Source organism: Tamandua tetradactyla, chromosome 10 (assembly GCF_023851605.1).
Source record: "Tamandua tetradactyla isolate mTamTet1 chromosome 10, mTamTet1.pri, whole genome shotgun sequence".
Taxonomy (NCBI): Eukaryota; Metazoa; Chordata; class Mammalia; order Pilosa; family Myrmecophagidae; genus Tamandua; species Tamandua tetradactyla.
Genome location: NC_135336.1, coordinates 57643205 through 57715293, shown reverse-complemented (window position 1 = coordinate 57715293; position 72089 = coordinate 57643205). Strand labels below are relative to the sequence as shown.

The 72089-nt window shown below is 35.2% G+C and overlaps 1 pseudogene; it reads left to right on the top strand.

Moving 5' to 3' along the window:
• Positions 1-12420: 12420 nt before the first annotated feature.
• On the top strand, positions 12421-47061 carry LOC143647676 (ribosome-releasing factor 2, mitochondrial-like; annotated as a pseudogene).
• Positions 47062-72089: the final 25028 nt, after the last annotated feature.

The following is a 72089-nucleotide window of genomic DNA, read 5'->3' as shown; positions in this document are numbered from 1 at the left end:
GTTCTTTCATTTGAGACTGAGGTACTCCCGTTAATATTGTTTTATGGCATGTCTAGTGATGATGAACTCCATCAGCTGTTGTTTATCTCAGAATATCTTTATCTCTCCCCCATTTTTGAAAAAAAACTCTCACCAGATATAAAATTCTTGGCCTGCAATTGGTTTTCTTCAGCACTTTAAGTATTTCAACCCACTGTCTTCTAGCCCCTATGGCTTCTGATGAGAAATCAGCCTTCAATCTTATTGGTATTCTCTTGTGTGTAATACATCGCTTTTCTCTAGCAGCTTTCAGAACTCTGTCCTTCTCTTTTGCATTTCATAATGTAATCGATATATGACAGTGTTTCTATTTGCTAAAGCTGCTGGAATGCAATATACCAGAAATGGAACAGCTTTTAAGAAGGGAATTTATTAAGTTACAAGTTTATAGTTGTAAGGTCATAAAAATGTCGAAAGCAAGGCATCCAGAGAAAGATACCTTGACTCAAGAAGAAAGGTCGAAGTCTGTAACTTGGCTGACATCTGTTTGTTCTTGCTCTTGGTTCTGTTGCCCCCAGCTTTTGATTCCAAAGGCTTCCTCTCTATGTGTCTGTGGGCCTTCACTTAGCTCCTTTGGGACACAACTCTGGGTTATGGCTTGCTTAGCATCTTGGGAAGGCATATAGCAACATCTGCTAGGCTCTGCATTACCAAATGTCTGTGTCTAGGCATCTGCCCTCTCTGTAGGTACTCCAATCATTCTCAAATGTCCACATTTCTGTTGGCTCTGAAACAATTGCTCTCCAGATATCTGCATCTGAGATTTCTCCAAAATGTTCATTCTTTTAAAGGACTCCAGTAAACTTATCAAGACCCACCTAGAATGGATGGAATCACTTTTTCCATTGTCCATTCTGTTTCTCTGGGTAAATTCCTCCCTTTCCTATGTACCTGAAAGTAGTGAATCTTTGCTCCAGACTGCCCACCTCTATAGTCTTTTTTTTTAAACATTCCTTTCCAATGAAAGGAATGCTGCTTTTGCCTTGAAGGCAAATTCTGGAAGGAGGATTACCCTACGGAGGACTTTCCCAGTTTGGTCTTTCCCAGCCAAATCAGGGTCAAGGACCCATAAAGGAGGCACAGACCAGCTTCAAAGTGCTGTGTGGTGGAAGCAAGAAGGGCATCCAAATTTCTTTGATGGCATCCCAAAGTTGAGCTTTTCTGGCCTGCCCAGAAAATGCAATCCTTCAACTAACTTCTCCCCACAGTCCTGAAGATGCCTATGTCTTCAAATCCCCAACACCTCTGATCTTATCCAGGGAGAGCTGAAACAATGGCTTCCTCTGCCTTTGTTGGGACTAGGTTAAAATAATAGATTCCCTCAGAGCCCAGACCTAGGAATTTGCTAATTAGAAACTGTTAGCAGTGATCTGCTGGGTATACCCCTGCTTTTAGGGGAGAGAATTTTTATGTCCCTTGTTGTCACCAGCAGCTAGGCAGAGAATGGACCCTGTGACAGCCTGCCATGAGAATGGGGGATGGGTGCTGGTAGTCACTTCACAAAGAGAGTAATTTATATTTCTTCACTTTAATTTATCTGCCTTTTTCTCCTGCTCTTCCTTGGATGCTGTACAGTATTCTTCTGGCCTCTGGACTTCTAAAGTAGTTGTTTCAGACAGTTCCTGCTTGTTTAATAGTAGTTTTGGTGCAATAACTGAGTCCCAGAGCTCCCTTTTCAGCCATTTTCCCCAGAAGCTCCTTCTTTCATTTATTTTTAAGAGGATGGCATTTAAATATATAATGTTTTCACTCTGCTGTTCATATATGGTAGCTGCTGTTTGCCAGAGAAAAGACATTATCGATGACATTCTATAAAATGAATCCATCATTCCTCACCCTATTTTTGTTCACTCTTTAACAGATTGATATTCTCCTAGTTAGAAGATAAAAATCCTTGAAATTATCTTGAGCTTCTTTCTTTGCTAGCCCTCATATGCAGTCAGTGGTTAGACACCACTGTTTCAAATGTTCTGTTTCTCAACAGACATACTTTCTCCTATAATCTTATTGCTTCCACAAGAGATTGAGCTGCAATGATCTGTCCCCTGGGTGATCACACAGTTTTCTAACAGTCTTCTTTCCCCTATGCACCTCAGAAGAGACAAGCAGTGTTTTAGTGATTAATTTTCCTAAAACCCAACCGTAATCATGCTATTTCTCTGCTCATAAAACTCAGTACAGGGAGGTGTGACAGTGGCTCAGTGGCAGAATACTTGCCTGCCTTGCTCCTGCCCATGAAAAAAAACTCAGGACAGCCAATGTTTAGATACATTTTTTACCCCCATGGTTCATTTCTAACTCCATACCTCACCCTAAATTTAAGCAAAATGAAATTATGCACTTTCCTAGTTTTATTTCAAGTCAGATACACCTGCCTTTATTTGTTCCTCTTTTATTTCTCACCTTCATGCTCCATAATCTTCACAATCAGTGAACTCTGTATTTTGTCCATTTTTCCTCACCCAAAACAAATATCACCTCCCCCATAAACTGTCCAATTCCCCAATGTAATTGTTCCCCTTAATCCTTAAACTTCCTGTGGTAGGAGTTATTTTCCATTTCATGTGATAATTAATTGTGCATCCAATAGGTGTCCTATAGGAATATCTTATAGGTATCTGCATCTGATTCATTTATGTTCATTTATATAGTTGGTGATTTATAGAGAGTAATTCCACTTTAAATGCTTTTACTTTAGAAAAAATAAGCAATTAAAAATATTTTTACTCATTTTAAGGATTTGGATAAATATTACAGCAACTTAATATTGTTTGTTATAATACTCAGATCTATTTAGGTCCTGTATTTAAGAAAAATGAAATAAAAATATAGTAACATTTTAATGAGCAAGGAAGCAGCTATAAGGAATGTGATTCTAAAAGAATTGTCAAATCAGGTTTATTTTTATTTCTTTCATTATTTATACATAGAAAGTTTAAAAAAACTTTCAAATCAAAGTCTTATTCTTTAGAAGGAAGATGCTGAAATAAATTTTTAGTTGCTATCTAGATTTAAATCATTTTATACTAATGTATTTCAAATTCCATGTAGAAGCATATTAAGGGGATTATATCTTCCCTCAAAATAAGGTCATCTTCTTTGGGGCAGAATCAATAATTGACTACCATGGTATTTGGGCTTCTTAGATGTAGAATCATTTTAGAAGTCCCATGTGATGGTTAGGTTCTGGTGTCAACATGGCCAAATGATTATCCCCAGTTGTCTGGTCAGGCAAGCACTGGCCTGAGTGTTGCAGCAAGAATATTTTGTGGCTGCTTTATTAAAACCATCAGTCACCTGATTGCATCTGTGGCTGATTACATCTGTGATCTACTGTGCGTATCCTGCACAATGAGATAATCCAATCAGTTAAAGACTTTTAAGGAAGGAGAGAGATTCTTTCACTCTTTCCTTCAGCCAGCTTCTGTGGAGTTCATCCAGACCCTTCATCTTAGCCACAAGCTTCACAGTCTACCGTATCATTTTGGACTCCTCCATTTCAACAGTTGTGTGAGACACGTTTATAAATCTCATATTTACAGATCTCTTCTGTTGGTTTGGTTTCTCCAGAGAACCCTTACTCACACAGTCCATTTAATTATTTTGAATGTTTGTTTTCTGGATATAATTCACATATTTCATTTTGCACGTCGTTGGGAACTGTAACATCAATAATATCATTGTAGGTTAATAAGAGAGAAACCTGTTTGAGAGAAAATGAGGAAACACTTAGGCCAAGTTGTATCTCACTCCTTTGGTATAATCACATTGGTATCATTCATGATAAACCTTTTTACTAACACTTGGTAATTTACTGATATGTCAGGAAGTTTTCTTCCCGAGTCATTCAACAGTTTACAAAAACTATGGAGGTAGTCATTGCAGATTGTTCTATTCTGATATTTTATCTAGGGAGACCTAGACATAAGAGTCTGAGTTTGCAGTTCATTTCATGGAACCAGCAGAGCATTCAGCATTGGCAACTGTTTTGAGAAAGAGAAGTCTGTATGAATTTAAATCAGGTACAACATATACCGTCCAAAAATCACTTTCAGGTCACAAAGTTGAAAGTGTTAAATGAATTCAACAACCTTATCATTTTCAAACAACCATGTATTAGTTGTACATTTTTAAAATAGCAATTTTTAAAAATATAATGTACCAAATTTAAAATACTGCATATTTATATATCAGAAAATAAATTACTATTAGAATATTATGCCAGAACAATATATCATGGATTTGGGGAAAGCTTTATATATACTATATTTAAAAACTAATCTGTTCAAATTGTAATGCCAGGATCACATTTAGATTTTAAAATTCTCCTACCTATATATGAAGTATAGCTTATGTATAGTGTTTTCATATATTTCTTCTATTTTGAAGTTCCTCATATTTAATATGCAAAATTTATAAATTAGACAATAGTAGAAAGAATCCAACCATTTCATAACTATCAATGAGCACCCAGTGTTCACCTTGCAATTAACAAGCAATTTATGCATTCAATCTTCTCATCAAACATGTGACCCTCACCCTATTCTTAATCCTTGACCCATCCCTCATTTTCTGTCCCTTTTGCTTAGCTCAATCATTTTGATACAGAACACACTGAATGTTTTACCCATGGTATGATTTTAGCTTTAGGGGCAAACATTCTAAATATTTTACACTGTTACTCATATTATGATGAGTATCAGGATGCTGCTGGGGATTGAATCATGTCCCCCACAGATGCATGTTCAGGTCCCATTTGTAAAAAGGAATTTTGAAGTTGATATTAGTTAAGGTGGATCTAAACTGAATGAGGATGGACCTTAATCCCATACGGCTGAAGTCCTTATAAGCAAAAAAGTTCGAAACAGAAGGAGAAGCCACAGGAGAAGAAAGAAGCTGAAAGTCAATGAAACCTGGAAGAGAAAATAGAAAATACTGTTATGTGAAATGCCATGTGATGGGAAAGCCAAGGAATCCCAAAGATTGCTGGACAGCCAGAAGATACTGACTCTGGAGAGACCAAGCATTCTAGCCTCTGCAACTGTAAACCAATAAATTCTTGTTGTTAAGCAAACCCACTGCATGATATTCATTTTAACAGCTAGGTAACTAAAAGATTTGGAGTGGAGGAAAAGGATCGGTGAAGTCTGAATTCATATTTATTGACTGCCATACACTGATCAAGCCACTGGAACTATAAAAGAAATAAGATTGACAAGTTCCATGATGGCCTGGAGCCTCTATTCCAGAAGGATAATACAAACATTAATTAGTGAAGAAGAGAACTTCAGGTAATTATATGTTGACATGTTAACAGGATAAAATGAAAGCAATGATGGGATAAAGAGAGCTAGGAGAGGGGCTATCTCAGTATGTGTGGTCAGGGAAAGCCTCAAAAAGAGGTAATGGAAGGAGACCCAAATGACTGGAAATGGCATCCACAAAGAGCTCAAAGGAAAGATATTCTAACCACAAGTAACTGTAATACAAAAGCAACAATAAACTTGGAATTTACAAACCAGAAAAAAGAGAAATGAAAGCCTTCAGATTATGTCTACAAGCAAGGGAGAGGGTGGTGGGAGAGAAAGTTAGAGAACTGGCAAGTGAGGTTTGTGGGACAGAGCAAGAAATTTCAGTTTTACTTTGGTATAAGAGGAAACCATTGGAATGGCTTATGCAAAGGTGTGATATAATATGATTTACATTTGAAAATGACACCTCTGGTGACCAGTTGAATGGAAATCTCCTGGAGTTAGGGGATGGGGCATCAGAATGGTTTCTACAAGTGACTCGGGAACCTCCAGGGTCTGTGGCTTCATCACTCAAAATAAGACTATTTGTTGAGATGCAGACTGAGATCTTGTGTTTCTCTCTGCAACTTAAAGTGGCCTTGATACCAGAATGTCAAGTATGTGTCATGAAGAGAGTCAGAAACATCTTTCAGCTCTTAGAATAGCCTGTCTTAATTATCAAGGCAACTATCATTGTACGTTGTAAAAAACAAAAATCTGTTAGGAGCATTTCTATTTAAGCTGTGCATATAATTTTTATTTTTAATAAAATATTAATATGCATTTGGTTAGAATTAAAATGTTATCTCATTGTAAAATAATTGCATCTATATTTTACGTGTTGAATCTGGTTTTTAAAATCTTTGTTAACTAGAAAATATATACTTCGAATAAATATCAGTAAAAGACTATATAGTTTTCTAGAGGTGCTTTTAAATTATTAACTACTGGACTTTACAAAGCATGTACTAGATTAAATATTAAAGTTAAAATTAGGAATGACTTTTAAGGTATACTAAGATAAGCTTACAGAGAAGGGAAATGTTTTTTCCTCATCCATTCTTTTCAGTTTTCCATCCCTTTCAAAATGAGAAATGCATGATCTAAACATAATTGCAAATATCACATAATTTATAGGAAGTAGTCTAGTAAAAAAATGAGAAAACATTAGTACCCTGTGACAAGAAGTTGAAAAGATAGGAAAATATCTCCATTAAATGACAACGGAGTAACTAGAAAATCAGAGGGCAGATCTTAAGAAAGATAAACGAGACTTAAGCAGTTAGGGCTTAAAACTAAGTTCATTGTCAAGATATAGCATAAAAATCAACTTAATTTATCAAGTAACGATTTCATGCTCACTTCAATAGTATAGAGATTAAATAAAAATATCACTTTGCTCATTACTAAAATCAAATAATAGATGGGTTAAAGAGAATAATTTATGTACCTATTAGTAATTATTAATTACTAATATATTATATTAGTATATATTTATATTTTTCACTTAAAATGAAGGTGTATTTTTGATTTTTCCTTTTTTTACATTACAGAAGTAAGTTTATAGATAAATCATGCAGAAAATACAGTGTTCCCATATACCACCCTATTATTCACGTTTTATATTAGTATGGTGCATTTGATAAAATTCATGAAAGACCATCTTTATAGTTGCATTATTGTTGATAGCCCATCATTTAAAATGAAGGTCAATGTTTGTTTAATACAGTCCTATGATTTTAAAAAATTTTTACCCTACTAACACTATTGATTATCAAAACTTTTCCATTAGCCCAAATAAAAACTCTATACAATTTAAGCATTAATTCCCCATTCTTACCAAATGCTTTTTTTTTTGTATGCTGCATGTCAGGGGTTACATTTCATTCTTTCTCCATGTGAATATCCCATTATTGCGGCACCATTTGTTGAATTTTTGTTTTGTTTGTTTTTCTTTCTTTTGTTTGGCTTGCTTGTTTTGGGGAAGTGCATGACAGAAAAGCGAGCCCAGGTGTCCCGCATGGCAGGCAAGAATTATACTACTGCACTACCTTTGCACCCCCTCAACTAACATTTTAATAGTTTATTTTTCATATTAGTCACTTCCTATAACATATGCAAGAGAGGTTAATACATTAGAGTTAATATATTAGAGCTTAATACATTAAAGTAATAGATTAGTACTGAGTCTCCAGTGCTAAAGACTGGGTTTTCCTAAAATTGTATTTAAGGGAGACCTTGAGTATTAATTTTTATTTGTTTATTTCAGAAAAAAGACTTATCAATTATTTTCTCTATAAATACATAATATTAAGCAGGAAATATACTTATTCTAATCTGGGAATTTTTAAAGTTAGAATTCTTTGGAAACAAAATAATGAGTTCAGCTACATGACAACTGTTATGGTAAAGAACAAGTCCTCAATGGTAGTGTAATGTAGATACATCAAGTTCACACTCACACATAGGTACACACACACACACACACACATACAAGATGATGATACAATCACAGAATGACAAGGAAATGCATCATTAAAAGGTTGAACAGTTTTTTTCTTGAGAGCCTTATTTATATATTCCAAGAAAGGAAGTGTCATTTACTGGCTAACCTATCTATCTGGTAGCTCTTTGTAAGCTAAAGAATAAATATATTCATGGCTGTAATTGAAAGTGACCCTTACTGAGCAAAGCTGGTATAATGCATGAATATATTCACAAAGAGCTTGAAGTGGATTTAAATGTCTTTCATTTAAAAAGATGAGTTACTTACTTGATCCTTTGTGCAATTACAATATGATGAAGATGGTACTAATTATTATAAAAGTGCCCTTGGCACCATTTATCTGAAGGCATCAAATAAATTTATAAATTTTCAGCTAATTAATCCATTGTGCTAAGCAAGATAGTAAATGTACTACCCAATGAACAGCACAGAAGAAAAAAATTATTTCCCATGTCAAAAAGAAAGAAATTGATTTGCCTTAAAACTTGCTTTTTAGTTTTCTGTCTCAGAACTGAGAGTCTCCCAAAACCCTGAATAGATCAACGACGTGTAACTGTCAGGTTCTAAGTCAAAGAATTAAATTCTCTCAGAATCTCTCTTATTCCCACAATCTCACAAAAAAAGGTGAAAAAGATTAATAATTTGTCAATGTATAGGACAGTAGGCTTGTTTGAATGGTAAAACTGATATTCCTACTCTAAGAGGCGTATTCTTACTAATCCACTCCATGAGAAGATCCTTAGAAAAGTTTGAAGGCATTATAAAACTGGAAATTGTTTATGGTAAATGTGATGCTATTAAGATTTAGGGATCTTTTATGAATATTATTGTATTTCATTATAAGTATAATCGGTCAAAAGAAAAATAAGGAAATAATGAGTTGTAATTACGTGTTGAATGATTGTGTCAAATCTATTGACCATGTTTATTTCTTCCACATCTAGAAGCAAAAACCTGGCACTTACTTATAACCTATCTTAAAGTGACATTCATTTTCAACCAGAAACAGATTCAAAGTTGTTTTGATAGATGTTACAATTAAAATAAAAAATTATTTTCCATATAAATTGTTTTGAATAATGATGTGACTTATAAACTCTATTTTGACATTCATAGTATCTCACTTGTACAAGGAACTCAATAAATGTTTGTGGGATTATGATTACATCATATTGTTATACTTTGCAATACCATTTCATATATACTTATGTAATACATGATATTGAAGATCCAACCTTTATTAGAAGGTTCATTTTTTCTTTTATTATTTCAATATTGAAATATGTGTTATGAAAAAAAGGTTTCTTCAGAACATTCTACAAAGATTCAACTACTATGGATAATATGAAGACTGTGTCATTTTTAAGAAGCTTAAAGTAGCTTTCCATTTTTATGTGAATACTAAAAGACAATTGCGAAGTTTTCCTTTAGGCTTCTATTCACGAAACCAGGTGTCTGAATTCTCAGAAATCAGTCCAAAAGGGGAGATTTGTCTCTGGAATGAGAACAAGGCTAGAGAATTGTTACATGAATTACATGCCCTCTATTCTGACTAGAAGCCAAGACAGCCACATAAAATCCTGAGAAGAGGAAGCATTAGGAAATGCTAACAATGAGGAGAATGAACTCAAAAAGAAAAACAGTGAAGAGATTTCCATTAAGACATCAAGTAATGCAAATATTAGCAGTGTCTGTAAAATTAAGTTTTATAGATTTTTCAGATCCTTTAACAGTTTCTAATGCCAAACACAATCAGTAACTTCCTTCTCAACATAAGGGCTATTCCAGACATTCACAATTTATCCAGCTTTATGTAGTGAAAATAATGATATACATTGGAAACATTTTTTAATAACTAACCAGTATATGCTGTGAGCAGGGGGTATGAGGTGGGGTATAAGAGGGAAAGCTACAAAAATATTTAAAATATAGTTTCTTCTCTCAAGAACTTAATAGTTTGCTTAAGAATAATCATATTGTCATATACTTTATTTTTTATTATCTACAACACAACTATTTATAATATAATATGACTATGATATATTTTAGCACTATAATTTTGGAGATTTTGGAATTACAATGGAAGTATTGCAAAATTCATTGCAAGCATGTAAGAGAATCCATGCAGATAAGAGAAAAGGAAATGTATCATTTTTCTCTTTTCTTCCAAGAACCTTTATCTGCAGGTGCAAATTTAACTCCTATTTGGGGGTACCATTGCTTTCTTACAATGCCAGATCAAAACTTGAGACCCTTAGTTACAGCTATCTAGAAGCTGGGGACCTGACAATTAAGAAATGGAATTTCCCTGCAAGGGAGATCACAGAAAACTTGGGCTTGGAGGTGTCAGAACATAGTTCAAGGATTACTTGTTTTTCTAAGACTAAAGATATCTTGGAATTTAATTACTGGAGTTTCCCAAATTTAAGATTAAAATGAAAGGACAAGGGATTACTTAGGAGTGTATTGTAGATATGCCAAGACTTGGAAATTTTGAAGCATGGTCTTTCTTGTGTTTACTTAAGATCTTCAAGCAGTCAGATATGAAGGGAACTGGCCATAGCCAGAAACCAAGAATCTACACATCTCAGTTCTTAAAACTTCAGTTTTACAGGTTCTTTTTTTATACATGAGGGCAACTCCATGTTCCTCTGCTCTACCTTTTCCATAGATTATTTAGGAATCCACAAGGATCAGATATCCATGAACTCAGAAGTAAACAAACTTCAAAGGGTGATAATGTACATTTGAAAAACCTATTCAAATATAAACCTGAAAAATTAAGTGTTGTACATATCTGAGGAGAGATTAATATACATATTTGAAAAGAAAGAGAACCACAGTATTCCCTCGGAACAACAAAAGAGGATATGGCATTGAAGGAATCATGAAATTTCTACAAGGGTGTAAAGCATTATGGACACTCTTTTCAATTGAGCTTTTAACATTCAGAGTTTTTTAAAAAATTTATTTATTAATTAAAAATAAAGAAACAAAATAAAACATCAACATACATAATCAGTAATTCACAATATCATCACTTAGTTGCATATTCATCATTTCTTAGAACATTTGCATTAATTCAGAAAAAGAAATAAAAAGACAATAGAAAAAGAAATAAAACAAACACAGGAAAGAAAAAAAAAAGATTATACCTATCATACCCCTTACCCCTCGCTTTCATTGATCACTAGCATTTCAAACTAAATTTATTTTAGCATTTGTTCCCCCTATTATTTATTTTTATTCCATATGTTCTACTCCTTTGTTGACAAGGTAGATAAAAGGAGCATCAGACACAAGGTTTTCACAATCACACAGTCACATTGTGACAGCTGTATCATTATTCAATCATCCTCAAGAAACATGGCTACTGGAACACAGCTCTACATTTTCAGGCAGTTCCCTCCAGCCTCTCCATTACACCTTGAATAACAAGATGATATCTACTTGATGCATAAGAATAACCTCCAGGATAACCTCTCGACTCTGTTTGGAATCTCTCAGCCATTGACACTTTACCTCATTTCCCTCTTTCCCCTTTTGGTCAAGAAGGTTTTCTCAATCCCTTGATGCTAAGTCTCAGCTCATTCTAGGGTTTTTCTCAATCTCTTGATGCTGAGTCTCAGCTCATTCCAAGATCTCTGTCCCACATTGACAGGAAGGTCCACACCCCTGGGAGTCATGTCCCATGTAGAGAGGGGTAGGGTGGTGAGACTGCTCGTTGTGTTGGCTGGAAATAGAGGCCACATCTGAGCAACAAAAGAGGCTCTCTTAGGGGTGACTCTTAGGCCTAAATTTTAAGTAGACTTGACCTATCCTTTGCGGGGTTAAGTTTCATATGAACAAACCCCAAGACTGGGGGCTCAGCCTATAGCTTTGGTTGTCCACACTGCTTGTGAGAATATCAAGAATTCAACTTGGGGAAGCTGAATTTCTCCCCGTTCTCACCATTCCCTGAAGGGGGCTTTGCTGATACTTTTCCACTCACTGATTGACATTCAGATATCTTGACATAAAGTCCTAAGCATTATGGAGGAACTCATTTGTCACCAAGTGGAAGTTTTCATTAATCTATTCACATTTGCTCAACATCGTTCATTTTATAAATATCTAAGTACTATTTCTGCCATCTCTGGTGTTAGATACTTAGAATTTAATTTTTATTAATAAAATGCATTAATAAAACAATACATCTTATATTACAACAAGGGTGACAATACTTCTTGTTTGTTTGTTTTGCACAGGCAGGCACCTGGAAGCGAGCCTGCTGAGCCACCGTGGCCTACCTGACAATACTTTTTAGTTTTATTGGAGAACTTATAGGTTTACAGAACAGTCATGCATAAAATATAGAATTCCTATATACTACTCTGTAATTAATACTTTCAATTGGTGTAGTAAATTTGCTACAATTGATGAAAGCACATTTTTACAATTGTGCTATTAATTATAGTCCAAAAATTAACCCGGGGTTCACTGTGTAGTGCAGTTCCATGGATTTTTGTTTTACTTTAAAAAAATACAATGAAATTTGATGAGCATTTTGATAGTGAAACTAAAGCATAGAAAGCACAGGAGCATATGGAGGTACATCTTGAGATAGTGATGTTTAAGCAAATAGAGGAGTTGCCCAGGCAAAATGTGATGGGACAATCAGTGAATTTTGGAGTGGACAGTTTATGGAACAGCTCTGCAGAAGGTGAGGCCCACTTATCAAAGGGAGCATGACCTTGCCTGACTTTCTCAGGAAGATGCTTCATTTCTTTGTGTCTTGATGTTACCTGCAATTTCCTCAATGGCAGTGCCTATATGCATTTTTTCTCAAAAGGGATGTGTCTTTTCAACATAAGACCATGCCTTATTGAGCTAGATAGTCAATCCATGTGTTTAATATGTTCCACACTTAATAAACGATTTTACGCACCATTAGGAGCATCCATTATTGCTCCCTGTTTACACGCGAAATCTAGTTTAGAATATTTATTCACCAAGAAAGCTAATCTAAGAGAATAGTTGGCTATCATTCAATTAATAAGTCCAATTAATAAGCCAATTGATGACTGACTTTGTACTGGGACATGTGGAAATGATGCAATTCACCAAAGCGGAAAAATACCTGCAGAAAGAAACAACTGTTGCCACTTTTTTAACATAAGAGTTATGGATATTTACAAGAAGCCATATTGATTATAACTATTAAATAATGGCAAATTCACAGTGTTTGATATGAGTGATAACTGATCAGAATTATGCTTTTTGAGAATGGGGGGTGACATCAAGATATCAGATGATAAAAGGACTTGAGGAGTTAAGATAGTCTCTAATGGTATGGAAAGAAAGAGTAGGATGAGAAAATGATGAATTTACACTTTGGTATTAACTTTAATATGTGGGACAATGAAAGGAAGGAGACTGATGATTCTGAGGTCTTGCCTTTAGAGGAAAGTGTTGCCATCAACTGAACTACAAAATACTTGCGAGAACAGAGTTAGAAGGGAAAAATTGATTCAATTTTAGCCATTCTAATTTGCGGTTTTAGTGTGTATTTAGTTTGAGTTGATCAGCAAATTGCTGGATATATCATAGTATATTTTAAGACCCATCAAATTTGGAGATAGGTAGTCATTCATTCATTTGATCATTTCTCAAACATTTATTGAGCATTTTTAATATACTAGGCACTATTTCAGGCCTTAGATTGAGTTTCTCATTTAAGATACATGTTTTGACATCATAAGATTCCAGGCAGATAGAGAAATATATCAAACACATAATCCATGACTTAACTGCCCAAAAACACTGGGAAAGTTACTAGAGTTCTAAGAATGAGATTCTTATCTTCAGAGTATGTTGCTAATAATTACTTCAAAGATTGTTTCTAAATATAAATTAGATAGCACACATAAAGATCTTGTTTATACTAGTAAAAGGCAATTATATTATTGTTACTGATTTTAACATAATCAAGGAGGAAAAAGAAAAAATTAGTGGCAAAAAAAGGTAAAATTAGGACAAAAAAGAGGGAGAGGAAAATCAACAGAGAAAGAAGCTGTCAAATATAGTGTATTAGTAAGAGGCCAAAAAGGAGAACAAATGAATAAAAGGGAAAAAGGTATTTAGATAGATCACTTGGTGTGTGATTTGCTATATCCTAACCTGACTAGCAGAGCTCAGAGGAGAGTAACACCTTTATATTACTGAAAGAAAATTACAGTAAAACTAGATGTATATACCTAGAAAAAGTTATTCTTCAAGTATAAGAATCAAAGAGACATGTTTTTAGGAAAGTGAAAACAGATATAATAATCAAAACATCCTTAGTAAGGAAATTTTATTTTTTAAATAATTTCAGTTTTACAAAAGAACTACAAAGGAAATATAGAGAGAGTTCCCATTGCATACCCTAATGTTAAAATCTACATGTGACGATATAGACATGCCAATGGTACATTGATCACACCTAGGATATTAAAATTGGTACAATACTGTATAAAACACTAGAGAATTTACTTGGATTTCCCCAACATTTTCACTAATATATTTTTCTGGTCTAGGTTCTAATCCAGGATATCACCTTGAATTTATTAACATGTTATTTTAGCTCTTTCATCCTGTGACAGTTGCTCTCCTTGCTCTTATGACCTTGACACTTTCTTTCTATTTCACATGTGCCAGCCTCAGGAATTGAACCCAGGTCTCCTGCATGACAGGCCAGAATTCTACCATGAAACTATCCTTGCACTGCCAACCTTAATGCTTTTGAAGGCTACTGGCCAGGAATATTTTTGAACATTCGACAATTTGGTTTTCCCTGATGCTTTCTCCTGTTTGAGTGGGAAAATATCACAAGGGGTGAAGTGTCCTCTTCACCATATCATGTCAGAGCACATGATAGCAAGATGACTCCTTGCTGTTGATGTTAACCTTAATCACTTGGTGAAGGTGGTCCAGGAATTTTCCATTTCTCATAGCGAATGATCGCACACATAATGGTTTAAACCAATATTAATTTATTATCTTACAGTTTCTTTAAGTCAAGAATCTAGGTGTGGCTCAATGGATTGTCTGCTCATGGTCTCAGAAGATTGAAATCAAGGTGTCAGTTGGGATATATTTTCATGTGGAGGTTTGATAAGGGAGTATCTACATAGATTATATAGAATTCTCCCACATGGGAAATTTGTCTCTTTTCTCCAATTTATTTGCTTATTCAATCATTTATTTTCATAAATATTAATTGATGGATATTTATTTTATTCTTTACTTTATAACCCAGTGGATTAGTATTCTATTGCATGGACATATTATTTATTTTGTTGCTCAAATTGTTTCAACTCTGGCCACTGGTATTTCTTTCTGTTAGTTTCTGTGTTTATTTGACATTGCAGCAGTCTAAAGCTGTATGTATCCCAGAAAAGATCATGTTCTTTTCATCCATTTCTGTGAGTGTAGATCTGTTGCAGATGGTATTTTTTTATTAGGTTATTGCAATTGAGATGTGACCTACCTCATTCAAGGTGGGTCTTAATCCTGCTAATTGGAATCCTATATAAGAGGATAACACAAGCAAAAACCCCCAGGGAAGCTGTGAAGAAGTCACTGAAGCCAAAATCTGGAAGCAAAGAAACCCAGGAGAGAAGAACCAGAAGACGTCTCCATTGCCTCGCTGTCTGATAGAGGAGCCCAAGTTCAATGGTAACCAGTCTTCAGGGAAGGCATCATCCTGGTGATGCCTTGATTTGGACAGTTTTCATAGCTTAAGAATTGTACACTTGTAAGTTAATAAATCCCCATTGTAAAAGGCAACTTATTTCTGGTATATTGCATTTTGTCAGCTATAGCAAACCAAAATAGACATAACACCATTATTGGGACTTTTTTTTAGCACTTCCTCATTTTCTGGCACAAAAAGATGTTCCAAGTTCATCTTTCATAGTTTCTGCCTCATCCGTACAATCAGCTATTTCTCCATGTGTCCTAGTTCTTTCATTAAGAGACCAGCATTAGGAAACAAAATCTGGGAACTAAGGGTGCTCCTTGGAGCTAGGCCCACTCAGTCAACAAAGCAAGGAAATACATGTGTGTAGACTGATCCATATATATATATTTATAAATACATACATAAGCATATCTATAAATATTTCTATATATAGTCACCTGTATCTTTATTAAGCTAAACATGAATTCATACTGATATCTCCAATTTTAATCCAATATCCTATGGATAACCTTCTCACTGTAATAATAAGAATTCTGGCTCCTGCCATCACTTCCAGTGTACATGTATAATGATTTCAGGATTGTTACCTGTACACTGTACAGGAAACAACTTTATCAACTAAAGTAGCATATTATGTACAATTTGTTTTGCCTTTCTTCAGTCTTAAAAGTCTCCAATTATTTCCAAGTTACTTAAGAAAACACCTCCCCTTCTCCCAATCTTATCAGTGAGATCATTTCATACATTTGTAATACATGTAGATTCTTTTATTACTGTCTTCATTCCACCTTGAAATCGCCAACCTGGTACAAGATTGTTTTCAAATTTGTACATGATAATATTCAGTCTTTGCTCTGTAAAGTTCTGTGGGCTTGAGTGTGCATTGTATCATTTATCCACCATATAAAATACTCTGTGTGATCATTTCATCCCCCTAAAAATCTACTCTATTTCATTTCTTCAATCCTTCCCTCTCCTTAAACTTCTAAAAGAAGCAGGGATCAACTTATTATCTCCTTTTGCTTTCCAGAATATCATATAAATGGAATCATAGAATATGTGGACTTTTGATATTCACCTCTTTCACTCGGCAAGATGCATTTAAGATTTGTCCATTTTTTTTCATTACTTGACAGTTCATTCCTATTTCACTTGATAATATTCCATTGTATGGCCTTACAATAATTTGCTGATGGAGAAATCATAACATGGCTGCCGTGGCAGATGCAAGGCAACACAAACTGAAATCTGCCCTCTGCCCTAGCAACAATGGTGACCAATCCCAGAAATCTGCCCTCCACACTAGCAACAACGGTGACCAATCCCAGCCTGACACGTGTCCCTGCGTGCCCCCAGCCTATATAAGCCTGTGCACTTCCTCAATAAAGCAGATGCCTTCCACTCACCCCTGAGGGTTGTCTCCTGAGTCATGTGCTGTGTGCTCTGTGTCTGTGTGACTGACTCAATACGGCCACTTACCCCCAGCCATCAGCTAACCAACCATCAGCTACCCAACAATTTGCATATCATTCAATTATTGAAAGAGTCTAAATTTTTACTATGTTAAATAAATCTTCTATAAACTTTGATCTGCAAGGTTTTTTTTGTGGACATAAGTTTTTAAATCAGTTAGATAATTCCTAGGAGCACAATTATTGGATTGAATGGCGAGACTATATTTAGGTTCTAAAGGAATGGTCACGTTTTCTTCCACAGCATACACATCATTTTGTGCTCTTATCATCAAGGAATGAGAGTTCCTGTTGCCTGGAATTGTCAGGTTTTTTAGTGTGTGTGTGCATTTATTTTAAATATTCTAACAGGTGTATGGTATTATTTTAACTTACCTTTTCTTAATTACAAATGATGTTGAACATATTTTCATATTCTTGTTTTCCATATGTGTAGCTTCTGCAGTAGTGCCCATTCTGATACTTCACTCATTTTTAAACTGGCTTATTAGTTTTCTCTTGCAGAGTTTTAAGAGTTCTTGTAAATTCTGGATGCAAGTCCTTTTTCAGATTTTTTTCAACTATTTTATCCCAGCCTTTCCATTCTTTTAATCATTTCTTTGGTTGTGCAGAAGTTTTTAATTTATTTATCCAGTTATTTAATTTTTTTCTTTCAAAGATCATGTTTTTGGTTTTATGTCTAAAATCTCATCTTCAAACACAATTTCACACAGATTTTCTAGTGTTTCATTTTACATTTAAGTCTATGATCCATTTTAAGTAAATTTGTGTATGATATATTAGGTCTCTGCCTATGTTCAATTTAAGGAATAGTTCTTTTTTTTTTTTTTTACATGGGGCAGGCACTGGCAAACAAGCCCAGGTTTCCAGCATGGCAGGTGAAAACTCTGCCACTGAGCCACCGTTGCCCACCCAAGGAATAGTTTTTAAGGGCATATGAGATAAGGGTGAAATGATCAGCATGGTGATTCACAACAGAATTTTTTAAAGATAACAGAAGTTAATTAATTAAGCACCACTAACAATACTGAGCTATGACTGTAATATATTCGTATAAAGTTTTTTCTTCAATAGCTGACAATAAACAGACGATGATAAAAATAAAAGCTGTGATGCTTCCATATCTGGATGGCACAGATGTTTGGTACATTTTAAAGAAATCATGAAACATGCCAAAGAACTGAAAAACTGTGTCAAGTGGTAAAGGCCTGAATACAAAGAGGAGCCCATTACTCAATGTTCAATAAAATGCACTGTTAAAAATATTAATGTAAGGAATTGAGGAAAGGCATTTTTTAGGCTTTGGGTGTGGCTAATATACTCTCTCAAAAAATACATATTTAATTTGAGAAAACTTGAAATATAGATGATAACATGGTTTTCTGAATCCTATTATACTATATTCAGACAATTTCATTTGACAGTGAATTGGTAGGCTATTTAAAATACTGAAAATGAAAAGAGAAAATGAACCAAGAATCAATACAAAATTGGAAGGAAAAGAAATAGGAAAAAGATGTCAATATTTTATGATTCCATCCATTTTAGCACAGCCACTCTTTGTTAAGGTACCTGCAATACTTTGGTGATAGAAAGGTAAATAAGGCATAGTGTATTCTGAGGGAATACACTATCTAATAAGGTAGAAAGACATTTGTTCAAATAACTTAAGTTGTACATCAAAATAGACTTACATACAGAAGAGGTATCATCTCACTGAAGAATTTATAAATAGGGTGGAAGAGCACTCAGTAGAAAGAACAGCAGATGCAGTGGCATGGAAGTGTGAAACTGCATTGTATGTTTATTGAATTATAGGCAATTCAGTGATTTCTTGCAATATAAAATATAACAGATTTTTAAAAGAGCATTTTTTGTAATCTCATACTCCCTTTGTGAAGTCTTGCAATCTGAATGTGTATATGAACAGAAGTTGTAAGCTTTTGTCCTTCAAATATATATAACAGAATTCATCAGATGAGTGATTCTTTTCTTTTAACCATGGACTGAAAATAATTCTTCAATACTTTGTCCTAATCATCTATCTTTTGGAAACCTCAAGCATATAGAATGAGTCTGTTCAGATTTGTTTCTATCCTTTCATTTTGGTGCCAGTCACATACCATATACAGCCCAGAGACACTGGTTAAAAATAATAAAGGAAAAAATTTCCACATTAATTATGCCAACCATACAAATGACATCTCTCAGATCATAAAAGTGACAACTCTCAGATGGTAACGCACTATAATTATAGTATTTTAAGCCCTATTATATATCCATCTATGCATTTTTTCTGCTAAATCCCATCCAAGTTTATTAGATTATTAAGATGTCTGATGTTTTATAACAAAATAGTAAAAAAAGCAATTGATATTTCCAATTGTGTTCAGGAACTGGCTGGTACTACTCACAAAAGCCAATTGAGTATGTCTTTACAACTTCATGCCCAATGACCTCACATCTGTGGGCTGCAATTGGCTGTGGTAGGAATATGTATACAACAGTGCACAAATATTGGGAATAGTTTAATTTTTCTCCCAGTTATTAAACATATAGGAGCCCTCCTCTGGATATTCCTTGATGATCATCTTAAATATTGGAAGGAAAGGTATTACATAGTTCACAGATCACTTGAATGTATGAAAGATTCCTACATACGTAGAAAAACATTTATAATATATAAAGGTTACTTTACTTTTTAATAAATTCATGTTTTAGAAATGATTATTATTGTTAACATTGAAAAATATGTTCCAACACAAGAGGAAGCTTCGAACTAATGTAAGTTTTAATGTCAACCCAGAACAGTGGAAACTAAAATACTGGCATTATACATTTTACTATGTAAATTCTGTAAGAGTGAAAAAAGACTACCACATGAAGTTCCCTCATGCAAAGCACACTGAGAGCCAGATTCAAATGGTTCTATGTATTGGAAAAGCATAAGATGCCTGTGAATTTCCACAGTTTGTCTGTATTTTGTGTATTAAGCTGTCAGGGACTATCTAAATCACTTCCTTTTCTGTCACTCTGCCTTCGAACAACATCCTTTGAGACACAACAGTATTCAGCAATGACCTCCCCCCAAAAGTCTCAAAATGATATGTAAATCCTGCAATTCATCATGTTCTGTGTAGTACAGGTTTAATTCTTCCTCATAGGCCTCAATCTGCTGAAACATTACTCTGATATACAGTACAAAAGCAGTAACAAAGATGTTCATATCAGCCCATTGTGAGTTGGTGGCAGGCAGAGAAATCAATGAAGCCAAGGGGACAATAGCTAGAGTTTAAACAGGCTGCTGAAATTTGCTAAGACGCAGACAAAGAGCCCATGCTGAAAGGCGAGCTGCTGTGGAATTCCTTGGACCCCATTATGTGGCTGAAACAATCCTTACTCAGAGAGTGGATTTGCATCTCTAATAGAGTTCAGGCTCTGTTTGTGAAAGGCTTTTCGCTAGGCCTGACCCCGTGTCTCAAGAGCACATTGATACCCAGGGCCTTGCCTCTGTCTTGTCCCACAACACACAGAGCAGTATCATGGGAAAATGCACTAACTTAAAAGAAAGCAAAGGAAGGCAAGAGGAAGAGAAAAAATTAAAGGCTTGAGGCAGTTTTGGTGGTACTTAGCAGTGAAAATTACTTTGGTGAATAATAGAACCTACTGCTGGTAATTACAGCTAACAAGCTTCCCCCAGCCCAAATGTGACACTTGGGCTGATGTGAAAGAAGCTGATATAGGACAAGCTTATTAAGCTTGAATGAAAGGAACCTTTTCCCTATGAAAATACTGCAACTTGGGAGCTTGCCAATCTTGTAATCTAGTGTTATTAATTATTCAGTAAAACAGAAAATGGGTGCTGCAATATTTAAAATCCGCCTTGGATTTAATTCAGTCCAATGCCCTAATCCCAAGCAACTGTAATCATGAACATCCTTGGTTTCTAAACATGTACTCATAGTTCCAAACAAAATATTGTGGGTGTTTAATCTTCTACTTTATGCTAAGGGCCAACTGGGAGCATCACACTTCATGTCCAGCAGATGGCAAAGGAATTTTTTCTGGAAAATAAAACAGTAAACAAAGACATTATATGAAATAAGGTAACAGAATCTTCCTCAAGGTGCCATCCACAAAACAAATTCATGACTTATTCATGACCATAATTTCAAATGAAATGTGGTGCAAAATGACGTAGTAATGTTAACTTCTCCATTAACATTAAACTTGTTTAATTATCATGAAAAAGTGATCAAATGAATTATAGCATCCATTAATTACTATTTTAATAAAATATTGTTCTTTACTTGAGAATAAAGTCATATTTCAGGAGTAAAAACAATGAGTAGGAAAATAAAAGGAATTCAGACATTTATTTTATTCATTACTACATTTGCTTCACACAGGAAAAGGCCATAGTTTTAGTATTTAGGATGTAAGCATTTGTTAAAACATGAGTTTTTCTTATGTACAGCAATGATTACATGAAAGATACATACCTAATTCAGCATTTTAAATTGAATTCCATTAGAATTATCTGATATATCCATAATATTGACACATTCATCTTTTTCACAGTTTTTGTAATATTACAACTGACTTCATAAAATAAATGGTAACTATTATCTAGCAAACTACAGAAGTTTTTAAGTATACAGCTCATTTAAGTCAGTAAAATAAAATCATGTGCTACTATGGGTCTAAAAGAGTATAATTACTATCTAATTTTAAACTTTTCAATTTAACTTTGCCTCCTTACTAAGCCATTGATTCACTGCTTGAATGTACCATTTGAATGTTTTCAAAACTTTTTCTGTAGCTTCATGACATTGAGCGCACTGAAATATGAGATATTATACTGCTCTATCATTTGTTAGTTAGTACAGACATTTAAAATATATTTTTACAAGATTTTTTTGCAAGTAACTTACTTTTTTAATGTTGAGCGAAATAATAACGCCAAGAAGTCAGAGACATATTTTTCTAATTATTTATTTTGAAATTTATGTGTTTAGTTTTTAATCTCTTTGTGTTTTATGGTTTTGAAATATTTAAACCTGCAGTTTACTTCATGCAGCAAACTGTCGATTGTTCATGTATGAATAATTAGTACCACATGTTATAGTCAAACCATTCACTCAACAATCAGCACAGCAAGAACAAAATCTTGAAAACTTTTTATCAACAGAGTACATTTTGAACATTTCCTCAAATAAAACCTAACAATGAAAGAGTTAAAGATGTAGTGGACTAAAATTTTCCATATGACATTTGATACTAAGTATAATGTAAAAAAGCTTTATCACATATTTTATTAACTAAATTTATGGTAACCTTAAATTCATTTAATACCTATATAGAATTACCACTTTTTGTGTTCCTGTACTGTTGCAAAATATTAAAGATGTTTTTCTTTTTTTAGATGTTTGCTTACACTCTGATTTTTATTACTATTAAAACTTATTTTTAGATAATTCTATATATGGCCTGTCTGCCTTTCTCCATTAAGATGGAAAATATATTTAATTAAATAATTCTTTCATTTATTAAAAATCTAGAAAACATATATGAATATCCTATTATGTATGAAGAGCTAGACCACAACCGGGCTTAAAATCTGTCAGAAGAAAATAATGGTTTAGGGGAAAGCTGTTTATAATCAGTCAAGGAAATTTTGCAAAATTGGCCAATTTGTAGTAAAAATTCTTCACTTAAAATTGCAAACATTTTGGATACAAAACGATAAAGATCATTTTATAATACCCTGTAGGAAGGAATTATCTCTTCTGCGGACCCCCAACCAACAGTGAGAAGAAAACTGCTGCTGCGAATATTAAAGAAGTTAAGTAAATGTTTACAGACTGCAGCTTTTCATACGTTTTTTTGAAAGCAGTGTACATTGTTTTTTCAGATACCATGCTGTGTGTGCATATGTATGTGTCTGTGTGTGTGTTTTATTTAGGACATTATCCTCAACTTGAAGGAAAATGTGCACATTCAGAATAAAAATTAATTTAGGCATTTTTGGCTGAATGTGAATGCTATAATTAATCTGTAAAATATATTCAATAGTATACATATTATATATTGCCTTAATATATAATGTCTTAACATGAACAACATAGGATTTGATGTGTCATTAAGAGTATATGTATGTGTTCTTAGTGACACATCAGAGAAAACATAAGCACACAAAGGAAAGCAGAAATGAGGGAAGGCGGAAAAGACAGCAGTTCAAGAGTGTTGGTGGGGAAGTTAGAGGTGGGGAGAGAGGATGATGGGGTAGGAGAAACAGATGTAGCTTGGAGGGAGAATAGCTGACAGAAAAATAAAACAAGGAAAGAGAAAACAAACCTATTAGTCACGGGTGTGAACATTTGAATTCATGACCTTTCTTAATTTTCTGTTCATTAGTATATTTACAGAAAAATCCTAAGATTTCTCAGTGATACATTTCATCAAATTCATAATTCCATCTTAGACTTCATTTAAAACCAGCTCTATGTCATTGAGTTAAGCATAGAGTACACCTGTAGTTGCAAAGAAATTGTAAGAGAAAATGAACTTTCAAAACTCTCAATACTTTTCTACAGAGAAAAAAAATACAATTATAGGCTGCAAAAAGCTTGAAGAAGCCATGCAAGCAAATTTGATGGATCATAATATTCCTTAAGCCATATATTATTAGTTTTAAATATATAGTAGAGAAAATTAAAGGAAATGCAAATTTATGAAGGAAAATGTGGAAATCGACTTCAAGTACTTTTTCTATAAAAATATGTTTCCAAGATCATTTAAATATATATCCATGTGTTCTAATTTTTACATATAATTTGAAGCTAGGACATGTTTAGCAGGTGAGACACTCACTGAAAATGTAAACATGCTGAAACCTTCAGTTACACCAAATGTTAAACAGAATTGTTAATTGTCAAATTTTGACCACTGTTTACTATCATTTTGTCCAGGTTTGAAACTGATGCCCCCTTGACACCTTCATTTTTCTTTCTCTCTTGTCTACAAATTGTTAATCCCTATAAGTTCTCTTGCTTCTATCTCTTGTGTCTGTAGCTTCAGATATGTTTCTACTTTTTGCTGATTTCCAGCCTCTAACCCTGCTCTTACCTTTATCATTTACCTGTCCAGCCCACTCTGTGTAGAGTTGCCATACAATTGTCGTAATCTTCAGATCCATGCTCAAAAGCTTTCCAATCTCCCTCTTGCCATCTGAAAAATATTTTAATTCAACTGGGTGTTATAACACTTCCAAATCTAAATGAACATCACTTCCAAACTTATCCCTCCTGTATGACGCACACCCAAGGATCTTGCAAACTTGTAAAGCTTTTCCATGCCAATAAACTATACCATGAATATGCTCCTCTATTTCCATTCCAACCGTTTTGTTCTACTTGAAATTTCATCCTTCCCTCTGCATTGCTACTTATCAAATTCCAAATATGACTTCCACCCGAATCCCACCTGAAACCAGGGTTCTGAAATTTCATTGTCCTATATGCTTCATAAGTCTGTCCTTTACTTAAATACTTGCATATTTAAGCTGTCTTTTAATACTGAGGAGTACCTAACAAATTTTCTTCCCATACTAGCACTAAATTAACAATAAATGAATTGAATATATAAGAAAAGAGATGAATATTGTTATGACAAGAATTAAGCTATCAAGAGAACAAGCTTTTTTTCTCTTAATCAAAAATAAGGAATATTGTCTTTAGTGAAAAACATTAGTATTTCCTTTACACATACTGGTAGTTTTCGATAAGGAAATACAATTTACCACATTGAGAGATTTATTTCTAAGTGAACATTTTAAAAATCAGAAAATGGAAAATATCCCTCAGACTTAATTTTGTCTCCACTGAAAATGCAAATGCAGATGAAGAGTTTACTACAGCTTAGCATTTAGGATATATCTTTAAAAACAAATTTTCTTCATGCAGTCCTTCCATAAAGAAATAATATTTCTATTTTGATTTATTACAGGATATGACATTGCTTACAACCATATATCAGATCCATGCAACATATATCATATCAAAATTTATAAAAATTATAATTTATGACATTATGGGAAGCATCATTATATAAGATAGATAGGTCGATTGATGCCAATCTTTCCACAGAGAGAATCTTACAGTCATCCTGGAATATAAATGTGTTATTTTTTTATGGATATCTCAAAATAATTCCTAATTTCATATTATCTAACCCAGTTGAAATGCTACCATTTTTTAGTTCCTTTATTCATCATATAGGCATATAAAGGTCTTCAATATTGTATTAAACAGAAACTTTAAAACAGGTTTCATTAATTCTTTTAATGTGGAAATTGAGTAAGTCTTGAAGTATTTTAGAATAAAGTTTTTGGGATTTTTTATTTTAATCCTTCTTTCAAATTCAGAGAACAATCATTTAAACGGTATTTATTGTGTCTATTATACTGATCCTTTGTAAACCAATGTATACATTAAGTGTCTCTTAAAATTAACAATGAAAATAGAAAATTTAACTCTACACAAGTCACCATCTTATTTTGCAGATGCATTGTGAGATTATATAAAAAATGAAATGTCAATTTTCATTATTTTCTTTCCTTTTTAAATTTTTCTTTCATTCTAATGAAAATAACAGAAATTTAGAAATAAATTTAAAAATTTAATCCCACGTAAATTTATACTAGTGTGATGCCTTGTTTATATTTTCCTTTGTGTCTCTAGCATTGTATCAAATGGGTAGTTAATGTAAAAGTAGCAACAATGGACCTACTTATTCATTGAACATTTAAACAGTGTTTTACTGGGGTAAATGTATTAGAGAAAATGGCAAAATTCTTCTATGACCAATTTCCATCTACAATATCAGCAAGTGTAAGTGAGCCACTACTAAATGGCTATTTTCAAACATTTCAACTTGTTTTGCATACTATAATAAAAATACAAAATAGTGGACCACATTTTATTCACTTCAACACCTGAGGTGTCTTTTGTGTGGTCTTAATAAATTCTTCTATCATGATGGAATTATGTGTAAATATCTTTGTAACTAGTTATGTGCCCCTATACAAGCCTAAATTGATCTTTTAACATGACTTTCATACACTATGGAATAGTTAATTGATTTTTAATATTTAACAGACTGCTATGGAAATGTGAGGGGAAATACTGACTAACTTTGTTCATTTCACTTTAGCATATTACACAAAAATTATAATGCTATTTAATGAAATTCTCAAACTGTTTATTTTCTAAAATTAGTCTTCGATTTCTAAGAGCTATGAAAAGTAAAGGAATATTACAAATAGAATACTTTGTAATCAAAGGTATCTTAGCGGGAATTTTAAGGCTAACCTGGAGTCAAGTCTCCTGAACTCATTAACATTTAAAGTCTCACCTATTAAAACTGTCTCATCTGTTTTCACATAACAATAACGAGAGAAACAAAAATTACGTGTTTGGTTTCCGTCGTAGCAAAGAATAAAGACAAAGTCTATATCTGAACTTGAATTTTCAGATCATAATAGCATCTTGTTTCCTTGGTGTTTCTTTCTTTTTACCAACTGAGCGACTTGTTGAAGGGAATAAAGAGAGAGGGCTTCATACAGGGGAAGCCACAGATATCATTGGCAAGTGAACCTCGCGACAAATGAGATATTGTACAGGCAAACACAAAATGAGCTTTCACGCAGGGCTCTGTCAGTGTCATTCAGCTTTGCTTGAATGGATAACCCTCTCATGATTTATCTTCCATTCATCAAGTCAATGCCTGGTATCTTTTCAGTTGTGATGGATAAGACCTTACTAAATTGACTACTGCCTGCTGAGCATTGTAGAGCCTGAGAACTGAACAGGAAGGGGAATCCAACCATATTTCATTCATATAGTAAGTCAGCCATTCTCAGCAGAGCTAAGGACTGAGAGTTATAAAGAGCCTTGTTAAAACTGGCCCATAGGTCTGGACCATAGAGTGGTCAAGGACCTATCTAGTATCTTGGATTTGAAAGTGAAATAGGAATAGGGAAGTTAGGAGTTGCCAGAACATGCCAACTGGCAAACTGGAAACCAATTTATTGGTAAAGAACTATTGTTCTTTAGGTCATTATTCTAGATGGCAGATATATAGCCAAATCCCTTCATTTTATCATGAAAATAATTATATTGTATATATATATATATATTATGCACAGGATTAGGCTGAAAATGATTAAAAGTTGTTAAGCTCCATTGTAGCAAGGAGTTTGAATTGTTCAGTTGCATATTTCAGCTCCTATAACAGAAGAGTATCTAGCTCAATACATGTCTGTGGGTGCAATGGAAATGCAAGAGTGATGGAATGAGGAGTGAAGAATAGATGGAGGGAGGAAGGGAGGGAGAAAGAAAGGAAGGAAGGAAGGAAAGAAGGAAGGAAGGAAGGAAGGAAGGAAGGAAGGAAGGAAGGAAGGAAGGAAGGAAGGAAGGAAGGAAGGAAGGAAGGAAGGAACTAAACTTCATATATTGGATTTTGGGTTTCGAATTTTGGTCATCATTTCCAAGTTCTGCGGTTTTTCCCACTTTAATAAAAATTAACCTGGAAACTTTTTGAAGTACTCATTTGAATATGAGAAATGCAAATGCAATACATCTACCTAAACATCCCTCAGAGAAGTCACATCTTTTGATCTCCTAGAAAATAATTTTTCACATTTTTCTCCATTGTAAAGACAAAGATCAATTGTTATTCCAAATATGAAGAGTTATAGAGCTGTGTTCTTCTCTGAAGAATTTTGTCAGCTACATTTCCTCCATTAGAGTTCTGAACTTCAGGTTTCCTTTAAATGAGAAAAATATCACCTCTGTTAATCAAGTCATGATCTTACAATGTAAATGAATGCATTTAAAATCTCTGCCACAGCATAAAATAATTCAAAGAATTGGGTATCAAAAATGAAGAAGCTTAAAAGAAATAGGGACTATGATAGCAACATGGTACCAAAAATCAAACAAAAATTAAGAAGCACAAATGAACATACAAAATATAAAATGAAAATAGACAATTTTATATCATAATTATCTAGAAATTGAGACCTTATGATTCCTTATCATGTGCATTCATAATGAATTACATGCAAAGTTAAGTTCCACATTTAAAAAAATTGCCATTCTGTATTTTTTTTTGGGGGGGGGGGGTACATGATCTGGGAATCGAACGCGGGTCTCCCACATGGAAGGTGGGCATTCTAACCACTGAACCACCCGTGCACCCCATCCTGTATTTCTGTGCCTGCTTTTTAGTCTGATTAACATGTTCCTGAAACTTAAACCAACAACATATGGAAAAAAAATACTAAAGGATCATTTATTCTTATGAAATACGTTAACAAAGGCTATTTATAGGTGTAGTAGATTTCCTTAAACATCTGCAAAATAGGAATGAATATGTGTCTCTTTTATAGTTGCAAGAGAGAGAAAGCACCAAATCTTTTTATACACTTATATACCTTTTTTTTTTTCTGCATGGGCAAGCACTAAGAATCGAACCCAGGTCTCTGGCATGGCAGAGGAGAACTTTGCCTGCTGAGCCACTGTGGCTCACCCTGCACTTACATACCTTTTGATTGAAGAGCTAGCTAATTTCCCAATCATGCTGCATTGATATTGACTCTGTGCATTTTACTTGAGTCTGCAGATAGAGGATGGAGGCATCTCAGCAAGATGGTATCCTATCACATCGTAAGAAACATTATGCAAAAGAAAATAATTGGCTGCAAAAAAAAAAAAAAAAAGGAGAATGGGGAGTGAAAAGTGAGTGATGGACTTGTCGGTATGTTTTCAGATTTTTCCTGGCTAAACTGTCCTCCTACTTACATTTGCTTTGGATTTACACTTTTTGTTTACCAAACAGAATGTACTTTCTTTAGCAAGCAAAGTAAATGAAATTATTCCCCTCTGATGGCTTAAGGCACAGAGAACATTCCAAAATAGATAGGTCAAATGTATAACGATGCCTATAGACACACACATAAAAAAAGATGCCAAGGTAAATTAAACCTATTGCTCTCCTCCACAGTCTCCTTTTATATAGTTTGATATAAAATTTACTCAAGGACTAACAAAACGAAATTGTGAATGCTTTTTTTAATATTCTTTACTTCTGCTCCTCTGACTTAATCTATAATTTAACCATTTTCTTTATCTTTATTAGCTGCCCAGAGAATGGACAAAAAATTTTATAAAGATATGAACGATAGTCAGTTTGTATCTTTGGTATAAATAGTAAAATAGTTGATAGGATGGATTTTAAGAACCTAGATTAAAATAGGGTTTAAACACTTCCTTACTACTTGAATTGTGCTTTTTCCCTCTGTTCTATTATTTAAAAAGATAGTTTTGAACCAGGTTGATTTTATTACAGTGACATTAGAAAGTGTTATTGTTATGATGGTGGTTTTTACCACCAGCTTTAACTGGAATAGAGAAAAGAACTGGTGATCCAAGTAACTATTGTGATCCCCTGACTGAATAAAACTGCTAAAACCCAGCATTCTCTACGTACCACATGCATCCAAAGCTCACAAATGCGTTGCACTCAACTTTTATTCCACAAATATTTTTTGAGTGTTTTCTATGTGCCCTGCATTGTTCTAAGCACTTGGATTCTATTTTTGAATAATATAAAAATAGTCCTGGCCTCCTGGATCTTATATTCTGGGGTAGGAGAGGATGCAACTGTAAGATACAATAAAAGTCCCAGCCAAAATTTGAAAAAGTTCAGGGTACATCAATACCTTTTGATATTTTAATGGGTGACAGTTCTTAAACAAATCTCCAAAGCTTTATACTTCTTTTACAAAATAATTTATTTGGTGGCTTTGATACTTAAATAATCAGCAATGACAAGTTCATAGTATTTCAAGATTACCAAGTAAATAAAAATGGCAATGGACAGGGAGCAAAGAGATTTAGTTTCTAGCCTGAACTTCATTGCTATTTGTAGGAGCTTTGAATAGTCACACAGCTCCCCTGAGCTGCATTAAAGAAGTACACGGTGATTAGGATCATCTGCCCCAACTATTTGGAAATGTTATTAGTATCCAATGATAAAATGTCTAAGGAAGTACTTTTAAAAGAATGAAGGGCTATGTACCTTGCTCAGCATCCTGGCACAATGCCTAGCATTTAGTAGGTGATCTGTACATATTTGTTAGACAAATGAATAAATGAATCAATAAAAGCAAATGTTGAGCACAATTTGTTTGGTGAATGCTTGGTTTTTCAATTCATGTTTCTTTTTTTTTTAATTAAAAAGTCTATTTCTGTTTGCAGAGCTGTCCAAAGAGCATTTTTCTCACAGACTCTAAATTCACCTAAGTGCTTTCGGTGAAAGAATTTTGCTGAAATAAACAAACGAAAGCCCTGTGTATTGATGATAATGAGCATACTGTTTATTAATTTATGATAATTCCATCAGCTGCTCCTTGAGTGCTATTAGTTCTGCTTATGAGGTTTAACTTGTCTGTTTGAGAGTTAGCATAAGTATTGGGCCTTGTTATATATTCAGGACACATTATTAGTTAACTCAGCAGCTAGCTGCTGAAAGATTAAAAAGTAACAAACGCTTCATGAAATTCTAAAAAAATTAAAATTTTCTCCAGGTATTATGGTTTTATTTAGTATCTACAATTTGTTATGTTCCCCCAAGCTGAATAGTTTTCCTTTGGTTTGTTAGAATGGAGAATAAAATAATGAAAATATTGGAAAGTAATTCATTTCTCTGACCAAGTCCCCAAAGATCTAAGACCTGGCCACAGGGGTGGAAATGGGAGATGTAAAATTGGACTCGGTTGCACTGTCATTTGGCTTCAGCCTAAATCTCAGTTACGTGGTCAACCACGCATGTGAACAAAGAAGACATCCGCAGAACAGAGGAGTGGTTTCTCATGGAAATCACAGGCAGAAAAGAATATAGTTTGGAGAAAAAAAGTGCAAGAAGGTAGGTGTCAGGGCCTTGTGGGTTTTACTAAACGGGTAGACGCCCCATACTCTTTGCAGCAATTCTTTTCTTCTTAATCTCCATCCTTCTTTTTCAGAATGCATTAGGCCCAATCTGGGGATCTCTTCTAAAGGAAAGTTTTGTACGTTTTTGATGTCTGTGGGAAAAGAAGTGCCCCTGGGGAGGCTTTATTTAGGGATGCATTTGGAGGCACTATCTAGAGGGGGAATAAAAGGCAATATTTTAAGGGGAAGAATTACTTTGTAATTAATTATTTAACCTAAAGTGTAGGGACTACTATTGGGTATTTTTCTCATTTATCACAGCATACTGTGTCTACACAAATCAATTATCCATATATCCATCCAGCCCAAGGACCTGGCATCTGCAAATGAAATATCTTAGGTATGAATGTTATGAGGTCAGTATTCTGCCTTTAGCTATATTTGCAAAGGAATTAGGGAAATATATTTAAGGGTAAAAATATTAAAAACAACTAAAAAGATAACTCGATGTTAAATTGAACCGATGGCATTATGCAAATCTGTGTATTTTATGCTGTCTCTGAAAAAAGAAGAAAGTCAAAATTGTAGAAAAACAAAATATCACTGCCTATCCAGAAAAAGGAAATGTGTTTATTGGACACCAAGGTCAATGTTTATCCTACTTGATGCTGAAAAAGCAGAGGTAACTGAAATTTTGTGAGTTACCATAATGTATAATGCCTCTTAAATATTTACACTCAACATTTACACAGAACTCAGGATTGAAATGGTGACATTTAATTTATGGGGTATTTTACAAGAATATCAATGTTTAATTCAAAATTAAGCCCCCAAACACAGGTTCCCCTTAGAAAATATAAATGGGTGGGAGATGGAGGTAGTCAGTGGTGGAACAGAAAGGTAAAAGGATAAAGAAGTTTTTATTTAGTATCGTTCTATTCAAACATGCACACAGGCATAGAGAGCTGTCATACATATATTTGTTCTAGGAAGTACTCTAAATACATTGCTTGATTGCAAAATAATAACTTCCCTTTCTAGGCGTTAAGAGCAAGCAACAGCATAAAAAAAAAAAGAAAAACATCTAGAAAACATTAATGTTTAACATTTGTGCTGTCACTCTGAAAACAGTATTGAGACCCTAACTACCTCCTTCCTCAAATGAGAAAATAGAAACTATCCAGATGCAACAAGACTAGTTACTGAGTGGTACATTGTTGACTCCCCAGTAGGGTCCACCTTACTTAATGCATTTTAAAGAAAGTATTACTAATATATATCTTAACACCAATATAATGGTAATTATGTTTTATAGCAACACAAAACACAGTTTTTAGCAGTAGGTTCCCAGTATGAATACCAATATGAATTTTCCTGACATTTTTCTGTGATTGTCTTCAATTTTCAAAATATCCTAAATTAAATCAGTATGTCACTTATGGTGACTAAAAATGTACCAAATTTCTACATCCTGCAGAAAAGGAACTTTTAATGAATGTCATTGTTGAATTCTATTTTTTTTTGAAAAACAGAAGGACAGATAATCTTTATTTCTTAGAGTTTACAATGCGCAGAGCACTATCCTTACCATACAAGAATGGTAAAAGTTACTGGCAAGTAACTTATCCTGCATTTCAGTGTTTTTCTTTAAATTTTCAAGGTAGGACAAACATTTCTTTATTGCCACTACATATCTTATGAGATTTTCACATCTATTCTACTGCTATTTATATTGGAAATCCTGTCATTTCTTTGCATTTGATGATCAAATAATATGGGCTAGCATATTGAATGTATAGTTCGTACCAGCTACTGGTCCACACACTTTACACATACTGGAAAATTCAATTCTCCTGTAACAGAAGTAGACCACTAGACATATTATTGGTGCTTTCATAATTTTAATAACGTTGCCATTTTTGTAGTGAAAAAAGTTAGACTTAGTCAATTTCTTATGGTTCATTTTAATATATAATATGTTTTAGTTTTATTTCACTTTTAATGGTTTCGACATTTAAGTACATAATGGGCAAATATATTGCAATGTAAAATTTTATAACCAAAAAAGGTATTAAGGTAAGGGTTTAATTGACCAATAAAGTTTCTGTATATATCTAATAGTTTTCTTTCAAAAGATTTTTGTATGTGGCCATTTCATTGACTTTTAATCAGCTCACATAAACTGATTCTTAAATCACTTTTATTCAACTGACTAATCACCTTTTCACAATGTGATCAAACACATTTTCCCATTTTTATTGATCTCATGTTTACAAAATCTCTGCATTACTTAGCAACAAGATAATTATAAATTATGCTGGCAATAAGCTAGAGTGGTTTGCTATGTCATTAAGTGGATGCCCAGATTCAAAGGAGAAACCCAAATAAATTAACAATGAGAATTAACTTGTCACTTGATTCAGTACTACAACATATGCATGCAAACTATGGGCAATAAAAAGGATGGTGAAGAAATGGCTGCTACATGTCTTAACAAGCTTCACTAAGATCCACAAAAACAAACAAACAAACAAACAAAAAAGAAATGGCTGCTGATTAATTTTTTTTCCAAATCACATTTATCTTACCTTGATTATTTGGGTTAAAAATAGAAAACTTTCTTGGTTCCCAACATGCATTAAAAATTATTTAATAATTTATGTTACTGTTTTTATCCACAACTAACACTAAAATGACTTCTAATTCTGCCAGAGTAATTCCAATCATATAATTAAAAAACAAGTCAAAAGTGATTGAGTCAAGAAAACCTAATGGTGTTTCAAGTAATCAGTTTTGATCATTAGAGCAATAACTTTTTTTTTTTTTAACATGGGCAGGCACCGGGAACCGAACCCGGGTCCTCTGGCATGGCAAGCAAGCATCCTTGCCTGCTGAGCCACCATGGCCCACCCAGAGCAATAACATTTTAATAGCAAAAGCTTGTTTCCTAAGAAAACTTGATATCTTCTCATCTAGGGCAGAGAAATCTTTTAAAATATTTCTAGCATATGCCTTATAAGGTTCAAAAGACAGCATTTTCTATCATCAATCATTTTTCTTGCTAATAATGAGCCAATCCGAACCATAATATATAGATCAGATTTGCTGCCCTCACGTTGAGAGTCTCAGGTTCTCCTCCTGAACTGATTCACCATGCCTAAAGAAGAGGTCTTCGAAGAAAAAAAACAAGGACCCATTAATCATGAATCATTACGTTTTGTCAGTTGGCAAAGGAATACTTTGCTCATTTATCCTTTGAATGAAATTAGTTCTGGCTCAGGGTCTTGGAGAAGGAGATTCTAAATTGTCTTGGCATCTTCCTATAGCAGTTTGTGTATGTGCCATAAAATGGCAGATGGGGTTTATTAATGGCAGATGAGTTTAGTTTGCAAGTTTTTTTTTCTATTTGATCATTTTAATACTGAAACATAGAAAAGACTCATACATTATTGCTGTATATTTATCTAAAGACATATTTTATCTTATTAAAGTGGGGGAAAAAAAGAAATATGGCAATGTCTGCACAGCTCAATATAAGTAGGCTCTTTCTTTCTGTGCCATGGAGGAAATAGACACACGTTACCTTAAGTTTAAGAATCTAAGCAGAACCAAATGACTAAAATATTTGGAAATATTTACAATAAGTTTGTGACTGCGATATTTTACTTGTAAAGAGTAATAGAACCTTAATGGAAATAAAATGGAGATTATAGTTATGCTGATTAATGCTTAACAGAAGTAGGAATAAGTTTTGAAAAAGTGTTTCCCATTGAATCATTTGTATGCAGGTTTTACTGCCTTTCCTAATTCAACTTAAATAGGGAATATCTTGTAAGTTTTAGCTATGCAACACTGAAGGCTAAATCTATGACTGAAATAACAGAATCTCTTACAGGTGTATTAATCGATGGTTGAGTCCCATTTTATATCACAGTCAGTCAGTGTAGTAGAAGTTTAGGCAGACACACGGATCCTTTTAAAAATGAATACATAGCTGGCAGCAATCTATAGCATGGAATATGAGTTTGCTGTAGAATCCCTCAAACACATGACTAATTTCACAGAAGTGATACGAGTGCCAGAGAGAATATATAAAAATGCTTTAAAATCTATAAAGAACTGTTGATGTGAATGTTATCATTCAGCCTAAAACAGCAAATGCAATACTTTAAAAATTGTTAATAAAGTTATTTTATGCTTTATTTCTATATGTTAGGTTGGTGGGAAGTGGAGTAAGAATTTTATTTCACAATGATTCAAATGATTCATAGTTGTGACCAGCTTTAAAGAGAATTAAAATATGTTTAAAATCATAAATTGGATACGGGCGGTGCAACGATGGCTCAATGGAAGAATTCTCACCTGCCATGCCAGAGACCCGGGTTTGATTCCTAGCGCCTGCCCATGCAAAAAAATTTAAAAATCATAAGTTAGATATTTGACAATAATTCACAGCTTGAAAATACTAAATAATATTTGAAATAAAACAACTTCCTAATCAAAGAGAATCTATGACTAAACGCTTTCTTAATATGCAAAGACAAGTTCAGCACTCTTTTTACTTATAGGAAAAAATAAAATTATAAACATTTTGTTTTCCAATTGCTACTTAAGATAGGAATCAATGTCTATAGCAGGATGTTATTATGATAAAAATATAATAGGACTTTCAATTTTTACAACTTATTATAACTTAACATTAGCTAGACACTTGCATCAACTCATTAATCCACTCAACATGTGCTTATTAAATATTGATATCATGTATTTATTTTAATAACATGGAAATAGCTAAGTTCAAATTTGGTAGCAGTCTTGAACAATAAAAAAAATGACATACAAATACAAAATTAAACATTTTTAAACGAATTCAAGAAAAACTCTGCCAGTGTTATTTAAGAGTCATTAAAGTTAATGGAATCCCATAATGACACACAGAAAGTCAAGTGAAGAAAGTAGGGAGGTTTTTCCTTTGTTTTATAAATCATTATTGAATCATAATATAGCTCTACACCAAAACAAACCTGTAAAGTGTGTGTTCTGATTCTTGCTACTACTTCATATATTCTCAAAGTATTAATCCATGTGTGAAAAGGATGTCACATATCTCACCATCAAACACTGAAGATCACGATCCTACCATTAGCTTCCTCCAAATTTAAGATGGTGCAGAAATGTGCATCTCATTTTGGCTGCCAAAAGTTGATGGGATCCCCTGAAATCTGATTACCTGCTGATTTAATGAGAGTATTCTTCAAGTAGTATTGCAGAAATGGAAGTACAATGTTACTGCAAAACAGAAATTGTGAATAGGTATCTAAGCATATTACTATGAGTGTCAATATTTCAAAATAGAAAACATCTTTCTCTTATATTTAGGACCTATTTTTTCCAATTGTACAAATTCTAGAATTATTTTACTCTCCATGTTGGATAGGAATATGAATCACACATTTTATTTTCCCATTTTTAAAATAAGTAATCCTTGATCTCCAATCCTCCCTGTCTTAGATTTCCTAGGGCTGCTATTGCAAAGTAGCATAAACTGTGTGCTTAAAAAAACAGAAATTCATAGTCTCACAGTTCTGGAGGATAGAAGTCTGAAATCAACGTGTTGGGAAGAGCCGCATGCTTCCTCTGAAGTCTACAGAGAAGAATCTCTTGTATGCCTCCATCCTGGCTTCTTGTAGTGACTTGCCATCAATCCATGGTGTTCTCTATTTCAGCTGTGCATGGCATTCTCTACTTTCTCTCTCTATTTGTCTGTGTCCAAATTTTCTCTTCTTATAAAGGTGCAAGTCATATTGGATCAAGGGCTCACCCTACTTCAGTATGACCTCATTTTGGCTTGCCTAAATCCATCTGAAATGACCCTATTTTCAAATAGGGTCACATTCTGAAGTGTTGGAGATTAGGATTCAACATATCTTTTGGGGGGATGCAGTTCAATCCATAACACTCCTGCACTCTTATTCCAAATGTCCAGGTGTGCTGGATTGCATTCCTCAGCTCCTGCAATGGGATCTGACCAATAGGAACAAAGGTATGTGTATATATACGTACATTCTGACCCTCACCAGCACAAGCAAAGCCCAGAATTCTTACTGGAGCAACAATAATAATTATATAATTATTACATGTCACACACTAGTCCAAGTGTTTTCCATGCATTGGCTTTTTAAGTCCTCACAAAGACTCTATGAGATATTACAAAAATAATGCTCTCCTCCCATTAGAGGTTGATATCTGAAAGGGCGTAAGCTGAAATTTTCTAGGGCCCTAAGCAAAGAGTGTCTGCTTGAGAATGGTACTTACATAGAGGAAGACTGATTAGAGGAATGAAGAGAGAGCACATTTGATAACTTTGTTTGATCTCCTGGATCTAACTGTGACTGAAGCCAGTCAATTTAAACATAAAAAAGAGAGATAAAAATGTCCTAGATATTACAAAGAATTGTTTTGCGTATCCAATGCCACAATGAATGCGGAAGTCAATATGCATTATTAGTATTACTATACAAATGACTCAGATCTAAGTACTATTATCCCCAGGGATATTTGCAATTTAATGGGACTTATAATAAGTCAAAAGGAAAATTTCAGGGTGCATGGGTGGTTCAGTGGTACAATGCTCACCTTTCATGCAGGAGACCCAGGTTAGATTCTTGGACCATGCACCCCAAAACAAAAAAAAAAGATGAATTTCTACCTGGGTAAAATACCCTGCTTGTGGAGAAATTTTGGGCTAAAGCAATGTTCCTCAGGGCACTTCAAATCATACCAGAGTCATATTGAACAAACACGTATTCAGTGTTTACTATGAGAAGATTGCCATAGAAAGAGAGGTTGCAAACTCAAAAATAAACAAGGACTGGCTGGTATACGAATAAGTGAATCTGATCAGATTTTGAAAACTCAGTTGAGAGATTAAGAGAAAAATATTTTTGATAGAATTTCTTGAGCTCTCCAACCCAAATATAACTGAGATTTACTAATTAAAATGTAAAATGGTCAGGGGAATATGGTAAAGCTGGGGATATATATCCCCAGTCTTCCTTCCTGACATGTTCTTAAATATGATAGTTTTAAGGAAGAAAATAAAATGGGGATTTGTGATGTAAAAATCTTCCACTTCTGAAGTATTAACTCAACTTAATTTTAAATATAGGGGCACAAACAAAAGGAAAAAACACATTCAGGGTGCAAACTCTCAATTATGATCACTCCAGTAAAGGAAACAAAAACAATTAACATTCTAAGTTATAAATTTACATTCTGAAATGTGTCCTTTCACCTTAACTATTTTATTTAATTATTAAAATAATCCAGTAGACAATATTATATTTGGTTTATAAATAAGAAAACAGAGGCCCAAAGAACGTAGGCTGATAATGTAGCTGGAAGATTGCAGAATTTAAACTCACATTCAAATAGTCTAAACCACATGAGTTTGGAAACAGGTTTGAAAGTGAGTACATATCTTAAATCAGTTGCTTACAGGGCTTATTTTATATATATATAAAATATATATATATATTCTTCTATCTAATTATTCAGCAAATATTAGCTGGACAACTTCCTTTTTGCCAGGTACCCTCTAAACATTGAGGAATTTTCTGTTTAAACTTATTAGATAGACTAAAATGAGTCAGAAGAACATTCTTCTACAATCTCACATTCTAATTTTTATAAAAGCTTATGCTGCAGGGCAGTGTAATGGTGGCTCATTGGAAGAATTCTCACCTGTCATGCCGGAGACCCAGGTTCAGTTCCAGAGCCTGCCCATGCCAAAAAAATGAAAATAAAATAAAAAAATTAATAAAGCTCATGCTGCAACAGATTGGATTGGGGGAAAAATCAGGCTAAATGGTGGAAAATCTTCAATGCTGAAATAAGGTATTTAGATTTGAATGGATGGGAAAATGACTTACGTAATTTAAAATAGAATAAAATATTAGGTGTTTGAGTCATTGAAATTTTTGTTCACAGGAGTCTCTTAATATGAAATTTATGGGTTTATATGAATTGCCTTAGTTTTTATTCAAAAGTTTGTATGCACCAGCACACATATGAATGTTTTTCTAGAGAGAGGGTTCGAGACTTCCATTTATTCTCAAAGGTATCTAGGACCACAAAAAATCAAATAATTTGGGAACCACTAGATTCAAGTTTTTTCTTTAAGTATATTTATCTAGCAGCAATAGGTAAAACTAGAGGAGAGAGGTCTCTTGGAAGATTTGTGATTGCAGTGTTCCTGGTAAGAGTTGACCAAAACTTTCACTAGGATGAAATTTGGGAAGAGAGTACCATTTCAAAAAAAAAAAAAAAAAAAAAATCCAATAAAATTTTCTTTCTTCTCTTTCTCCCTTTCTTCCCTTCTTTCTTCCTTAAAGTACCATGCTGAAACTTACTGTGCTGGTTTGAATGTGTCATGTACCCCAGAAAAGCCATGTTCTTTTAATTCAATCTTGTGGGGACAGACCTATTGTTGGGTGGGACACTTCAGGAGAACCTAGAAGGATGCACAGGAGCTCAGAGAGCCATTTTGAAACCACCCAAGAAGAGAAGGGCCAGCAAACATCACCATCCCATGTGACAGAGGAACCCGGATGCCATCGGCCTTTCTTCAGAGTCAAGATATCTACCTCTGGGTGCCTTAATTGGATAGCTGTTAGAACTGTAAATTTGTAGCCTCATAAGTCCTCTTTGTAAAAGCCAATCCATTTCTGGTGCATTGCATTCCAGTCGCTTTAGCAAACTAAAACACCTACACATACTTTATTGCAAGAACCAACTGTGCACAACTTTTCCAAATTCAGCATTCAGTGAGGTCATTTTGGTAGCTAGAAATCAGTCACAGTGGGTACTATTGACACCAAGGAAACTGGCGAACACTACAAACTACAACTCTTCCCTCTGAGTCTCTTTCCCTTCAATCTGTCCTCCCTTCTTATCTTCCTTCCTATAGTAGTTAGGTTCAGGTGTTAACTTGGCCAGGTGATGGTGCCCAGTTGTTCTGTTGCTGTGAACTTAAACCATCAGCATATGAAATTAATATATGGCTGATTACACCTGAAGTCAGCTAAGGGGCATGCTTTTCACAATGAGTGATGTTTAATTTATTTACATAAATTAAATGTAAGGCTTAAGAGACATAAGTCAGAAGAAAGCACGGCTGTTCAGATCTAGATATTTGGAGATGCACAAAGGAATCACCCGAGGGAAACCTGTTTGAACCCAGAAACCAGGAGGGAAGCTCAGCAGATGTCCACCATGTGCCTTCCCATGCGACTGTGAAAGCCAGAGGAAAGCCAGCTGCTTTTCCTCCAAAGGACTGTAAATGTGTATCTAATAAATCCCCTTATTAAAAGTCAATCCATGTTGGGTGTGTTGTATTCCAGCAGCTTTAGCAAACTTCCTTATCCAGTTTCTAAGCCACATTGCTGCTTGTTTTATACAAGATCAGGAAGGAAGTAGACATATGTTTCTTCTATTGAAAAAAACAAATTAAATGATTTTTATAATATTTAGCACTTTGAACTATCTCTGAATGTAGTTGTCTACATTATGTACTATTTGCCGGTCAGGCATCCCATCTTCAAAGTTATTGTAGTCATTTTATGCAAATGCTGGTTTATCCTGTAATTCATCTTTTCAAACTTTTTTCCTGTAAAAAACATGGTGAGAAATAAACTTTAGAAATCATTAAAATAATAATATAAATGCTATCAGGAAAATAATTTTGAATACCTATACAAGCTTAAAAGAAAGAACACAATAAAGGTTTTACCTGTATACAGAAAGCACGTAGGTCAAAAAGGGCAGATCGACGAATAATAAACGTACAAAATTGAACAGTGTCATTTATGCTCTTTCCTCTTTTTCCAAATATTAGGCAGCATTTAAATATAACTTTTTACTATAAAAATAAATTTCTTAAAGTGAAAATGCATGTAAATGAACTATATTTATTTAAATATGTATTTATATTTCCTTTGGTTTCATGCTCTAAATTGGAAAGTATCATTTCCTCTAATCAAATAAAACATAAAGGCATCTTGTATTACACTGTTGCTGCTATTTTCCAATTTAATTATGTTAGTGTAGTGCATGGTTTTGTAGATTTACTGGGTATTCTTATAAATGTCATTTGACTGTGATGTTGGACATTAAAATGTCAGTTACTTGCTTTTAGGTTAATAAAATGTGTTTACAGGAATAAGAATGGTGATATGGAATGTAATGTATAAACCCGTTATGATATGTGTATCATGTAATCACAGAAACTACTCCATGAACAATCTATTTAACTCATTTTTCTTGACAAAGTTCTGTTAGAAGCTGTTCTTTGCATCATCATTAAAGGAAGCAAGATAGTCTAACCACGCCTAGTTTATTTTAATGCAGACTATTTCAGAATCTTCAAGGAATACAGGATGTTTTCCTTCATTCCTACTTTACCAGTAAGATACAATCACTTGTCTGATAGGGTGGCTATTAGAGAAGATAGCAAAGTGCCTGGGGTATCTTCTGTGGCTGATAAAACAAAAGAGTGACATCAGATAATAGCTGAACATCATTATATAAAATTGGAATCCTGTACCCCAGTGACCTCTCACTTGATCAGGTAGATATTTATGTCTCCTTGCAATACTTACTTTATAGATAGGACAGAAAGCTTTAGTCTGCCAGAAAATTGCAGATTACCAGATTACTTATGTTTTGGGTAAAGTGCATGGGTATAAGTGCAGATATTTATATGTAAGCATGAGGAAAACAGTCCCTGATTCTTAGGAATTGGTGCTTGTCATTTGTAAGCAAACTCCTTAAGCCTCAAGTTCTCAAAACACCAATGGTATTGTGATTAGGTTAGTCCACAGCCAGAGGAAAACATAAAAGAAAAAGTGTGAATGAACTAGTGAGGAAAAAGAAAGTGATTACTATAGAAGAAGAAGTAGAGAAAATGATGATCAATTTTTGCTGTATTTAATAATTAATTTTATGGAGACTGTAATAGACAGACTGACTCCATTTTTTGATACTAACAACTTTTAAACCTAACCCCTGCTTCTTCCCCTTTTTGCCCACATCTGGCTGGGCAAGCTGAGAAGAAAGCTTGGGTGTTCCGTCTTTTGGTGCTAGTAAGAAATTTAAACCACTAAGCCCCCAATAGGTTCCTGGTCCTACCTCTTAATCATCATAAAAACCGTAAAGCCAATCTCCTTTCTCTGCTTCTCAATCCATTTTCAAACCACTTGGGAGGCTTTCTCTGATCACACCAGAAAGCCACATTATGTAAGCAATAAAACTTTTTCATATCCTCTTGGCGTGTGTGTGCATAGCAGAATTTTGGATGGGGTTTCATCCTAATTCTACAGAGTGGCTGCAAGAGAGACTAAATCTTGTAAGAAAAATACACACAACCCAGGGAAGTAAGTAGACATTTTCAACAATTTCAAATGATAGAAGATGTCTAAATTAGAAAATCACAAACTAATATCCCTTGCAGTCAAAGTAATCCTATTTATTTCTTTTTAAAATCAGAGATTTAATAATATTCTTGTCCATCAGACATTCTAATGACTATTAACTCTTTGTTTTCAATTCATCTGGTATTCAGCAAAATGACATGTTTTCTTATTCTCCAAAGCTTCCAATTTAATGGATTAAAAAATGCCTTTTATCTTATGTATTACTTTCCTAACACTGTTGTAACAAATTACCATAAACTTGGTAGCTTAAAACAACAGATATTTATTCTCTCACAGTTCTGAAAGTTAGAAATCTGAAATCAAGGTGTCAGGAAGACCACTTTCCCATGGATACCATCAGGGAGATTTTGTTCCTTGTCTTTTCAGGCTTCTGGTGGCTGTCAGCATTCATTGGTTTGTAGCCACATCTCTCTGTGCTCCAATTCACAGCTCCTTCACCTCCTATTGTCTCTGTCCTCTCCTATATGTCTGTCCACTCTCCCTCTGCTTTACTCTTATAAGAACCCTTGCCACTGGGCAAGTGGCCCAACTGGATAATTCAAAATAACCCCTCCTCCTTAAAAATTAAAAAAAAATTCTTTTTAAGTAAACAGAATTACTCATCCACATCTTTTGCCATATGCACTAATATCTACTCTTTTTCTATATTAGATAATATTCACAGATTCTGGAGATTAGGGCATGGACATATCTTTTTATAGGCAACAATTCAGCCCACAACATCTTAGTTAATGGATTCAAAAAACTAAGGAAGGGAGCAAGAAAGGTTTAAGTTCCTTATAGAGATTGTGAGGGCATTCCCCAAGATACTGCAGACAAGAGTGAGACCATTGCAGACTTTGGCTGGTCCAGCATCCTTGGCTCCCAACAGCAGGGCAGGAAAGAACCATTCTTGGAATGTAGTTTAAAGGACCAAGATGTTGTCCAACTTAAGGATAATTCCAGTGAGTCATGAAAAAATATCCAGATGAACATTGATTCTTAACAGGAAATGATATCAAATCCCTTCCTTTCATCATCAATCTTTCTATGGCTAAAATATGTAATATTGGAATTATGGCTCATATTAATGCAGGCAAAACTATTACCACAGAAAGAGTATTGTATTATTCTGGACATACAAGATCACTAGGAGATGTTGATGATGGACACACAATGACAGATTTCATTGTCGAGAGCAAGAAAGAGGCATTACTAGTCAATCAGCTGCTGTCACATTTGATTGTAAGGGGTATAGAGTTCATCTAATTGATGCACCAGATCATGTGGACTTCAACTTGGAGGTTAAGTGCTGCCTTAGAGTGTTGGATGGTGCAGTGGCTGTGTTTGATGTACAGGCACAAACTCGCAGTATGGAGGCAAGCTGATAAACATCATATACCTCGAATCTGTCTTTTTAAACAAGATGGACAAAACTGGAGCACGTTTTAACTAAGCATTCGAGAGCATCAGAGAGAAGTTGAAGCAAAGCCTTTGCTTTTACAGTTACCAGTTGGTGAAGCCAAATCTTTCAAAGAACTAGGGGATGGAGTAAGCAAAGAAAAGCTTTGGAATCCAAATTCAGATGATGGAAAACTTTTGATAGAAAATCCCTCTTGGAAACTAGTGATTCTGAATTGCTAGAAAAGACAGCTGAAGCAAGAAATGCCTTAATTGAACGAGTTTCAGATTTGGGTGACAAATTTACTGACTTTCTTCTAGGAGAATTTAGTGATAATTTTGATTTGCTTCCAGCTGAAATGCTACAGGCTGCAATATGCAGAGTAACACCAGATTGGACAGCAGTGCCCAAGCTATGCGGAAGTGCCTGAAAAACAAAGGTATCCAGCCCTTCTTAAATGCTATTACTATGTACCTTCACCGGAAGAGTGCAACTATGAATTTCTGCAGTGGTATAAGGGTGACTTATGGCACTGGCATTTAAAGTTCGCTATGACAAGCAATGTGGACCATTGGTTTTTATGTGTGTTTACTCTGGCACAGTGAAACCCCAGTTAGCCATCCATAATATTAATGGAAACTGCATGGAGAGAGTAAGTTGTCTGTTTTCCCCATTGCTGATCAACATGTAGAAATCCTTTCACTGACTGCTGGTAACATTGCTTTGACTATTGGACTTAAGCATACTGCCACTGGAGACACCACTGTCTCATCCACATCCTCTGCATTAGCTGCAGCTCATCAAGCTGAAAGGAAGGGAGACAAGAAGCACAGGCAAAACAATGAAGCAGAGAGACATTTAGTGGCTGCAGTAGAGATTCCAGGTTTACTTCTGTACTAAAAAACTCCATCAATGGCCAGGCAGCCAGATTTAGATCATACATTGAAATGCCTTCAGTGTGAAGATCCTAGTTTGAAAGTGACTAGATCCTGACTCTGGACAAACTGTCCTATGTGGTATGGGGGAGTTACATATTGAGGTTATTTTTTATTGAATCAAGAGGGAATCTGGACTGGAAACCTATCTAGGACCTCTCCAGGTAGCATGTCAAGACACCATACTAAACTCAGTTCATGCCTCAAATACCTTAGACAGAATTTTAGAGGAGAAACAACATTTTGTGATTGTAGAACTGAAAGCAATGCCACTTGAAATATCACCTATTATACAAGTTATTTAGTGTGTTGAAATGTTGTGAAGACCTTTTGAAAGCCTCTGAAGAGGCTCTTGAAAATGGGATTCATTTTGTATGCCTCCAACGACCCTTGCTTTATATTCACTGATAGTTCATCTTGGTGCCTCCACAACTACAATCTCTGCCTGTGTCTCAAGATGTGTATTAAAGGCTCTGAAGAAAGCTGATAAGCAACTTTTAGAGCCTCTGATGAATCTCAAGGTTACAGTAACTACAGATTACCTCATCCCTGTCCTAGCAGATCTGGTACAAAGAGGGACCATTCAGAAAGTCCACACTCACCAGGACAACAAAGTCATTGGGTTTGTTCTCAGCAGGAATTATGGGGGATTAAATCAGGTGATATTGAAGATCCCTTCCCATTCCACTGGTCTATAATACAGTCCATTTGAACACTTTCCATCAATGCTATCATTATTTTCCTAGAAAGAGTTCTCATCTCTGAAATCCCCTACATAATGGGTTTTTTTAGACAAGAAAAGAAAACCAAGTCATTTACAGTATTCAAAACAATTCTGTAAGTATACTACCTTAACCTCATGTTATCCATGAATGCTTCAGGTCACCTACATTTATTAAATTTTTAAAAAATATGAAAAAATTTAGGAATCTTTTGCAAACCTTAATTCCATGTTTCTGAGACAGAGACCATCTGGATCTTCTACGTTGTCAGGTTTATGGAAAGAGTTTGGTCAGTGTAAAAAGACGATAGTTCAATAAACAAAGATTCTCTGATCACATATATTAAACATTTATTTTTTTTTGAGGGGGGGTCACATTTTCTAGAACAGAATTCAAATGTCCAACTGTGGTAGACGAAGACCTAACCTGCATTGAAAGCTCCATCACCCACCTAGAAAAATCCCTTACTTCTCTATCAGAAGTAGTTCTCCAAAACAGGAGAGGCTTAGACCTGCTTTTCCTCAAGCAAAGGGAACTCTGTGCCGCCTTAGGCGAGGAATGTTGTTTCTACACTGATCATTCAGGTGTAATTAAGGAGTCCATGGCCAAACTTAGGGAAGGACTAGCGATCCGCAAGCGTGAACAGTACGCCCAAGAGACCTGGTACCAACAATTATTCTACAAATCTCTGTGGTTAACTACCCTAATCTTTTCTATTCTGGGACCCCTTCTCATTATCCTTATCCTAATATCTATGTATAATTAAGGAACATGTATAATTAAGCACCTCTCAGCTTTCGTTAGGGCACAAATTAATGCTCTCCAGCTTATGGTGCTTATGCAGCAGTGCCAACCTATGCCTTCCCCTAGCTCTATATACGATGATGCTGTAACCGAGGTATGACAAAAATCCCCTAGCTTGAAGGCCTGTTGCATCAATTCCCGCTAAATCATTTCAGATTCATTGCAGATGCGGCTGAGAGGAAATTAAGTGCTGGAGAAAAATGTTGAAGAATTTTATTGCGAGCTGAAACACGCACCGTCAAAAACCTTCTGGCCTACCCCCCGGCATACACTCTCACCTCATACAACAAATGTTACCCTTGTCTAAGCTTTGGCCTTGTCAGGAAGGTGCATTGCCTGCATAACCACGGTCTCCATAACAGCCAGCCTGAGCTGTGCATCACAGTCCTCCTGGATGAAGATCAGCAGGCAGCAAATGATGGGTAAGACCTCCTGGGGAGGCAACCTAAGACGGGCAAAGCTACCTGGAAGGTTAAAAACAAAAAAGGAGGAATTGATGGAGAAGTTATAAGATCTTGCCAACATGGCTGCCATGGTCGATGCAAGGCAACACAAAATGGCCTAATCCGCAACCGGCTTTCTTCCAGGAACTGGCGATGGTTCGCGCCAAAAGCGCTAACCTTAAACCTGCCCTCCACCCTAGCAACAACGGCCACCAATCCCGGTCCAACACGTGTCCCTGCAGGCTCCCAGCCTATATAATCTTGGGCACTTCCTCAATAAAGCAGACACCTTTGATTCACCCCTGATGGCAGTCTCCTGAGTCGTTTCTCCGTGACTGTGTGCTGTGTGCTGTGTGGCTGACTCAGAACGGTCTCTTACCAACATCTAACCTCTATATTTGACCTAATATATAAGCCCAGTTTCCTAGTACACATAAAAAAATTACCTATTAAATTTTCCAGTTTAGTGCAACTCATTTGAATTTCACTAAAATATAGAGTTTTATTAGTTCAGTTATTACTAGTTCAGTGATTTTGTTGGGAAGAAAAATAAGAGATGTTACCACAGCCTTATATTTCTCTACTATAATGCCACATATTATCAGGAAGCTAGCCTTTCTGTCTTCTGACCTCAGTTTTGTAAAGATAATTTCCATTCTCTTTCTTCTCTTTCTCCTTACCATTTAATCCACTCTCATATTTTCAAATATTATCTATGAGGATAAGTCTGCTTTTACTACAACCTGAACTCTTTCCTTCTGAGAGAATATACTTCCCATAACTTTTTTGCATTTCTGCATTCTTTCTTCCCTCAGTATGCACTTAAACGCCACATAACCTAGTCAGATATCTTTCCTGTCCATATCTAAAGAAGTATCCACTCAGCTATCTTTCGTTTTTATAGCCTCCTATTTCTTTCCTTCATAGTATTTGTAACAGATGGTGCTATTTCATTTGTTTGTATTCTTACCTACTTTCTCTCTCATTCTCCCTGACAGAATGTACATTGTATGAGGGACAGGAGTATATCTGTTCTAATAGCCACTGACAACAGCACTCTAGTACAAAATAGGTGTTCAATAAACATATAAAAGTTTGGATTATATCCACACTCATAGATTCAATGACAACTTCCTTGGTCATAGCTAACTAAGCATCATTCAAATATTCATACACTTTTTCTTTGTTTGGAAATGAATAAGCAAATTAGTACTTCTAACCACACCTAAAAACTGAATTTATTTCTTCCCGAAAATTATCTCCAATTCTAGCATTCAGTATTCCCAACAATCAGATATCAATCTACCTTGAGAACTTCAAATCTTATCACAGCTATTTATTCCCTTTGTGTGACCTTTGATTCAATTGCAATAAAAGCTTGACTCTGCTGCCTCTGTGCACCTGAGTTCTTTTGAAACTGTTCTTTAGCCCACAATATCTTTCCTTCCACTATTTCTTGTTTATACCCTATTAACCTGCATGATCTATTCAAGTGCCAATCATTCCATCAAGCCTTAACCTCCCCTCCACTCCCAAGAAAAATTAATCTCTTCATTTTCTGAACTCCCTTGGCATTTCAACAGGATGTCACATTTGAAGCACATTTCTAATATTGCAAGCATCTCTTGTCACTCTAATTAGACTATAAATTAACTTAAGAAATAAATTGTTTTAGGCAAATTTTTCCAACATCAATGTAGTATTTTGTACATACTATCATATAGATATTTGCCAAATGATGAAGTAAAAGTGTAGGTTATCCTCTATAATTTACTCATTCCTTTTTTGGGGCCCTTTACCCAAAGCACTTCATTTATTTGACATTTATTCACTCCTCCTGGTTTCCCTATGATTGATCCCTTCTTGTGTTTGCTATGTTGGCTAATTATTTGGGTTTTTAAATTGGGTTAGTCTTCTTACTGTTCAACTTTAAACACATGGCATCTGTGTTTATCTGAGACATAGCCTTTCTGAAGGACTTTGATCTGTGGCTCTCCATTCAGTAAATTCTCCTGAGTTACAATAAGATTAAATCCTTAATGTCTCTACATACCTTCTGCATGCTCTTGGAACACCCAGATAAATGAAATATAATGGGTACATTAACCAGTAAAGTCAAACAGAACCCTACTGTATCCATCTCTTTGAACCTATACCTAACTGCTTAATGAAGGAGAATAGACTGAAGTTTATTAAATCAGAAACACCAAAAGTCCATATTTCTGTCAGTGGGGGATAATTGTCTGGTTATGCTGGATGTGCATGAGGCTATGTAATAATTCATCAAACCCCCTAGGATAACCTTTGCTCGGTCTTCATTTGTCTAATGGACTCCTTACAGTGCTAGTTTTGTGGTGGCCTCTCTGGGTAAGAGGATATAGAGTGAATCCCCCCTCCCCCCTTTCCCAGCCAGCCTCGAAGTCAGATGATAGAGAACCAATTATCTCTTATGAAACTGACTCTCTTTGTGACTTGGCAAGACATTGCCTCTCTCTGAAGCTTAGTTTCCAGAAGGGATTGGATTCAAGGGTAGAAGAACTTTTTTTCAGAACTATTGCCTTGTGTACAAATTTAGCATTATTACACCCATCCAAAAAAAATTAATTAATTATGTAATTTATCAAGCACTCCACCCTGTGCCTGGACAACAAAAAAGAAAACCTGACTGTTGCACTTAGGGAACTCACTGCTCAATGAAAAAGACAGACAAGTAACAACTAAAACAGGAAGTGTGATAAGTATTATTGTGGTTTGCCATTAGTTCAATAGAAAAAAAGACTAGACACCATGAAAAGACATATTGGGAAAACCTAACATATTTGAGAAGATAAAATCCTTTGAGAAGTCTTGTCGTGTGAGCTGAAATTAAAAAGACACAAATAACTAGCCCAAATGAGCAGATGATGGAATCCTGCCATAGAGAATAGAATATGGTTAAACACCCAAGAGAATGCGATACATAAAGAAAAGTAGTATTTTCTTCCTTTTTCTGAGCAAATACCTGTTGATACCTTGCATTCTGGACTCTAGAGATTCAATTATTTATAAGGCAAACAGCATCACAGAGGCCACAGTCTAGTGTGCAGGAGATGCTACTTACAGCTTATAGCAATTACAGTGGGGGATCGGTATGAATATAGGAACCTGGCAAGGGATGAAGACAGAGATGATAGAAGTAGGAGTGTGAAATGCCTTATCTATTATGCTAAGGGACTTGGATCCTATACTGTAAGCAATTATTAATTTTAAATAGAGAAAACATGGAGGACAACTATTTTTAAAATATCACTATATCGGCAGGCAGAGAATGACCTGAAAAGGGGTACTGCTAGAGGACTAGAACTATATTGGAAGACAGTCACAAGAATTCAAGGAGCAAATTAGGGCAATATGGTAATTTATTGAGAATAAAGTTATTTTAAGGAAAAAGAATCCAAAAGAGTTGATTACATATTGGCTATAACATGTGAGAGAGGAGGCTGCCTTTTGTGGAAGATTTCATTCATTCAATTATTTATTCAATGCCTGTGTATTGAGCTCATACTATGTGCCATTCTCTGCCAATATGTCAATCAACAAATAGACACACATTCTAGCTTTCAGTGTTGCACTTCAATACAGTGGTCAGGATAGGTGTGCTGGTTTAAAATTATGTACCCTAGAAAAAGACTGATCCAATCTTGTAAGGCAGCCATTTCTTTTAATCTTGATTCAATATTGTAGGGTTGAAATGTTCTATTAGATTATCTCCATGGACATGTGACATGCCTAAATGTGGGTGTAGTCTTTTGATTAGATAGAAATGTGTCTCCGCTCATTCAAGGTGGGTCTTGATTAGTTTACTAGTCTACTTTAAAAGGGGAAATATTTTGGAGAAACAAGAGTGGATTCAGATACTTAGAAAGCAGTTAATTCAGAGACATGAGTGTTTGGAGATATTTGGTGTGCTCAAGAGACAGCAGATGCCTAGACACGTGTGGAGCCCAGTGGATGTCACCATGTGTCTTCCCATGAGACGCTAAGCAAACCAGAACTGGAGCTGTGTCCCAAAGGAACTGAGTGAAGGCTTAGAGAGGAACTGACATCAGAGGTAGAAGCAATGAACCGGGAACAAGAACCAGCAGATGCCAGCCATGTGCCTTCCCAGATGATAGATGTGTTCCAGACAGCATCAGTCTTTCTTGACTGAAGGTAAACTCTTGTTGGTGCATTAATTTGGACATTTTCTCAGCCTTAGAACTGTAAACTTGTAGCTTATTAAATTCCTTTTATAAAAGTCATTCCTTTTTTGGTATATTGCTTTCTGGCAACTTAAACTAATACAATAGGCCATTTAGAGAAGGTAACAATTGAGCAAAGACTTGAAGCTGATGAGGAAGTGAGTTGTAAGCACATCTGCGGGATATCCCAAAGGATATCAGCCAGAAGGAAGAACCTATGCAAAGAAACATAACACAATACATGTCTAGTTTGTTCAAGTGTCAGCTGGTAGAAGAGTGTGGACAGGGATGAGGGGCAGAATTGTAGAATGGGAGCAGGTGGGGCCAGAGTGGCAGGCAGGAGCCAGACAAATTAGGAACTTCTAGGCCATAGTATGAAGTGTGGAATGTTTTCAGATAGGGTACATTTTATGCAAGAGAATGCCATAAATATACTTCAATTTTAAAGGAATCATGATATCTGTCTTGTCTAGGATAAACTAAGGAAGGACAATACACAAGGGGAAGCTCAGTTAATATCCTATTGAACTATTCCACAGAGGCAAGAGAACATTTCCAGGTAAAAATGGATTGTGTATACATCATTTTATTTATCCATTCATTGGTTGATGGACACTTCCATCTTTTGGCAACTGTGAATAATGCTGCCATAAACATGGGTCTGCAAATAACTGCCTGAGTCCTTGCTTCCAATTCTTTTGGGTATATACCTAATAGTGGGATTACTGAGTCATCTGTTATTTCTATGTGCAGCTTTCTGAGGAACCACCAAACTGTCTTCCACAGTCGCTGCACCATTTTATCTTGCTACCAGAATGAATGAATATTCATTCTCTGCATCCTTTCCGATACTTGGTATGTTAGGTTCAGTTGTCAACTTTTCCAGATGATGATGCCCCATTGTTCTGTTGCTGTGGACTTAAATCATCAGCATATGAAATTCATCTATGGCTGATTACATTTGCAGTTGGCTAAGGGAAGTACTTTCCACAATGAGTGATGTTAAATTTAATTAGCTGGAGACTTAAAACAGAGGTCAGAAGAGAGCTCAGCAGCTCAGCTTACCTCATCTCAGTACTCAAAGCTCAGCTGAGACATTTGGAGATGGAGAAAGGAATTACCCCAGGGAAAGCCATTGGAATTCAGAAGCCAGGAGAAAAGGTCAGCAGTCATCATTGTGTGCCTTCCCAGGTGATAGAGAAAATCAGATGAGAGCTAGCTGCCTTTCTTCTGAAGAACTATAAATTTGTAACTAAATAAAGTCCCTTATTGAAAGCTGATCCATTCCTGCTTTGTTGCCTTCTGGCAGCTTTCTCGAACTAAAACATTTGTATTTTCTGTTTTTTTTTTTAATACCAGCCATCCTAATGGGTATGAAATAATATATCATTGTGATTTTATTTATTTATTTTTATTTTTTTTGTGTGTGTGTGCATGGGCAACTCAGGTCTCCAGCATGTCAGGAGACTCTACCACTGAGACACCATGGCATGCCCTATCATTATGATTTGATTTGCATTTCCATGGTGATTAATGATGTTGAGCATTTTTTAATGTACTTTCTGGCCATTTGTGTATCTTCTTTGAAAATATACCAATTCAGGTAAATACATACAATGGAATATTATTCAGCCATAAAAATGAATGAAGTTCTGACACATGCAACAACACAGATGAACCTCAAAGACATCATGTTGAGTGAAATAAGCCATCCACAAAAGAACAAATACCATATGATCTCACTGATTTGAAGCAATTGGAATAAGCAACCTCAGAGTCAGAATCTTTAGTATAGATTACCAAGTGACAGGGTGAGTGTAGGGAATGATAAGTTAAGGATTAAAATATACAGCGTTCCTATTTGAAATGATAGAATCATTTTGGTAATGGAAGGGGTTATGGTAACACAACAAAATGAACATAATTAACAGCACTGAAATATATATCTTAACATGATTTAAAGGAGGACATGTTAGATTGTATATATGGTAACAGGATTAATTTTTTTTAAAAATCCATGGAAACGCACTACACGAACAGTGAACCCTAAGTTAAACCATGGACTTTAGTTAACAGTTCAATTATAAAAATGTTCTATCCCCAATTGAAACAGTTGTTCCACACCAATGCAAGTTATTTGTGGTAACATGATATATGAGTGTCTTGCATTATATGTTGATTTTTCTGTAAACCCACAACTTCTCTAATAAAGGAAAGCATTTTTAATGGATTGTGACTTATAAAGGTGGTAGCAGTGGAGATGGTGGAGAATTAGTTGAGTTTTGGGTGTAAATGTAAAACGAAAAGGCTTAACAGTTAGATTGGATGTGCAATAACAGCTTTGTACAATAATGTGAACAATCCAGTAGAGAACTAAATTTGAAAGTTTAGAAAAGGGAATGGAGATCATCTAATGCAGCATCCTTGAGTAAGTGAGTAAGAGAACCTATTGCTCAATAATAGAACTTTGCCATAGATAGAGGCAGAGGCATATTTTTCTATAGAAATTGTTAGAAGGCAGGAATATGTATACTTATAGGCAGAGCGATGCAAGTCTGATAAAGTCAATTGTTTTAGTGCAGTTAGAATGGTGTATTATTTCTGAGTGAAGATGGAAAGAATGTGTTACATCTTGAGGAAAAAAGAGAGAAATAGCCCTCTAGAAAACTGAGAGTTAAGAGATTAAGAAACTGATGGCCAGACAGATTATAAACCTACTTGGTTTTTCTAGTAATAAATTCAGAGTTAAGCCAATAAAAAAGTCATATTTTTTTCTGTCTAGATATAGACACTAGAATGGAATATATAGATACTCATATTTAACAGTTCTGAGAAAACAGTCAGGCATCTTTGAAGATGGGAAGAAGTGGTAAAGGAGGTGAGAGTGTGCAGATGGATGTGGTAATGATTGGCAATAGAATTTATTTAACTGGGTTTGGTGGGGAAGAAGGGGTATAATGAAGAGAAGAGAGATAGTGAAAATGTGGTGAAAACAATAAATGTTCATTTCAATGTGTTTAAAGGAATGATTGAGTTTCAGTCTCAGAGGGATTAAGCTTCAGAGATTGAAGAGAGTAGATTTGAATTTGGATCCGTGACATTGTGATTCTGGAGAATAGTTTAGATTGCTGCTCACCATTAACCAGTTTGGTCTCAGGCACATGGAAAACTGCTTTTCCCAGTCTTTGAGGTTAGGCATTCTCAAATGATTTACTTTGGCCAATGAAACATACATGGAATTGGAATTGCTGGGCACATAATACAGAAGCAAGCATTTTCTTTCCAGTGTGAGCATCTGCAGTGCTCTTTCCCCTGAGACAGCAACATGCACACAAGAATTGATGGAAGCAAAATATGAAGAGAAGTGTCCTATATAATTGTATATGGAAACACAACAGAGTTTGTGTGTGCAATAAATAAATACTTGTTTCAACAATTGAGATTTAGGAATTATTGTTATTGTACCTACCCTGTTCAATCATGATTGGAGTAGCCAGTTAGCAGTTATTGGCAATGGCAAGGGTCTGTTCATAAGCGAACGAAATAGTTTGGAGGACAGCATTATAGCAATAGTTTAATTAAAGGAATTGAATAGTCTTGTGTTTTACAGGGATTATTTATTTATTTTCTGAATCACTACTAAATATAAACAGTGATGTTTTGGAGGAACTAACATCAAGAAATAATGGAGAATAAACTGGTGGTGGGTAGCTGACAGCAATAATGAGAGGTTGTGAGAGATACACTAAGCTGATATGAGTTGAAAGACTTGATGGTTTAGGGAGTAGAAAAATAGTACCAATTCACCTTTAGCTACAGAGTTATAAGGACTATGGATGAAGACGAAGCATTTCCCTCCTGAGGGAAATACAGGGCAATCACTGACTTTGAAGGCAATCCACATTTCAGTTGGAGCTTGGAAATAAAGGGAACTTTCAGGGAAGAATTTCATGATATGAGGTTTTTGCAGACAGGTGTTTCAGAAGACAAAGTAAAAGAATTTCAGGGGGTTGGGTAGAGAAAGAAGTCAGGATAGTAACGCAGTTGTGCATAATTAGATGGGAGCTATAAACATGGAAAAGAAGGGATGATTTGAGAGTGTAGGGTGTCTTTTGGTGGTTGATACAAACAGGATAAAAGGATCAAATGAGATGAGTACTGATGAATTCAAGACATGCAGTGTTGGTGAGGATTCGATTGTTAAGGATTTGAGGGTGGGAGTAAAGAGCTAGAGATATCTTGGGTTGAGGCTTGGTGCCTGAGCATGTGGGGTCCCCCTTGCTCCCTAGAGCAGAAGGCATGGGAAAGTACCATCCTAGGCATAGAAATTGCAGCCCCCACTGAATCCTCTTCATCAAAGAAGGGAGACCTGTAAAAGTTAACTTTTATCTCTAGAATAGTCATAACCTAGAATGTTCAGAATTCCCTCTGATCCCCTTTCAATGGAGTAAAGAATTGTCATAATATTTTGTAGTTATGTAAAATACTCTTCATTTTATAGATGAAGAAAATTGAGATTGCAGATATTAAGTACCTTGAAGAAATTACACGTCTAAACAGAGAATTCAGTTTAAACTATTTAAACAATTTATTTTGATTCAAAATCTACTTTCCTGACACAATTTTTTTTTTCCTTTGGAATCTTGCAAAATCAGTTCCAACATGACTTCTGGAAGTATATTTATTTCTTATTTAAATACAACATGGTAGAAATATTTATGTTACTATTAAGGAAGCTATCAGTATGGTAAATATCTATACTCTTTTGCCTGAAAACAATGTGTCCTTCTGCCATCATGTGATATAAAGGCAGTAAAGATGATTTACACAAGGTGTCCTACCTAAACTTGTTGTCAACATTAAAGGTTTGCCTAATAAATAAATTCAAAATGTCAATAATGATTTTCAGTGGACACAAGAATATAAAAGGCTAAACACATTCAGCATAGGGCCAGATTTCCCCTGGGTGTTATTAATCCATAGATTAGTAGCCAAAATAGATACAGGCCAGCCACGGGGGGGCAAATCAGTGTCGTCCTAAGCATTGAAATGAACTCTAAAAGAAAAGCAAGGCAGTAAATTGTGACATTACCCCCTGGGTATTCAGTATTTATGCAACTACATGTTCAGTAACTACATCACATCCATATAAGGAAGCAGCCAACCCTAAGCTTGTGAAATCAGGTATGGTGAATTGGTCTTTAGGAGAAATAGAAATATTTTTCAAATCAACATTTTCCCCAACTATTATTTAATTGCACATTCTCCACAGTTAACATTTCACCCATGCTTATAAGAGTTTATTATCATGGCAAATCACACACACAACATTTTTTATAAAGATGTCCAGATACTACAGATGCTTATGAAAATAAGACTTAAAACTGATGTTTTTTTTACCCCTTCAATCCACATATCGCCAAGGCATTCTTATCAAGATCAGCATTATCCTCCAAGGTTTATTACCACTTTAGTAGATCAGGTTAGGTTTACTGGAAACATATTAACTACATCATTCAATTGATATGAAAATCCTTAGCAAGATATCTGATTATAGTGTCTTACAGTTCCCATATGCATATTTCCTCTCCTTTAAGCAATTGAAGGGGGGCAGGTAATCTTCTGAACTTTCAGATATATTCAGCTTTTGAATTTTCAGTTTTAAACCAATTAAAAACTTGGGGAGGAGCAGAGGCAATGTAATGTAGTCCTTGAAATAAACAGTTCCTTGCAAGAAAATGCTTCTTTGTTAAAGCATATTTAGAGATAATCCTAAATTTCAATGCCCACTTATAGTCAAGAAAATGATCTCTGAACACCTATACTTTATACATTCAGAGACATAAAACATAGCTGCTTCATTTGGCTGAAGTTTAGATATTAATCCTCACCCAATCTTACAGATTTAGACTGTAGTAACGGCTTTGCAATCAGCAAAGCCCTTTGCAGACATACGGGCTTACTTACAACAAAATGAAAAGGAGAGTTAAAAGCAAAGAAATAAGCAAAATACTAATGTGATGGAGAGCATGTTTGGGACTTTCAGCTCTACATTCATATTTTCCTTTATGTTGTCTGTCTTCCTAATTCAAAATATTCACAAATTGCCCCTTTTAAGGAAGAAAGACAGAGACACATTCTTCTCTCTCCTCAGAGGACAAGCATATAAAGCAGAGTTTAGCTCAAGGACCAATTGCTTCAGATTCACAGGAATATCTGCTAAATTAGGATGATCATATGTTTGAAATTGAATCAGGTATTCCACAAAAAGATGTGTTCAAGTCTTAAGCATGTTCCTGTGAGCGTGAACCCATTTATAAATAGGCTTTTTGAAGATGTTCTATTAGTTAAGGTACGGACTCCTTTTGTAAATAGGATCTTCAAAGATCCTGTTTAGGTGAAGCCAAATTGAATTGGGGTGGGTCTTAACCCATATGACCAGAGTCTTTACAAGCAAAAGAAATTCAGATACATTCATTCAGTGAAATTCAGACCTCAATAGACACCAGAAGTCACTGCAAATCACAGGAGCAGACACAAAGGGGGTGGGAGGTGGCCATATAGTGATTACCGGAACACTACAGAGCAAACCCTGCCAATGTCTTGATGTTGGACTTAGCCTCCACAATATGAGACAGTAAAGACTTCTTTATGCCAATTCAGTGTGCGGTATTTGTCGTAGCAATCCTAGCAAACCAAGTACCCTCTAATGCATCTTCCAAATAAGATCCTTCTTAGAGGAAAAACAGGGCATATTGACCAGTTTGTGGAGAGATGGCTTAAACCAGGAGTGCCTTATCATTACTTTAGTTAAAATGCATAGTCCTGGTTCCATGACTACTGAATAAAAATTATACTTTGCTAAGTAGAAGGAATTCTGCGTTTTTTCAGGGGGCTTTCCAAAGAAAGCAGAAGGTCTGCAGAGGTGAAGAAAAGATACGAAGAGGTATTTTGTGTTAAGAAACCTTGAGTACAAGGACTCACCTCTAGGTGGGAAATGCCTGACAATTTTTTGCACAGTGATATCTAACATTAAAATTTAAGTTGTTTCCAGTACTAATAGTAGTACAGATTCCCCTTTATTGCATCCAAATAGTTTTTAAATGCTTTTCGCAACAGCAAACACATGCTTTAGAAAAGTGGTACTTTAAGGCAGAAAAGAGATAGGAGTAGGTCCAGAATGCATTAAAAATAGTGCAGGGAAAAAAAATGCATTTTCATGAAACAAAATGTGGAATGGTGACCCAACACACAAAGGATACAGGAAATTGGAGCAATATATGCTTAAGGTAAAATAAACCTTCTTAGTATCACCAGAAACACTGGGGGGGGGGGGCAGTATAAAGTGAAGGACTATTATTTTACAGGTCCACTCAGGTCCTAGGAATTCTCAATTAGCAGTTACTGAAGTCACAACGATGATATGATGCACATGTACATGTATAAAGCTTTTTTGCGTGTATTTAGGAAATAATAGAGGTTCCCAGAGATTGACTTTCTTCTTGCCAGACAAGAAGATGTCTAGGGCTTTGTTGTATATTTGCTACATGGAACTCCAAAAAACTATGCCAATTCAGTTCAGTGAATGGTGCTGCTGTTTATTGAATTGAAAATTACAAGTTTCACTCACCTGTTGCCAGTATTTGGAGATCAGCTGAAAGTAGTGATTTTAAGAACATAAATCCATCCTTGGTGAAAGAGATAGTTTGTACCAACAGAGCATAGGAAAATGAGTTATCCACTGTAGAAATATGAGTATATAATAATAAAACACTGAAGGAGCATGGACTAGGCTGATAGAAGGAATGAAAAAGCATTCAGATAGAGGTTGATATGAGTATCACTATAAAATTAAACTAAAATTACTGAATTAAGAAAACTAATTGAATATAGATTAAAAGTTATAGAACCAATAAAGGGAGAAAGACAATTCTAATTTCTTGAGATGTAAGTAAACATTCGCATAACTTATTAGCCTTCTAACTTTAAGCAAAATGTTTAATCTGAGTTTCTTTATTAGTAACATATCTGTACAGTAATAATCTGTAAGTTATCTATAATAGTGCTGGCCTTATAGTTGTTGTGAATCTTAATTCTATATCTGTATAAATCATCTACATCACTCACATCTATATCATGTGTATCTATATCTTTAATACAGTGCCAGGCTAAATAAATATTGACTGTGAATGTTAGGTTTTTATTGTTATTTTTATTTTTATAAAATAATGACTTTCCTTGAACACAGTGAGAAGTCACAGGGTGAATAATAGTAATTACTAGCATTTGTCAAGCCCTTATTATGTGCCAAGTCCTTTCTCAGCACTCTATAACTATTACCAATGTGCATTCTATTCAGTGCACCTATGACCCCCAACTGGTCATTTTGGAAATAAGTAAATAAATTCCTTTGGTCATTAAGGGCCTGTATAAGTATGAATGAATGAAAATACATTTATCTGCGTTCCTTGAAAAACAGCTATAATACATATGGCTCCGAACTGTGCATGAGCAGCATTTCCTAAAAGAATGTTTACTGTATTATGCTCGGTAGGGTAAATCATTCTAAGTAGAGCAATGGGTTCCCAGTAAGTGCATCAAAATGCATTTCTCCTTTCTTCATTCTCCACTTTTTATTTTTTGTCTTTTTTTATACAAATGTCTTTCTCCCATACACCCTTTCCATCCTTCGTTTCTCCCTCTGCTCTCAATTTTTCTATCTTTTTTTCTCTCTGTCTCTCTCTCTCTCTAACATATGCACACACATGCACAGATGCCTTATACATACAGCACAAATTTTCCTAATGTGGGATATTTGCCTTGAATATCAAGGCTGTGCTTTCAAGCTGCACGAGCACAGGCAATCTAATCAAGTGTTACGGTTCAGTAGGGTCTCTTACAGTTCTAGAATGAATGCAGTAGTTTGGCTGCATCACTCCTATGAAACATGGTTTAATATTAGAAGGCAATTGTAATAACAAATATCTGTACTATTTTAAATTATAACTTGCCATATATCATTGGAAATAATAAACAGTCAACTCTGTTGTCAACTCTGAAATGACTCCTTGGATCAATGTTTTTTAAACCATACACAGCAAAGAGAGTGTGTTATGCAACCTATGATGCCAGATGACTTATGAAACAGCCGGTGGTGAGAAGCTATGCTATCAGGACAACCTATCGTAATTACTTTTGTATTCAGAAATGTATATAATTTGATATTCACCTGATTTGAATACAAATAAATAACTTCTGGATTCTTCAGCTATGATGGGAAACAAACTATATACGTGCCACAGATCTGTTGGTATGATCTTTTGAAATTAATAGTTCAGGTTATATTGACCCCACGCATTAGCCAGTGTTCTCTCTCTGACTCCAACTGGAGCTTTTCCTTAGAATTTTCAATCAAGTCACATTAAAATGTGGCTTTAAGTTTCTTATCTTACCAGGTGATGCACTGAGAAACTGTAACAGATTAAGCCGAGCATGTCTTGTAAAAGCAAGTCTCTAACCTTTCATGTCTACTTCTGCACTCTGCGTGCTACAATACTCCCTAGATATTTAAAACACAGTGAATCAAATGGGGCTGTGAAATGCAAGAGGAAAGATCAATAGCTTCTGTAGCAGGTTCCCACAGACAGCTGAAGAAGCTCACTCCATGCATTTTTATGCAAAGCTCTTATATATCAACATGAATTGTAACCAAAGAGGACCAACCTATGAAAATATTAAATAATGTTGACATCTAAGAATCGCGCTCTTTTCCTTTGTGCATAAAATAAGTCCAAGTACTGGTATATGTCATAAAGAGTTTTTTTTAATATTTAAGAATTTGTAATAATCTATAATATCTTTCTTAAGTGTTCCATACTGCACTCTCCCCCCAAACAAATCTTTGTAAAATCAATGATCAAAAGTTTTCAAAAACTAATTCAGATGGCAAATCATAGAAATGTTGTAAGCTATAATTTTCAACAGGAACTTGAAAATCATCTTTAGTTCAACACTCTGCATTGTTTCATTGTATTTTAATATATTGAAAATGTCCATTTAATGATATCACATTCTTCTGAGGACAGATGTTCTTAAATTCTCTACTTCAGAGAGAGAATGAAAACACATCTTTAATTTCAATTATAACAGTGAAAACTTCTATGAATCTCTTGAATCCAGGACCTTAAAGTTAACTATTTTTCTTCATACTGCAGAAATTAATGATTGTTTTCATAGAATGAATATAATGTATTTGAATAATAGCTTGAAATTATGTGATCATTTCAAAGGCTGTTATATCATAAGTTTTATACATCTATAAAATCTTTTAAGAGTCAATTCAACAACCGTTATGATTGTCAAACATTATGATGAAGCATATTGTATTTGCTATATTAAATCAATCTCTAAAAGACCTAGGAGGTCATTTTCCTCTCTTGAATGCTTCAACCTAGTATTTATTACTATTATTATTGCATATGAAAGAAGATCTCAATCCTGCAGGGTTTAATTCTGTGAGGAAATAAAAGCTCACTTATTATAGGAGTGAAACACTTGACTATGTATAGATTATCACTGTGTTACATTCCTCTAACTGGGGAGAACAGACTAAAAGGGAACTGTGGACAAAGCAGGGAAAATCAGGCCTGAATTGGACTTAGGAGCGCACAAGCTCTAAACTGGTAAGTGTTTGGCAATGGTCTAGACTGAGAGGTAGAGAAATACATTCTAGAATTAGCTTTGATAAGATGGTGTAACCAGAAGTTATTTAATTTCTCTGTGCTTGTCTTCCTTATCTAAAAAGTAATTGTAAACCCTTTGATCCTTTTTATTATAGCACCCAGTTTGGAAAATGTATCCCAAGAAACATAACCTTAAAGACAAAAGTTAAGTTTGAAGATTTGCTCTTTCCATGTTTCTCTGTCTTTTGTGACAAGAATATTGTGAATAACCAAATAATTTCTACTCTGCAACATTGCTATTTCCCCACTTTTAAAAAAGACTCTCTCCCAAGCTCTAGAGCAGTTAGTCAGGCTACTGTAACCCCAGCAGAAATTTGTCTAGACAGAAATCTGATAGACTGGGTCAAAGTATAAAATTTAAATGAATAGTTGCAGAGAACTTTTATTTTATTTTATTTTATTTGCATCACAGAGGAATAGCAAGGCCCTGGGTTGCCAGAAAACACAGGACCATGAGATAATGAGGTTCTCTTGTCCACCTGTGTCCTCCCCTCCTCCATTGACTATAGAGCCCTACATTAGTCTTGGGTCATCCAAGTATGAAGAGAATTGGCATCCAGTCTGGAGCCCTGAGAGCAGAGCAGCCATCCACCTAGACAGGGAAACAGTAAAGAAGCACTAGCTACAATGATTGCCAAGGGCAAAGAAGTGCTGGGGCAAGCCCAGTTAGTTTCTTGTGTTCCTGAGTGGACTGGGAGAACATCTGGATTCTTCTCAACATGCCCCCTAGATGGACACAAAATATTAGTTTGAGTTTTCTGTTGGTATGAAGGAGTCTTGCCATTGGGACCTGAGCATTTGGTAAGAAGATGTACCTTAAACTAGTTACCATATGAGAACATAGAAATATTAGCATGAAGTGTTTGCTTTCCATAATGATGGACTATATCTTTGCATCTCAGGAATACTAGCGCTTTTGACCTCTTCAATTCTATTCCCTCCTTGTCAAGACACCACATTAAGGAGAAAAGTACATGGGTGAAGAAATCCTAATTTGTAGGAATTTAAAATTGATATAACTGAATTTTCCTGGAATTGACACACAATAGATAAAATAGAAGGAGAATAAGAGCTCAAGTAGAGCTTAAATTTACTTATAGAAAATTTACTACTTTTTTTGTTTAAGGAAGTGGGTTAAAAATATCATAATCATCACAGTGTCTTCTCTCCTCTCTCCCTCTCTCCATTTTCTACACCTTACCTCCTGCTGCTATTTTTCTCTACTTGTTTACAATTCTTCCAGTTCAGTTATTATTCTGGGAGAAAAGCAAAACCCAAAGACATCTGCTAATAGATAATAATCGCACAGACATTTTGAATGTCAAGAAAGAAATGTACATGAGACACCAGAAACGCTTACAATCAGATACTTTGATTCGTTTTGTTTAACAAGCAATTACTGATCTCTAAAGTTTTTGGTTTTATTTAACTATTATCAACTCAAATTATCAACTGCAACCTTCTCCCATCGAAGCAAATACTAACTATGCTTCACAACCTTATATTTCTCACCTGGAGAGACTCTATTTTTACATTAACTACACTGAGTATAATGAAAAGGAAATCTTGGTAAAGAATTAATATTTTGTCATGGATAGATTTGTACCAGGCCCCTCAGAATTTTCAGAGAGGCAGCCATCCTTGTTCCATTGCTCATGGCAAGTTTGAAGATGCATTAGAAGATGAATTGCGTGGAAGTTTTATTTTGGGAACAAAGTGTGAGTGCAAAACTTCCCAGAAATCACAATGAGATACTACTTTCTGTCTGCATAGATTTACCTATTCTGAATATTTCCTATAAATGGAATCATACAACATGTGATGTTTTGGGTCTGGCTTCTTTCACTTAGCATAGAATTTTTGAGTTTTATATCAATTATAGCATGTATCAGTATTTCATTCACTTTTATGGTTAAATGATATTCCATGATAGATTACATTTTTTAAATCCATTAAGCCCTTTATGAGCATTTGTGTTGTTTCTACCTTTTGGCTAGTACAAATAGTGATGTTATGAATATTCATATGAGTATTTTTTGAGTACCTATCTTCAATTCTTTGGCATACATACTTAGAAGTAGAATAGCTGAACCATATGGTAATTCTACGTTGTACTTCTGTAGGAAATGCCATACTGTTTTCCATGGCGACTGCACAATTTTACATTCCTACCTGTAAAATTATAGCATCTAGTAAGGTTGCTATAATAATAAAAAATATGGAAATAACAATTATTGATGAAGATGTGGAGGAACTTCCATACACTGCTGGTGGGAATGTGAAATTGTGCTGTCACCATGGAAAACAGTATGGCATTTCTTACAGAAGTGCAACGTAGAATTACCATATGGTTCAGCTATTCTACTTCTAGGTATATACGCCAAAGAATTGAAAATAGGTACTCAAAAAATACTCATATGAATATTCATAACATCACTATTTATACTAGCCAAAAGGTAGAAACAACACAAATGTCCATAAAGGGTTCAATGGATTAAAAAATGTAATCTATCATGGAATATCATTTAACAATAAAAGTGAATGAAATACTGATACATGCTATAATTGAAATAAAACTCAAAAATCTTATGCTAAGTGAAAAAAGCCAGACCCCAAACATCAGGTGTTGTATGATTCCATTTATAGGAAATATTCAGAATAGGTAAATCTATACAGACAGAAAACAGATTGGTGTCTGCCATGGGATGGGAAGAAGAGGTTTGGGAGCTATTGCTCAATGGTTACAGACTTTTCTTTTGGGATGATGAAAATGTTTTGGAACTTGGTAAAGGTGGTGAATGTACTAAATACCACTGGGTTATACACTTTGAAATGATTACTTTTATGTTATATGAATTTCACCTCAATTGAAAAATGACCTGGAATCCCTGACTCTTACACTAAGGAGAGAAATGTTTGAATTTCTCTAAGTTCATACATTTCACACATTTCCCTTAAAGTGACTAACTTTAATAAATAACACTAATCCTTCTCTCTTTATTAAACAGTGTTGATGAAGAAGAACTGCTCCACAGGAGAAAGAAAGATGGTTTTGACTCAGGTTTATCTTTTCAAAACTTAACTTTAAATGTAAAGTCATTAATTTATATTATGAATGCAATTTGCCTAACCCCATGTCTGGCACCTAGTAGACTTTCAATACATAATATTTATTGGTTATATGTATTAGAGGTAGTATCATGCAGTAACTAACCACTGATTATAAAAACTATTTTTCATATTTTAGTTGATTTTATTTTTATTAAGACAAAGTTTCACTGAAGAAACAGTAAATACACATACAAACGTAGATTTTACTAATTTTGAGGAACTTAACATTGGGAACAAAGAATCAAATAGAAAATATGATGTGTTGTAAAAATATACTGCTTCTATGAGTTATTTCCATGAAAGCATTAAAAAAACTATTGCTGAACCTGAAATGCTGAACTACTCAGAAATAATGGTGAAAATGACACCATAAATTAGTCTTATGAAATGAATCACCTCCTCTCTGAAAATGTGCCTCTTAGAGATTGTAATGACCATGAAGTAAAAACAGAATCAATGCCGAAATAAATCGATTATATTTCAGAATTCCTTTCCTTCCCTCATCACAGAGTAATAGCTCTTCTAGATATTGATGTATGAGATTCCTGATGACAAAGTGAAAGTATGGGCCAGAAAACAGATTTGGGAAACCTCAGTTTTTTGCCCTTCTCCAAACACAGACATAACTGAAATGTTGAGTGGGACCGACAGTGATGATATAGCATCTGACAGCTCAAAAACAGCATGCCTGTCAGTCAGATGGTATTAAGGCCTAGATGGCAGGATTCCACCATACAAATATATCTGTTATCTTGAGGTTGGGAGGACTGGCTTCTGCCTTCATGTGATTTGAGGTCATTATTTACTGTAATAAAGTATTGATTACCACATAATCTACAACTTCAGGACCAATTTTTAAATACTCATTTCCCCAAATTCCATAAGATGTGTTCACACTGTTATCTCCCTTTGAATATATTTAATCAGAATACAAAAGACAATGGGGAGGGGACACTATATTTCAGAAGCATTTTCGAGATCTATCATGTTTCCTCATTTGCATGGCAGTGTACAGCAAAATCAAGTTTTGGATTCTGATTTTCTGGCTTCCTCAGATGGTTTGCACTGGTGATGTCAGCACTCCTTGATGCTGATGCTGAGCGTTGTTTATGCCTTCCTGTCCTGCAGGGACTCGTAAATTCATCCTGCATCCGCAAGCTGTCAGAGGAGAAGAAAAGTACTGGTCACTCATCTTGTCATGATCAGCATCATCCTGAGCACCCTGGTTTATGTCTTGGCCCAGACTGAAGAAGCCAGCAATACAAATGTGTACCTTGTACATCCTTTCCGTCTTTGCAGTCAGTTGCTCTGCTTCCCTCCTGACACTCTTTAAACCATGTTGGACAGGTGTTACACAGAGTTGAAACCATATCTCTACTAAAGGGTTTTGTGTGTATGTGTTAAACAGACTATTAAACAATTTATTAAGGTTTCATAGGAGCAAGCAGTCGCTCTGGGTGGCTTTTTTTCCCTCGAATTCTTCCACTTTATTTAACAGACTGAATATAAAGGAGAAGCCTCTGCTCAATATGATACGGACAAGCAACACGACTGAAAGTTCCCTGCTGAAATGGCCCCATTAAATCCACCATTGCCCCCTTGATGGTCCGTGATGGTTCATTACTTTCAGCAAAGAATACCAGCAATGTCAATGTCATGTTCAGTAATCTCGGGCTGCTGCTGTGGGAAAGAAATACATCTTTCCCAAACAATGCACATTGAGCGTCGAGACTTCAAATTATTTTTATTCATGCCATTCTCGGGATGAAGGGACAAGATACTTGTGTTCTCTTTCTTATCAGTTTTTATTAATATACTCGGTTGTCCTTTTTTCTTCAGGTAAAATAATTTGTTCTGATGGCTGTGGAGATAGGAATTATTATTTTTTTAATACTCAGCCCAGGTGTATAAACACACCTCCTTTCTAGGAGGAGCCTCTATTTTCAACACCCATACAAGGAAGACATTTTTAAAAGCAAATATTTTATAGCCATCATTTCAACACAATTTGGAGGCTGTGGCTGGTTTTGCACAATTTTCTGGTACTTAGAAATGCATTGCAGTGTACTTGTTCTTTCTGACTTCACATGGCTGCCTTCTCTCTGTCTTTCTGTCTGTGTCCAAATTTCCTCTCCTTACAGGCTCACCCTAATCCATCTTGGTCTCATTTTAACTAATAAGATCTTGAAAGACTCTATTTCCAAATAGGATCACATTCATGAAAGTGGATGTTAAAACTTGAACATATCATTTGGGGGGACACAATTCAATCCATAGAATATACTAATCTTGCAAAGTTTTTGTTAAACCAAGGCAGTACTGAAAAGTGCCTACAATCATCCCTTGTATATGAGCAAGGCTCAATATTTCTTTACTCTACATTTTTTACGCAAATTATCCAGCGTTCTCAAATATAGAGAAACTCTTCTCATTAGAAAATAAAGTTATGCAGTTAAAACTAATATTGAGGGCATTGCTTCAAGAAAAAACACAAAGTTATAATTTTGTGTAATTTTGTTGGGAAAGGTGTGGCATGTGAAAGTTATATGGACCAATTAATTCCTTGTGTGTACCGGAGGTTTTATGATCGATTGATTAAAATGTGTGTAAACATCAAGTCTCTTCTGGAATTTCTAACAGTATCATCTTGTTCATTTCTGCTATCTATAGCACGTACCGTAACACTATTTCCAAGCCCAAAGTTAACAGCAAGAACTGTTGTCCCTAATTTCTCTGCCATAGAAATGGATTTGTCAGTTTAATTTCTCAATCCAATTGCATTACTCAAGAATGTCTATTACCAGCTTTTACGTGTACCCTCTGCTTGATGGCATGGCTCAGAAGTAGTTTTCTTTCTGTGCACGTTGATTTCAGTGGTATCTAGTTCCAGCAATAATTTCCTTTAAATTCCTCCTACCCCTTCAGATGACTTATTTTTTGACAAATCAAGACTCCTTTACAAATGTCCATACTGACTGGTTTGCCAGCAAAGCAGCTGCTGTTTCATATATGCAAAACTATAAATCGTTTTGTAATGTATATATCCTTTCCATTTTTCTAGTTTTAATCATATTTGCACTAAAACCAAAGAGAGAAATGAAAGAGGGGGTCAGACATGACTCATAAAGAGTAATATAAGTTTCTAATTCTAATTGAGTCCATAGACATTATAGAGCAGCATTCCAGATTCCCACTCAAGTTGATCATAGGAAAGAAGGGATAATTAGGGAATACTCTGAAGGGTGAAATGTGTAGAAGTTGTGGAGTTGCAAAATAGAAACTCAGTACTTGCACTTTTCAAGTTCACGTGGCTCCCTTCTCTCTTTCTTTCTGTGTCCAAATTTCCTCTCCTTATAGGCCCGATTAGGCTTCCATAGTATTTGTTGGAGCCCCTCTTTACTCTCAATTCTCTCCCCATGGGAAGCCAACCTAACCTTGCACGGACTACGGTTTCAGGGGTAAAACGTTCCCTGACATTGCATGAAAAGCTGTCTGAACACAGAAATTTGGAGAGGTAGACTTTCCCTGGCTTTCCTCAGGTACCCAAAGGAATCTGTGAATCAGAAAAGCTAAAGTCGGCCTTCAGCCGCGACAGCCATTGAGGAGCGGCATTGTGGCTCTGTGCGTCCCCGTGGCCCCCGGCCTCAAAAAGGACCAAAAGGTGACAAAGAACATGAGCAAACTGAGGCACGGCCATCGCCGCGGCACCTGGCCAACATGCCTGATACGCGTGGGATGTGATCCCAGAGGTGTGCGGCTTCACTGGTAGGAACGGCATGCAGTGGAGCTGCTCAGTGTCTGCAGGGACAAGCGGGCTCTCAAAGCCATCGAAAATAAAAGGGTGGGGACACACTTTCATCCGCACCAACAAAAAGAGCTGAGCAAAGTCCTGGCTGCCACGAGGAAAGTGGCCAAGGAAGACTGACCCCCCATTCCACCCCACCCCTGTCTCTGTGCATAATTATAACGTCACAGAAAATAAAATAAAGAAGAAAGCAAAGACTAAAGTCTCCCTCCTAACAACCGTATTGGCTCCCAAGTATTCATATTTGTGGTTGCAGGCTCCAGAATTTGCCATTTTGAGATAGAAAAAAATTAACCCACAGCCATGCCTCTCCAAAGAAAGTACTCAATGTCCGGTATATTTTCCCTGTGTTCCTCTGATGCTTTCCTATTGACCTTTGTTTTTCCCTCCAATTTAGCATCAGTTAATCTGTAACTCTTGGGAGGTATGAATTTCCATATTCTAGTTGATTTATATGGATTTCCTGTAAATCGAAGGCTGCAGGATGCAATCAATCACCATGATAGCTACAGCAGTGCCCATGATAGGGCATGAGAAACACCTGATGTTTTCCATTCTTATTAGGAGGTGAAATGAGAGCTTGCTATTTTCATGATGCTTCCTGTGCTGGGGAGATTATTTCAAGAACTTCACACTGATAAGGGAAAAATAGAGACATGCCTATCTTGTGTCTTCAGCTGATATTTTATGATGGTGACAAAGAATATCTAAAGGTTTTATCTGACCCTTTCTAGAACTGTTCAATTTTACAGGACTTCTGTGTGTAGGGACATGATTAGTATCTTCGAATCTAAGAAATTACTGTATTAATTCAGTTTAGCTAATATGCCAGTATTCAGTAGAAAATATAATAGTTTTAAAAATGTGATCCACATTAGCACATTTTATTCTTATGATTTTTTTTCTTCATGCCCTTTTGCACTGAGCCAATATTATGTGTATATAGAATCAGTTACCAAAATAATGTAAATGCCTATTATCAAGATGAGACTTCTTCTAGAAAGCATAAAACAGCACTCTAACAGCAAAACCTGAAGTTAACAGTTTATAAACCATTTGCTGTCTGACAAAGAAAGAAAAATGAAAGAAAATCCTAGGGCTTTTCTTTGTAGTTGAAATTTATTTCAGTTTTCTTGGTGTCCAGATTTCCATTTGTCATGAAAATTTAAAATTAAGTCTCTCCTATGTGCACATTTTAATTTAATATAAGGAACGTAATTTATTACTTGGCCCAGATTTATTGTTGTAAAAAGCTCCCACTGATGTCATGGTGAATCCTATGCATGAAATGAGGGCAAATAAATGATTCGTTTTTCATGAATATTAACAATCAATGTTACATTCTCCTTCAAGACTGGTATAAAGTTCTTCACCAAAATGCTCAACTGTTCTTAGCCATATTTCTTTCACTGAAGCCATAAGGCAGAGAAAGTTTTATAAAAAGCAATGGAGTGATGGGTAATGCTGCAAAAAGTGGTACAAGATCAAAAGTTGCTCAGTCCGTTTAATTGCAGGGGATCCTTGAATTCCTGTGACCAATTCCTATGACTGTAAACTTGGTCTCCTTGGAACTTGTGATCTATTTTAGTAAATAAATGTCTCTCCAGCCTCTGGAAAGAAGTAACTCTTCTTTTCACCCATAGTGTCTTAGGAATGGAGTTATGTTTTAATGAATCAACTCTTCTTTCATTCAAAAAATGTTTATTGAGCAATTATTATATGAAAGCGTTTGTGTTAAGTATTTGAGGTATGGCAATGAACAAGACTGACAATGTCACTGACATGTCAAGTAGTCTATATTCTACTGGGAAACACTAGCAGTAAACCAACATAATCAGGATAATCACACACTATAATAAGTGCCAAGAATATTATAAAGTAGTTCCTGCTACTCTAATTGAAATCTAATAGCTTTCTAAAGCTTAATATATTATATGGTGATTAGAGGAAAAGAGTTTTTAAAAATCAGTAATTAGCATTCTTGATTATGTTTTGTTTTAAAGCACACAAACACATATTAGTTTGTCTTGGTTCTCTGCCTTTTTCAGATCACTATTTTGAAAAGGAAATGCTGAGTGAATTTATCACACCACTGAGCTACACCATGTTTAAAATAATTACGCACTTATATTAGTTTCCTAGGACTGTTCTAACAAACCTGAGTGGCTTACAACAATCGAAAATTATCCATTCACTGTTCTGGAAACCAGAAGTCTGAATTCATGATTGTCATTAGGGTTGGTTCCTTCTGGAGGCTCTGGAGGAGAATCCCTTCCATGCCTCCCTCCTATCTTCTAGTAGCTGTGGACAATCCTTAGGGTTCCTTTACTTGTACACAGATTGCTCCAATGTCTGCCTTTAATCTTCATCTGGCCTTCCTCTCTGTGTGTTTGTTTCTTAAATCTCCCTCTACTTTCTCTTATAAATGTACCAGTCATTGAATTTAGAAGCATCCTAATCCAGGTTGATTGTGTCTCAAGATCCTTACTTTATCTGTATATAAAAGACCCTTATTCCAAATGAGGTCATATTCTGAGATTCCAGGTGGACATACCTTTTGGGGTAACACCATTAAACCCCGTATACTTGTAAATCACAACTTTATACATGTAAACAAGCATCATTTATTAGGTACAAAATAACTCTCCCTCCTCCCTTTCTCCTTAATAGACACTTGTTAAGCAGCCATTGCCCAGACTTCACCTACCCCCAACCTCTCAGGAACACACCCTCAGTGGTCACCCTTCACCTTCCGCTCTTTTACTATTATGTGCCCTTCCACAGTGTGGGGCAGAGGTTAAGTTTAATGAAAAAGCCCAGCCAAACCTTAAACATGGAAACTAGGAACAAGCAGCCCCAGTTGCTTATCAGAACTGAGATTCTTAGTGGCATGGTTCCCTCCCTGTGAGGTGGATAAAAACCACACTCAAACAGTGTACATTCTCCCTCATGTTTAGTGCAAAGTGGGGTAGGCAGAGTTGTCCTCTATTGATCCTGCTGAGGAGCAGTTTTAAACCACCCTGGAGACTGGCCATAATGGGACCTCTCCCCCCTCTTCTTTTGGGCTCTTTGTGCTGTGTAAAGCTATGTAAATGACAAAACGATAATTTACCATTCCTGCATTCTTTATACTGTGCAAGTAATAAAATAATTATTTGCTGAAAGTTTCTATTATGCCCTGAACCCATGTTCCCATGACATACCATGGTAGCAACTCACTCCACACCCTTCCTATCTTGATTTTGATGTCTAACTTTGTAGCTATAGGAGCATGGACAAATTACTTATTCTCTCTGTGTTGTAACTTCATCATATACAAAATAACGATAATTGATAATACATACCTCAAGAGGTTGTTATGAGGATTAATTAATATTTATAAAGCCTATAAAACAGTACTGGCATTTAG